Genomic DNA, 72,089 nt, shown 5'->3' with positions numbered 1-72,089 from the left:
GCTAGGTTTTGTACATGATTTTCCTCATTCTTAAAATATATCAATATGTCATCAATGAATACTATCAAAAATTTGTCCAGATAAGGGTGAAAGACATTATTCATCAAATACATGAAAGTAGCTGGAGCATTAGTAAGACCAAAAGGCTACTACAAACTCGTAATGTCCATAACTTGTATAGAATGCGGTTTTGTAGATGTCCTATTCTTTGATGAATAACCGATGATATCTTGATATCAAGTCAGTCTTCAAGGATATTGCTTCTCCCTTCAACTGATCAAACAAGTCATCAATCCATGACAATGGATACCCGTTCTTGATCGTCACCATGTTCAACTTCCTATAATCAATGCACAACCTAAGAGTACCATCCTTCTTCTTCACAAACAACAATGGTGCACCCTAAGGAGGCACATTTGGCCTAATGTATTTGTTATCAAAAATTTCCTTAAGCTATAACTTCAATTCCACCAACTCTAGAGTGGTCATCTTGTACAACACCTTCGATGTTGGTGTTTCTCCATGAATCAACTAAATAGAAAAGTCCACTTCGCTATGAGGCAATAATTCTGAGAACCCTGCTGTAAACACATCCTAAAATTGTTGCAAAACTAGATACCTATTCTAGAAATCAACTTCATCAATGTCCTTCCATTTGCACTAGAAATATGAACTGCAAATAATACACACCATTTCCTACTACTACACTTTGTCTACCTAGTTTTAACCATTCTCAGAATGTAGGCTTCTTCCTACCCTACAAGATTATCCTGATCTCTCCATCGTCGTCCATGCGCTCAATAGCCTTATAGTAGCAATCTACCTTAGTCTTATGAATATATAACAAATCCATACCTAACAACACACTGTATGATCCCAATGGAATTAAATTTAGATGTGTTAATGTAGACATACCGTTCAACTCAAATGTACAAGATCTCACCCAATGATGAAATTGTTTCTTAGTACCTGTAGCCAACTACACTAACCAATATTATGCATGCACTTATTTATTCAAGCAAAACTTATCCACCACATTAGGACTGATATAACTATAGTTAGATCCATGGTCAATAAAAATAGAAACAACTTGATAAAAAAGCTTACATTCCCTCTTGATAATAGATATTTGATGATCAACCTGCCTGTTATCTAATGTTGCATAAATATGGGGAACACTCTGTCCAACATCTCTGACTGTATGTGCCTCCTGATCACTGTAAATATGAGGTATTCCACCCTGATGTTTTGGACAATCTCTCCTATGATGATCTTTGCCACAAGTCCAACACTGCAAAGGCTTATTGCCACCACCCCTGTTTTTATCCTTAGACTAAAATCCCTATCCTCTACCAACTACATTGAACTTCTTGTACGATGATGCAATATCCTTGTTTCCTGCATCCTAAGGTCTTCCTTGATTCTTATAACACTTTTCTTTAGTCCTGTCATTACCTTTCCAACCCTTATTAGGCTCTGAATTATGCTTAGATTGATCATAACAATGTTTCAATTTCCCAATTACTTCCTCCAATGTCTGAGGCTCATCATACTCAATCTGATCCTTAAACGCTAAAGTAAATCAACTTACAAATGTTTTAACCTTTGTATTCCCATCCTTAAGATATGATACATACCTCAACAGCTCCGAAAAAGTAGTTTGATACTCTTCATATGTCATAGATACCATCTTCAATTTGTAGAACTCCTTAGCCTTACCGTCATAATATCTCTCTGACAAGTACCTCTTCCTTAAAAGTATTTTGAACTCACGGAAAATCAACTACTCTGTCTTGATTCCTATGACACGCTTCACATCTTCCCACCAAATGTCCATTTTTCTTTTGAGACTGAAAATGATTATTTTTTCTTTCATATTCTCTATATAGTCATGCAACTCGAAGAACTTGTTCATCCCAAGAAGCGATGCTTCTACATCTTACGGTTTCTTTAAATCTCCATCAAAGGTAGGAGGATTGGCTTTCTTGAACTCATTTGAAAAGTACTGCTTCTCACTCCTCCTGTAAGGATGATAGCGATGATGACCATGATGTCTATATGATCTAGAACTAGAATAGAATCCATAACCACTACCTCTCCTTTCAAGTGTATCCATCCATCTACCATCCCTAACTGTGTCATCCCTATCTGAGCTATGTCCTCCTTGAGACTTGCTACTATGTTCTCCATTTTTCCTTCCCTCCTGTCCATATTTGATCTATGGTTATCCCCTTCTATGCAAGTTTGATAAACTCTGAAGGATCACTGCATTGACCTCTACTTTTTTTTCTTGTGCCGTGGCGAGCATTTCCTATGATTGAATGATCTTGTCATTATCCACCTTACAACTTTAGATTTCAGCCTTTAAACTTCTTAATGTATCTTCTATGTTAGGAGAGTACTCATCTTTTTGTTTCTCATACGATCTATAATGAGAGTCACGTGAACTATAATCCACCATCTTTCTTTTCATCTTTTATATTCTACCTCCTCCAAACATACCATGTTAGATAAACCAAATATAAACATAATCAGATGTACCTTAGTGAAGTTGAGGAGAGGCTATGTTGTCTGCACAATCAATCCATATTAGCACAACATATGTATATAAAATGAAATAAACATATCAATCATATCAACATCAACATCAATATCATAATGACACAAGATCACAACAGTAACCATCACAATGCATGCATATAAAACATATTGACAACTAACATGCATGGATAACAATCACACCTAGCCCATCTAGCCCAAGTGTTTTAACTTGGAAGCTTTGATACCACCTTGTGGTATCATATATCACCCAAAGATATAAATCGCTCTGATACTACCCTGTAACCACCCCTACCACATTTACCCAATTTCACCATCCTGTCAGGGTAAACATGAGACAAAGAGTTACTATGACATGACCTGACCTCCTAGTTCCAGTTAAGGAAATGGGACCTACAAATTGTCCACAAACTAACAACTCACAACATCCCTCAGGACTATAATGCACTCAGGGGCCAAAGGACCACCCCAGGTGACCAAACCCTATGTTGGGGCTCTTTTTCACTTCCCTAAGCCCCAAACCACATGCATGACAAGGCCCAAGTGTAGTTATAGGTCTCCAAATGCATGCACAACACTGCCTCCATGCGGTTGATGCCCAAAATATCTAGTTCATAAGGTGAAGTCTTGATATCTAAGTCACCTTTCCAGAACAACCTCCATACCACTACCTAGAACTGCTTATAACTTCTCAGAATGATAAATGACATAATGGAAAATCTATTCATGCAAAACTTGAACAAGAACTGACCTAGGACATGACTAATCGATAATACAAATTTTGTCAAACACATGAAAAACATGTAAACTACAGGTCATGAATGCATATATGATCTTAATTGTATGAGATTTACCTAAGAATCACCAAGAATTCCCCATTCCCTCTCCACATAGCTACGACAACAATTATTAGTCCATACATCCATTAACAAATCAATAAATAAAAAATTCATGACAAGAGCCATAGATAATACACATTATATAACCAGTATATAAGCATAAAGTAACCAACATAGAAACCATGGTGAATCAATCATAATATCACCAATATAATCACTACAGATTCTCGTAAATCACAATAAGGAAATGTCTCATATTAACATATGAAAATATCAACCAAGTCAGGGACTTCTACATACCACCCGACCATAGATTGGGTTGAACCAAATCTCTCTTTTAGTCAATCAACCCCCTGCCATATTCCAAGCATGAATGTGGGATCTCATGGAATAAACAAAATAGAAATTAAAACAGGGCTTCTAGAGGCCAAACCACCTCAACCCTCAACCACAACGATTCCACCTCTACGGTCAGACTTCACGAACACCAACCATATCGATCTCTACCCAAGATATCTTAGGCCCTAGGAATTAGTAACTCATCCCACAACCTTCTTGGGCTCCAGAGAGTTTTTCCAACCCGACTCTAGGGACTAGAAACTCAACACACTAAGGGCTTTAGAGCATTTGTCCCAACCTGAGCTCCAGGACTAGTAACTCAACCCAAGCCATTCTAGGGCTTCCAGGGCATTTGTTCCAACCCATAACCATAAGGAACATGGGTACCAATCAGAATAATGATCAAGAGGAAAGTCCACAACATGATAGTTATCCAGGAAATGGCAAGGCAAGGCTAAAACCACTATCAATCTAGGAAAATGTCCATGCTAATGACAACACATAACCATAAACTCGCATGCATATACCATACATCAAGAAATTAGAAGGGAAATCACACATGAAACATGTTACCTGCAAAGAAATCTAGTTATAGCCATTGATCCAACTGTTTCCTTACACCTTCCTGCTTTTCGTTGCCTTCTTTCTCCAAATCCAAGTGAATACTAGAGTACTCGAAGGATGATCCAAGAATGCTCCAACATTTATCTACATGTGCAAGAGTATGAGAGAATGAAAGAAAGATCCCACCCAAACTGTCAAAAGATAGCAACTGATTACTAGAAGCATTTTCATTGAGCAATCTATTTTCTTCATTTTCCTTCATTTTTCCTTCAATTTCCTTCTCATGCAAATTTGTTTCTTTTCACCTTCATTTTCTCATATTTTCCTTTCTTTTCATAATTAAAGGTGAATTATTGGCACTTTTCCTATGCATATTTCCATGGCCATTAATTAGTCACAAGTGATACCCATCATTATGTTTTTCCCAACATTCAACTTGGAATACGTGTCCCATGACCTTGGTCTTATATTTTTTACATGGAAAATCAACCAGGGACTGTTACAATGTCTTGTTGTATGTAGACAAAGGGACTCCAAAGGTTCTTGTGACTTTTCCGATCCTTTCCTTGGATTATAAGCAACTATAGAGCCTCATGAATGCTTCATTTTGACACTCTCCCTTACTAATTTTTCCTCTCTTTGACCATCATCATCAAATCAAAATGCATCAAACTACAAGATTTTTGGCATGGTAAGATATTTAATTGTCTTATCTTTCATATTTAATAATTTTCCTTATTATTGAATTAGTGTTTGTATTGGCTACCAAATTCATACAATTCTGCATCTAATTTATGTTTTTGTAGCCAAATCCAAGGTTTAACAGGATCCGAGGTTCCAACTAAGAAGAAAAAGATATGGATAGGTGGAGATTGATCCCTTCAACAATTCCCTCCTATCCATTCGAACCAGATCATCAAAGGATTGTTTGATTGCGTGGTCAAAGGGTGAAAGTCAACGTGTTGCTGAACATGCGAGCGAGAGTCCGAAAATATTATGGTTCACGATTTTATTTGCCAAATAGAAAATCATGAGAAACCAATATTTTGATACCTGTTAGAAGCTAAGTTTAGAAGTCGGTTAGATAATGGTAGGCGTAAAAGCCTCAAATAGTTATTTGACACAGATCTTTATAAATAACATGCAACAAAACATGAACAGGGGTTGAATTTTATGTATGCGATAGTGATGTTTTAAAAACTCCATTTTCCCATTAATGAAGAATGAAGCTTGATCCATAGCTAATTGTGTGATTAGAGTTTTGTGACCACCTGTTTGTGGAGGGCCCCTGCAAATGCTAAAGGTTCTACATTTCTTTATTTCCATTTTATCATTTATTTGAGTTATTTATATGTTCTATAATCATTTTGCAACATTTATTTTAATTAAATAACAATAGAAATATTTCACTAATGGTGATAATTGTAGCATAGACATATTTCATAGAGTCATTTACAACTTTCATTTCAAAAGCATTTCATATATTTCTTTACAATTTGATTTCAGAGTGTTTCATTCAGAACATGAGTGATTTCCTTACAATTTTGTTTCAGAGTATTTCATTTTAAAGCATGAGTGATTCCTTTGTAGTTTTGTTTTCGAGCATTTCATTTCAAAGCATTTTATTTCAAAGCAGGCATGATTGATAATGAGAAGATGTATGGTTTTCATTTTAACTAGATGTTAATTTCATTTTAAGTTTTTATGCAAAGGATTGCTAGAACATTAGATGAATACTTCTACTTTTAGAGATTAAATTTGTGTTTCAATAGATTAGTTAAGTTTTTTTTTTCTTAATTTAATAAAACAGTGTAAATTTACTTTAGTTTCATTTTACAACTATAAAGAGAATTTTTATTTCATTAGAAAGGAGTGAGCAGGAATGTAATTGAGATTGAATATGTTAATTTCATTTTCTTTAAAGAGTAAAATAGGAACACAAAAACAACCTTAGAAATAATTTTAAATAATTCAATCATACACATGAATAATCTAAAGGCTTCTATCATATATAGTGCACTTTCACTTCACAATTTTACCAACTCCAGTCGATAATTTATGTAACAATTTAAGACAATTAAATTAACAAACAGTTTGGCACCATTGCTAAGGAAGTGTAAGCGGAAGTCTTTATCTTTTCATAATTAAAAAAAAACATGATATGCATAGGGAAAGAGATTCTAGACATATATTTGTAGGTAGAGATAAGAGTTTAATTCCAACAACATCACTAACTCCACCATAACCTCGTAGTGCCAAACCACCCACACAAACTCGAATTCCATCCATATCAGGAAAACACAAACTGCCTGAGGTATTAATATATGAAATCCAACCTAGAGATTCACCAACTTCATCAACATAATCCATAATAGAAGAAGAAGATCCCATATCTCCAACAAAAAGAGTAATTTTCATATCTTCAACTGGAGAACAACTTCTATCTTAAGAGATGGAAGTTCCTATTGAAGAAGAGGAAGAAGAAACCTATTTTAACAAACCATTGATATAATAACCACAGGAATTAGAGGAAGCTAAAAACCCATTTTTGGAACCAGAACCCTATATTAGTTCTTAAGAATCTACAATGGTTGGAGAAGGGGAAGGAGAGGTACATAATGTGAATGGTGAACAACCTAGGATTTAAGGAAGAAGAGGAGGAAATAGGGGAGGTGGAGGAAGAGGAAGAGGGAGAGGAGAAGATATAAATCCAGAACCCTTTGGATTTCCTATCCTCGATGAAGATACAACTGTGACAATGAAAAATGTCTCAGCCTATATCCTTCCAAACTTCCATGGAATAAGGACTGAATATCCTGAAACATTTATCTTTGAATTTGAAGTCTTGTGTAGATCATATGATTATCTGCATGATGCTCAAAAGTTAAAATTATTCCCTACAACCATTAAAGATGCAACATTAAAATGGTTTATGGGTTTAGGAATAAATTTCATAAGAACATGGGAACAAATGAAAACTACATTCTTAGGGAAATATAAGGACTATTGTATGCTGCATAATATTAAGGATGAAGTATTTAAAATGGTACAGAAAAAGATGAAAATCTTGAAGACTTCGTTGAAAGATTTTCTTATAATGTTAAAAGGGAAAAATGAATAATCTAGATGAGGAAATTTTGAAAGCTGTCTTACTAAAATCCATTAGAGATGAGTGGATTGATATTCTAAATCTAATGGGTAAGGGAGACATTTCTCATTTGTCACTTGGAGAAATTTGTGAGTTATGCATTTCAATAGGCAAATCAAGAACTGGGGAAAATCCAAGAGATCCTCTTTTATCAAGGATTAATAAATCTGCAGCCGGGACAGTAAGTAGAGCAGAATTAGGTAATATGCTTGATAGTTTTAAAATAGATATTTTAGGGAGTCTTGGTGAACAAATTGACACCCATAAAATAAAAAACAAGAAAAAAGTTGAAAATGTTGCATTATCCATTTTTTGTCCTAAGTGCAGAAGGAAACATGCCTTGGGAGAATTTCCTCTTGATCTAAGGAGAGTAGAAACTTGTGTTGTATGTGCGGAAAATCATGAGATGAAATAATGTCCCTCAATACCAGTAAAGTTGTTTATCAAGAAGTAGTACCAAATCAGGTCGATCCTCTTTGTTTTATTGCTAAAATACCATGGAAAATTTTACAACCAAATACAACTCAATGTTTTAACACCCACCAACCATTTGCACAACCACCAAAAAGTAATTGGAATGCACCAATGCCTTGGCAATATTTGCCATAGCCTTGGTCACAAGGATGGTAAAATTCTTATGGAAAGTACCCTCAATATCCTCAATATCCACAATTTCAACAATTATATCCTATTTTTCCTCCACAATATTATCCTTTGAATGTTCAACAAACTCAACCCGATAATTTGAATCCACAACTTTCATTACCATTTCCTCAAAGACCAAAACAATTACCTGCCCAACCAGCAGGACAAAATTTCCAAACTTACATGATAACTCCACTAGATCCAAACAATGTCCAACTTAATCTGGTGGAGTATTGGACAAAAGGTCCTTGTCGGCTTTTATTCAAGAAAGTGAAAAAATCTCTGAAGAAGAGAAGTCTCTTAATGAAAAATAAAAAACTCAAAAACAAGTTACTCCAACACATCCAAATAAATCAACTTCTATTATGGAACAACCTTTAGTATCTGTTTCAAAACCACGTTTTCGTGAGAGATTGAAAATTGATGGCATATTTTATTTCCTGATTATGATATGTTAGATTGAAGAATGTTTGCATAAAAATTCCTTTGCTACAAGCCATTAAGGAAATACCAATTTTTTCAAGGAAAATTCGATATTTGAGCATAAAGAAACCATGAAGAGAAAGAAAAGAATTCAAAAGAATCCAACTAGTTGGGAAAATTGCAGATATCATGATGGGTAAAACAACAATTCAAAAATATCTTGATCCAGGAAGTCCCATTGTGAAGACACACATCAATGATGTAGAGATCCCAAATAAATTGATTGATCTAGGATAAATTATAAACATCATGAGTAAAAAAACTATGAATCAACTAAAACTTCTTAATCTTTAATATACACCTACATTGTTATAATTAGCAGACAAGTCTTTAATCAAAACCTGTTGGTGTATTAGAAGATATATATGTATCCTTAGATTCCTTGGGATACCTTGTTGATTTCATGATTTTAACTCCCACGAATAACTTAGGAGGACATCCATTGATTTTAGGAAGACCATGGTTGGCTACAACTGATGCTTTCATAAGTTTTAGATTTGGTGACATGTTTATCTCTGATGGAAATTCAACAAAGAAATTCACACTTTATCCACCTGCAAGAAAAATGATAGAAGTTCAAAATGAAGAATGGTTAGATGATGAAATTGGTATAATACCAATCTTTTCTACTTCACAAATAGATGAGGAAGATCAAATTATGAATTTAATGGAAAATAATGAGTCTTCATCATATTTTGTATCTAGTCATAGTTTTCAAGAACAATGCAATATTGAATATTTATCATCTTGTCAACTATCCTTGCATTCTATGGAAAAATTTGGCAATTCCACAATTGAAATATCTACAGGTGTTGACAGTGCTGGACCCACCAACATGTCAGGGGATCTCCCCGGTAAGAAGTCCCAATTACACCTCAAACTGTTTGGTGTAAGAGTCCCAGCATTGGGTCGTAAGGTATCGTCTTGATCGCGGTTTCGCACAAAGGCAAGTAAGATGTCCCTATTGGTAGCAAGGGTGTGACAAATGCGACGAGTCAAGGAAGGTGTATGAACGGTTCTAACACATAGAAAGTGGGGTGAGTGTGCCCCTTGGAAACCTGTAATAGTTCTTGGATTGAAAGGGAACACACGATCGAAGATGCATCACCAGATGGAAAGCAAGATAGTGAACAATCCAAAGTGACAGTTAAACCAATAAACACATTTCAGTAAGATTCATACATACTTATACATAATAGTCCATACATGCATGTGTAAGCAAACAAATACATATATCATTTAGAGTAAACAAGATAGTTGGAATACAATATGACATATGCATGAAACATGTTGGCTCTGTTATATTAAGAAGTGTAAGTTCTAGTCATAAAATACATCCATGTCCACCCGCTAACCCTGATAATGGAACATTATAGCCACAATCGCCTACTCCTCCAAAGAGATATACTAGCTCTGCACGGTGGAGAAGCCAAGGCTTGTTATAATACTCTCCAAGCTTTCTCTAAGATACTCCTCTTGGAAGCTTGGCTGACAAAAAACCTCTACAATGAGTTATGAGGCACTCTTTATAGCAAAGGGTGGGGTGACCTTTAACATTATCCTTTGTGATTGTTCATCTATCCTCATGACTCTTCAACTACTCTATGATTGTTACATTCAACTATCGACACTTGAACTTCCACTTGACAAGACGTTACATACAATCTGCACATGTACCCATGTGAGACAAAATGGCTTGAGCACGCCAATGCAAGACATCACTAACACTCGGACTATTGTCATGAGACCAGCTCTTTGACATCCTTGTGATGGTCGATGGTGGCAAACTGATTTCAAGCTTGGTCGTATGTGATGGTGTTTGTGTGCTCAATGGTGACATCATGTTGAAAGCGAACTATTGCTTCTGTTGCATCTGAGTACATTAATATGGCTCCTCCGTACAACTCATCCGACAATATGGGAATAATCATCTTGAGTGCAGTTGGATGAACAACATACTGATGCATAGTGTCTGTGTTGATCCCCAAGTGTGTACGGGTGACCATACACATCAACTTGTCAAGATACATGTTCAGCTCCAGTCGAACTTGCTTCTTGTCTTTGCCTCGGTGAGTGTGCCAAATGGGTGGGATTGCATGCATGTGCATAATGATATGTATGCTTTTGAATTCCCTTGCATGCAATCAAAAACACTGCTCACCTTTTCTACTCCGTGCCATCTATTGGGATGGATTTGTAACTTGTATGGGCATAGTTTCATCTGTCTGTGCATGTTGCGCTCCCTGTTGTACATGTTCCTACTACAAGTCATTCTCTCGTCGGTGCAGCTCTTATTCTTCCCTTAGTTGCTGCTTCAGCACATGCAACTCCTTCTCCATTCCTTTCTTTGCCTTAGCATGATCGTCCTGTTTTGCTATCACCTCATAGCCTCAATCTCCAAAGCTGCTTTCGTCATGAGTGGATCTACTTTGAACTTGTAGCCTTTCTTCACCTCTATGCTGTCAACAACCTTCCTCTTGCACTCGTTGCATGAAGGTGTGCTGACTTTTGTTGTTGTTTATGGTGCTACTCATTGTGATTCTATTTCCATTCATCTTGATATTCTTGTCCATGAACAACCTGATGTCTTCGTGGATAGGTAAGTTCATAAACACTCTATTGATTGCATCCATAGTTGCGCTCTTAACGGTGCCTTCGACTCTGCTCTCCTGGAAGCCATTGTACCTGTGTTGTTGAGAGGTAGATGAACAATTGTGATACCTGGAGACATAGCAACACTCATGGAAAGAAACATTTTAGTCGAAAACCAAAAAAAACTTGAGGACTAGCTTGCAACATACCTGTGTGATTTATCGTGAAGGTTGTGCAATTTTCACTGAGAGGCTGGGAGACTGACTGCCAAAACTGCGTAAGGCACAATATGGGATAACAGAGGTTGATTGAATACTGGAACTACGTAATGCATATTCCAACTTGGCATGTTGAGGACTGGAACTGTGGAATGCACAATTTTAGTTAGCAGTGACATGCAACTAGCGAACTGCATTGCGCAGTTTCTGGGGCCAATAGGACACTGCCTCCAAGAATTGTGCAATGCAAGCTTGGAGGTAAGTCTTGGGCTAGAATTAAACAATTTATGGAGGGAAGCAGAGCCTTCACTTCTGGAAATGCGTAGTGCTAGCCAGGAAAGGCACGGTCCGGGCTAAGGCAGCCTAGATTGGCTGATGAGCGACTGAAAACATGAGAAGTCTGAATGCATAATGAGATGAGTGCAAACAAGAGTGAATGGTCATACATGCAAATAGCAAGTGAAAGATTTAGAAAATGGTAAAGCATGCATGTGTTTGAAGCAAGTCGCCGCAACAGTGACTGTCTGTGCAAAAACAGTGTCATTTATGCAACAATAATGAGATGCAAACGAAAACTAAAATAGTGCTTCTACAAGCTAACACACATCAAAATGATAGCAAACACTCACTAAAATCAAGTAGACAACACTCACACAAAGAGAAACACAAAAATTGACAAAAATGTCGTGCAAGACATGGAAAGCGGGCTTACCTCGAAAGAGCTAAGCTGAATATGCCAACTTCTAGATGCAATGTGGGATGTCAGAGCTACAAGGTCAATGTGAGGAATGTGCTTGGCAGTGTTCGGTTGATGAGTTTTGATATAATCGAGCAAATATAGGAAAAGTGACACTTGGTGGGAGGTTTCTAAAATGATCCGTGCATGTAACCTGCAGCTGTTAAAAATAGATCCCTGAATCAAGGGATGCCTTTGCATGTTGTCTTGGGAAAAGCAGTCCATGCATGCAAATCAGTTTTGCTCAGTCCCGAAGAGAACTGGTCAACCAAAAGGCACATGCATTGGTCTACGAGCTTGGGATGAAAATCTGCATAGTTTCTAGGTTGAGTAGAGATGGTTGTCCCAGAGGGATTGTGCAATTTTTGAGAGGAACAGGTGCATGTCTCCTAGGATTGTGAAATTTCTGGGTTGTGTAGCTGTCTTGGGTCAGACCTCGCAATTTTCTCAAGGAAGCCTGCCTGACTGCATTGCGCAATTTCTGAACCCAACTGGCTGCCTGGATGAATTTGTGCAATTTCTACTAGCTGCTGGGATAGATGTCCCGGAGGGATTGCACAATTTCTAGGAGGAACATGTGACTGTCTCCCAAGATTGTGCAATTTTTGGGCTGAGCAACTGTCTTGGGATGAATTGCTCAATTTTTGAGAGGAAGACTGTAAAGAAGAATTGCGCAATTCTGGAGCCCAGCTGGGTTTGCACAATTTATGGAGGGAAGGTTGGTTCCCCTCAATAATTGTGTAATTCCCAGAGGGAGTTGCTCAACCAGAAACTGACACTAAGTTCGGAAAGCATCTTGTGAAGGGGGTAGAACAAACTTTCATGCACAGGCTGACAAGACTCTATGAAACAATTGAAGCTGATGTACTTGATAGCGCAAGACATGATGCTAAGGATGGTCGGTAGGGAGGCTCCAAAACGAAGCTAAGGAAAATTTTTGGAGGGTGGTTGTAGCCACTGCAACAATAGGAAAATTTTTGAATATCAATAGTAATTTGGAATAATTTCAAAAGAAAGAACTAATAAAGATGTTACAAGAACATTCCTCTTCTTATGCATGGGAATATACTGACATGAAGGGAATTGATCCTATTACTTGTATACATCATACTTACATTGAAGAAAATCCTGGACCAATTCGAAAACCTCAAAGAAGAATGAATCCAAATCTAAGGTAAATTGTTAAAGAGGAGCTACAAAAATTGCAAAATGTACTTTTCATCTATCAAATATTAGAGAGTTGGTGGGTTTCACCCTTAGTAATTGTTCCTAAGAAGAATGGAAAATGAGTGTATGCATTGAATATAGGGAATTGAATAAAGTCACTTTAAAAGATCATTTCCACTTCCTTTTATAGATCATTTTTTAGATACAATGGAAGGAAAGAAATATTTTTCATTCTTGGATGGTTTTAGCGGGTATAATCAAATCCAAGTAGCCCCAGAATACCAAGATAAAACTAACTTTACTTGACCATGGGGAACTTATGCTTACTGAGTACTTCCTTTTGGATTATGTAATGCACCTGCAACATTCCAAAGAGAAGTATTTGGCATTTTTTCTGATCTAATTCATGATTGTGTGGAAGTAGATATGGACGATCTTACACTTTATGGAAATTCTTTTGAAGAATCTCTTAAAAATTTGGAAAAAGTTATCATTAGATGTAAGGAGGAAAATCTCTCATTAAGCCATGAAAAATGTTTCATGATGTTTACTAAGGGAATTGTCTTAGGATGCCATATTTCAGGAAATGGAATTAGAGTGGACACATCTAAATTAGAAGTTATTTCTAAATTATCAATTCCAACTTGTCAAAAAGATGTTAGAAGTTTTCTTGGTTTCAATGGTTAGTATAAAATATTCATAGAAAACTTTACAAAAATTGCATCCCCACTTTTCAAGTTGCTCACAAAAGACTGTGAATTCAATTGGAATTTCGATTGCCAAAAGGCCTTTGAAACATTAAAGGAGAAAATCTCTGAAGCACCCATTCTTAGAGGACCAAACTAGAAACTACCTTTTCACATTTCAACTGATGCTTTAGACACGGATTTAGGAGTTGTACTAGGACAAAATTATTTAATTCTGTATACCATTCATTACACCAGTAAAAATTTGACTACTGCAGAGTTAAATTACACTCTAACAGAAAATGAGTTTTTAGTTGTTGTCCATGCCGTCAATAAATTCAAACATTACATTACTGGCTAGGAAAATTTTGTGCATACATATCATTCTAAAATTAGGTACTTAATTAATAAACCTCTCAATAATGGCAAAATTACAATATGGTTTTTTTTGTTGCAAGAGTTTAACATCACTATTTTGGATCAACCTGGGAAACAAAATACAGTGGTTGATTTTTTATCTAGGATTCAAAATAATAATAATGATATATAAGTATGGGGGATTTACGCAGTGCATTATATTAGATATCATTTTTGGGATTCAACTGCGTTAAGTAAGTCATTCAAACGTATGACCATTTTCCATGAGAGGTAGTCCTAACTGACTAATTTCTCATGATTTTTGAATAGTTCACTTAGCACTCATTGCATCGGGTGATGCTCACAGGGGTGAAGAAGTGGGATTGAAACTAGTGAAATGTGGAGAACGAATCACATAGCATCAATCATCACTTCCGGGGCTTGCACCCGGTAACCAGGACTTCCCAGGAGGTCACCCATCCCAAAACTCCTCTGGCTCAAGCGCGCTTAACTGTGGAGTTTTTCCCCACAATCAAGCCCACTTAGCTTGCTACCCCATTTGCAAAACCTTAGCAAGTATTGTGCCTCATGAACCATTCAAGTAGAGATCCCTTGACTCTTTTTGAATTTAAGTATGGGGGATTTACGCAGTGCATTATATTAGATATCATTTTTGGGATTCAACTGCGTTAAGTAAGTCATTCAAACGTATGACCATTTTCCATGAGAGGTAGTCGTAACTAACTAATTTCTCATGATTTTTGAATAGTTCACTTAGCACTCATTGCATCGGGTGATGCTCACAGGGGTGAAGAAGTGGGATTGAAACTAGTGAAATGTGGAGAACGAATCACATAGCATCAATCATCACTTCCGGGGCTTGCACCCGGTAACCAGGACTTCCCAGGAGGTCACCCATCCCAGAACTCCTCTGGCTCAAGCGCGCTTAACTGTGGAGTTTTTCCCCACAATCAAGCCCACTTAGCTTGCTACCCCATTTGCAAAACCTTAGCAAGTATTGTGCCTCATTAACCATTCAAGTAGAGATCCCTTGACTCTTTTTGAATTTAAGTATGGGGGATTTACGCAGTGCATTATATTAGATATCATTTTTGGGATTCAACTGCGTTAAGTAAGTCATTCAAACGTATGACCATTTTCCATGAGAGGTAGTCGTAACTGACTAATTTCTCATGATTTTTGAATAGTTCACTTAGCACTCATTGCATCAGGTGATGCTCACAGGGGTGAAGAAGTGGGATTGAAACTAGTGAAATGTGGAGAACGAATCACATAGCATCAATCATCACTTCCGGGGCTTGCACCCGGTAACCAGGACTTCCCAGGAGGTCACCCATCCCAGAACTCCTCTGGCTCAAGCGCGCTTAACTGTGGAGTTTTTCCCCACAATGCAATGAGTGCTAAGTGAACTATTCAAAAATCATGAGAAATTAGTCAGTTACGACTACCTCTCATGGAAAATGGTCATACGTTTGAATGACTTACTTAACGCAGTTGAATCCCAAAAATGATATCTAATATAATGATATACCTGTAGAGGACAATTCCCCTGATGAATATCTTTTTGCAGTATCTACTAAATTACCTTGGTATGCAGATATTGCTAATTATTTGTCTACAGGGAAGTTACCATCATATTTATCTACTCGAGAAAAAAGAAAGGTAATTCAAACTAGTGCATCTTATTCATGGATAAATGAAGAATTGTATAAAACAAGGCCATAACTGATCATTCGAAAGGATGGTAGAGAAGATGAATTACCAGAGATATTGAAATCTTGTTATGAATAGCCATGTGGACAACACTTCACTGACAAAATAACTTTGTACAAATTACTTCTGTTATGATACTATTGGCCTTCCCTTTTTAAGGATTCCAAGGAGTATGTTAAGAGATGTCATATTTGTCAAAGGATGGGGAAACTTTTGCCCTCTGATGAAATGCCTCTAGAACCTCAGGTACTTATTGAGCCTTTTGAAAAATGGGCTTTGGATTTTGTTTGCCCAATCAATCCACCATCGAGATAGGAAAGGTACATTCTAATTTGCATTGATTATGTTACAAAATGAGTAGAAGCTAAAGCACTTCCTTTTTCTACTGAAAATGTTGTAGTTTCATTTCTTTTCGAGGATATCTTTACTCATTTTCATGTCCCAAGGGAAATTGTAACAGATCAAGGGTACTCAATTCACATCCAAGTTGGTACAGAAGATAATGGAGGAGTAAAAAATCAAACATCAAAAGTCCACTCCATATCATCACGAAGCAAATGGACAAGTGGAGTCCACTAATAAAATAATTGAAGCAATTCTCACCAAACTATGCATCTACATAGAAGAGACTGGGCAGAAAAGCTTCCCAAAAGCTTTATGGGCATACTGTACCACATGGAGAAACACTATAGGGCATACTCCCTATGAACTCGTTTATGGGAATCAAGTCCTTTTTCCTATTTTGTTTCGTCTAAAAATTTAAAGACAATAATGGATCGGCTACACCTTTCTTTCACTCTAAGCGTGGACTCAGACAGGGGTGTCCCCTGTCTCCCCTTCTTTCAGTGTGTTGATTAATGGATCGGCTACACCTTTCTTTCACTCTGAGCGTGGACTCAGACAGGGGTGTCCCCTGTCTCCCCTTCTCTTCCTTATCGTCATGGACAGCCTCAGTCGCCTGATTGAATCTGCTAAGAGAAATGGAGACTTCTGTGGCCTCAAAATATCAGATGACTGGTTCCTCACACATCTTCTATTTGTGGATGATGTCATGATCTTCTTAGATGGTAGCATCCGGGACTCGCGCACCTTCTCAAAGATTCTCACTCTTTTTTCATCAGCCACTGGGATGCAGGCAAATCATTCAAAGTCATCAATCATACTTGCCAGAACCTCTGTAAATGAATCGCATATGGCTCATCAGCTATTTCCCTACAGCCTACATCCTCTGGACCAGGGTCTCAAATACTTGGGATTCTGGATCAAGCCTATTTGTCCAAAAATAGCTGACTGGGTCTGGCTAGTGGCCAAGTTGGAAAAGAAGCTAAACATCTGGAGCCACCGATATCTATCTCGAGCGGGTAGGCTGGTCCTGATTAAAGCTGTTTTGGAAGCTACCCCGGTCTTCTGGATGGCCTTAGCATGGATCCCTCGCAGCATTCTATCTCGATTACAGCAAACCTGTAATAGGTACCTATGGAATGGGGCAAAAGAAAAGCGCATATTCGCATGGATCGGATGGAAGAGGATTGCCACTCCCAAGAAATGGGGGGGCTGGGGACTCAAGGATCTCCCATCTTTTGCACAGGCTTTGGCTGCAAAAATGGGATGGACCCTTATCTCTGGGGAAAATCTGTGGACTCACATGGTATATCATAAATACATATGGCCCCTTCAGATTATGGATTGGATCCGCCTTCCCTCTTGGCCCAAAGCTGGGATCTCCTCCGTCTGGAAAGCACTACTTCATGCTTTACCCCTTATCAGAGAAAACTTGACATGGAGAATTAATGATGGCACATTGGTCAGGGTTGGGCTGGACCCTTGGAATGATAGCGGGGGCAGACACATCCTACCGGAAGCACTCATCCGGTTCCTGCACACACAAGGGATCACTCACATTGTCGACATAGCAGATCAGCTGAATACCTCCATATTTGAACAGGGTTGGAAAACAGCTGACCAGATCAACATTCCGCCACATTGGCACCAAGAGTGGAGGTCTTACACTAATGCATTAACAGAAGCACACATCAGAATCAAGCAGGGCCCCGACGAGCTCATCTGGTATCCCTCAAAGCATGGTATCTACACACCAAAAGATGGGTATCTCTCCCTCATCTCACACAAGATCCCGGATCATATCTCTTTTTGGTGGAACTCCATCTGGAAGCTCACGACACCTCCCAGACAAAAGTTATTCTTCTGGTGCATCCTAAAGGGTGTAGTCCCCACGGGCGACTACCTCATGAGACGAGCTGTCCACGGACCATCCTGGTGCATCTTATGTAAACAGGCTGCTGAATCATGCGTTCATCTCTTTCTTAAATGCCCCTCCATGACCCACATTTGGCAATCCATATCCTCTGATATACAATACTCGGGTAGATGGGAGGGCGAGGACATAAACCATATCTGGGAACATTGGTACCAACAACACCGAAGCTCCAAATTACAAAGCCTGCCCATTATCATCTGCTGGTACCTCTGGCTAGCTCGGAACCACTTGACTTTTGATGATAAAGTGATTCACTGGCCTCACCTCACGGCAAAGATCATTGTTGTATTCAATGAAATACCGGAGCCTGCACAGCCAAAGCCCCGTAGGCCACATGACCCTCCTCATATCAACCAAAACAGCCCGTGGGCCTTTTTTGATGGTGCTGCCCAGCAGCAAGGATGTGGGGGGGGCTTTATACTCTACAAAACAGAACAACATTACTACAAAGCAAAGCTGGGTTTGGGTGCTGGTTCAAATAATTTCGCTGAGCTCATCACCCTCCGCCATCTTCTACATTTTGCATTGAGCCACAATTGCTTGCATCTGAACATATATGGAGACTCAAAGATTATCATAGACTGGTTCAACAATAACACTGCATGCCATACTCACACACTCAGCAGCATATTGGATGAAATAAATTTATTGAAGGCACAGTTTATTGATATCTCTTGCTATCATATCTACAGGGAACACAACAACAGTGCCGACCAACTATCCAAGGAGGCTACGGCACTTCCCAGAGGCGAGTGGATGATACAGGAGCAGCGAGGCGACAATGCATACCAATACTACCACCGCCCGTATATAGATGCACAGTATCACCGGGCAGCCAGCCCATGAATATGTTTATGATCTGATATTTATTTTTTGAACTTTATTGTATATAGCTGAAAATAACTACTGATAGCCCTGCGTGGCAACTTATATATATGATGATACAGAACATCCTATGAGATGCTTTTTTGCTCTTTTTGTTAGATAGTACAGAAAGTTAACAGCCACACGCTTATATGGCGGAATGAACATACAGCATATGCTAAACGCATCTACAACATGTAATTTTTTCCAAATTAATGAAAAGATTACGATTTTTCCAGTGGAAATATATATATATATATAATTTGTATAAACATGAAAGCTAACATTGTTGGCATGTTTATACAGAAAATTCAAGGTGAAAACCAAGTAATTTTGGCATCCTAAATTTTATTTCCCAATCATATTTTCTTTTTATCCCTCTTCTTCTTCTTAGAATAATTAGATACATAATTAATGAGATTATGTAGCTTTGACAGAATTGTGGAGCTGATGTTTGACAGGAACCACTAATTGGAAAAATTGAATAAATGATCAAATACATCCTTGGAAGCACTTGAAGACAATGCAAAAAGGAGAAATCTCATGTTAGAATCATCAATTCAAAGGTATGAAAATATTTAATTTAATAATAAGGGTCATATAATTAGTATACAAATTATATGGATGATATACTGCTGATTCAAAAACCATCATTGCTAAAAGTGAGATGAAAATATCTTGTCACATCGAAAAAAATCCGTAAACCATTATTTGTCCCTCATCATTATACAACACTCGAGTCTCAAATTCCGCATTCATTATTGAGATCGCCCAACTCATATTCATTCATACGCTAACAAACAATTAACTTCACTTATTTTTCCTCTTGATATTGTTCATACTCTCACCAAAAGCCATTATCCTGAAACCTTGACTCATACCCTATAAATAAGCGAATTCTAAGGTGAAAATTCTCAACCATGGGAATCATAGTGAGAACAGGAACCAATGGTATAAAATTTATGGAAGGATATTCGTAGGTGAAAGAAATGTTGCAGAAAGCATAGTGGCTAGAGTTCGTGGAAAATTTTGATGGTTTTAACAAGGAAGTAACCAAATCATTTGCGAGAGCTTTTGATGTCGTAGAGGTTGAAATTGGAGACATCAAGTTTGCAGTGAAAAAATCTCTTATTGTTGAAGCCATTGGACTGTCAAGAATTGAAGAGAGATGGTTTAAGAATAGGGGCATTGAAGGAGAAGAATGGAAGACTTTCTTGAAAAACCCAAGTATAGATATCACTATTTTTAAGAAAGGAATTCCCATTACAACACTTAAGGGTAAATGGAGAAATTTGTTGCTAGTAATTCAGAAATTTGTCACCTGTGAAGGAATATTTGGTTGTATGTTCTTTTACCACATTCATTTGATGATGCATTTTCTCAAAGAGAATGAAATCAAACTTCCTTATTTTCTGTTAAATAGCTTAAGGAAAATGCCTGGCAATGTTCATTAAAGGATCCAATTTGTAGAAAACACCATGTATCACCATGGCCTTATAAAAATACTCATTGAATTTCATCTTGAAATTCTATGAAATAATTGGGATAACTTCCTAGTTAGAAATCATTTTAAGGAGGAGGATCAAGAGCCACCTAGCAACAATAAATAAAAAAGAGGAAGGAAGAGAATATATGAGAATCCTATTAAAAACTTACCTAAACAAAAACTATAAGAACAGTCAGAAAGGAAATATGTTGGAAGAAAGAAATCCAACAAAAATGAAGAAAGCACATCCAAGAAAACAGAGGAAGCTAAAATAGAGAAGAAAAGAGCTAAAACTAAAAACCCTCTTCAATCAAATGTAAGAAGAAGCGCCAAGCTTAATAAAAAACCATCTCAACAATCTACAAATGTTGTTAAGTTGGAGGAAGAAGAGAAAATGAAAGTTCCATCACCTACTATCATCTCACCTATTCATAGCCCAAGTTGAAAAACACTAGAAATAGATCCACTACAACAAGAAATATGCGATCACAATGAATCTCTAGAGAAGAAAGCCACATGAAAAGCATAATTTTTGAATCAAGAAAAAGAAACGCAGTCTAGTAGCCCACAAGAACCTCTAGTAATAAATATTTTGAAACAGGAAATCTTTGAGTGGGAGATGCTAAATAGACACATACACTAAGAGCATGAGGCCTTAAAGATATAAAATGAGATTAAAAGAACTAAGAATGATAACATTCTTTTTGATTTGGGCCTGTGGTATAAGAAAAACAAACAGTTAAAGAAAAGGAATAAAGTTCTTAGAAGAAAGATGATAAATCTGAAGTATAGAATCTTGATGAAAAGAGGGTGAAGAAGATAAACCTAGATGTACTATCTCAACTCTTAGAAAAAATTCAGTAGTCCAATTCTAAATTTTTGCATGAGGACATGCGATGGCCTCTGTGTGGGGGAATGTAGAGCCTCATGAATGCTTCATTTTGATACTCTCTCTTACCATTTTTTCCTCTCTTTGACCAAAATCATTAACACAAAAGGCATCAAACTACAAGTTTTTTGGCATGGTAAGGTATTTAATTGTCTTATACTTAATATTTAATATTGTTCCTTATTATTGAATTAATGTTTGTATCAGCTACCCAATTCATGCAATTCTGCAGCTAATCTATGTTTCTGTAGCCAACTCCAAGGTTTACTAGGATCCAAGGTGCCAGTTAAGAAGAAAAAGATATGGACGGGTGGATATTGATCCCTTCAACGATTCCCTCCTATCCATATGTACCAGATCATCAAAGGATTGTTTGATTACATGGTCAAAGGGTGAAAGTCAACTTGTTGCTGAACAGGCGAGCGAGAGTCCGAAAATCTTATGCTTCACGATTTGTTTTGCCAAATACAAAATCGTTAGAAAACAATATTTTAATACCTGTTAGAATCTAAGTTTATAATTTTGTTAGCTAATGGTAGGCATAAAAGCCCTGAAAATAGTTATTCGACATGGGCTTTTATAAATACCGTGCAACAAAACATGAACAGGGTTTGAAGTTGATGTATGCAAGAGTGATGTTTTAAAAAAATTGTTTTCCTGTTAATGAATATTGAAGCTTGATGCATAACTGACCATGTTATTAGAGTTTCATGACCGCTTGTTTGTGGAGGGCCCCTACAAACAATGAAGGTTATGCATTTCTATATTTCCTTTTTATCATTTATTTAAATTATTTGTATGTTGTATAATCATTTTGCAGCATTGATTTTAATTAAATAGCAATAGAAAGATTCCACTAATGATGATAATTGTAGCATAGACACCTTTCATAGATTTATTTACATATTTCATTTCAAAATCATTTCATAGATTCTTTACAATTTAATTTCAAAGTGTTTCATTTCAAAACATGAGTGATTTCTTTACAATTTCATTACAAATTGTTTAATTTTAGAACATGAGTGATTTCCTTACAATTTTGTTTCAAAGTATTTTGTTTTAAAGCATGAGTGATTCCTTTGTAGTTTTGTTTTAGAGCATTTCATTTCAAAAGCATTTTATTTCAAAGCATTAGTGATTGATAATGAGAAGATGTATGGTTTTCATTTTAACCAGAGGTAAATTTCATTTTAAGTTTTTATGCAAAGAATTGTTAGAACATTAGATGAATACTTATGCTTTTAGAGATTAAATTTGTGTTGCAATAGATTAGTTAAGTTTTTTTCTTAATTCAATAAGATAGTGTAAATTTGTTTTAGTTTCATTTTACAAGTGTAAAGAGCTTTTTTATTTCATTAGAAAGGAGTGAGAAAGAATGTAATTGAGATTGAATATGTTAATTTCATTTTCTTTAAAGAGTAAAATAGGAACACAAAACATCCTTAGAAATAATTTTCAATGACTCAGTCTGTTACGCTCTTAACCTGCACGACGATACCAAAATACCAAATATGCGAAGAAATATACCCAGAACATAGAACAGTGAGAAATAATAGCAAGTATTTTATTATTCAGAAAGCAATGTTCACTTGCCTCTTCGAGGGGGCAACCTCCAATAGAACAGAGCTCGATTACAAAATAAGAAACGATGCTCCTCGCAGGGAGTCTCCATCCTTTATATAGGATTCATACATGCAATACCATGGGGAAATACCATGGTTCTTATTAATACCATCTATCTAATACCATGGCCCATTTGTGACTAACTATGGTCTCGTCATTAAATGCGGGTTAACTCTTACAATTATTAATATGGGCTTTATTGACTCTTTACTAACTATAACTATGACTCAATCCTATTACATAAATAAGGGGGTTAGGGTGGGACCCTAACATGCCCTCCCCCATAAGAATAGCCTTGTCCTCAAGGTTAAAGCTGCGGAAACTGCTGAAGAATAGTGGTTGGTCCCCAGGTTGCATCTTCTAGAGAGGTGTATTTCCACTTGACGAGGACTTCCTTGATCATGCGGCCACGCGGGTGCCATTCTTGTGTGTCCAGGACCTGTTTAGGTTGGAGCCAGATTGACCCTTCTTCATCCAGTTCAGGTAGACTAGTTTGAATTCTGCAATTGTTCCCAATCACTTTCTTGAGGCACGAGACATGGAAAACTGGATGGATTTTTGCAGTGGGTGGCAAAACTAGCTTGTAGGACACTTCTCCAATGCACTGAAGTACTTGATATGGTCCATAGAATTTTGGAGAGAGTTTCTGACAACCCTTGTCTTTGAGTGATGTTTGCTTATATGGTTGCAGCCTAAAAAATACTTGATCCCCTTCTTGAAATTGGCATTCTGAGCGATGTTGATCTACCTGTTGCTTCATGCGGTTTTGATCTTGATGAAGATTCTCTCTAAGATGGGCCAGCATGGTTGTGCGGTTCTGTAGGAGTTGATCCACTGCTTGTACCTTTGAGCACCCCTTGATATAAGAAGTAGGGGAAGGAGGGAGTTGACCATAAACTACTTCATATGGAGTCATTTTTGTGGTGGCATGATAATTGGTGTTATACCACCATTCAGCTAGAGGTAACCACTGTACCCAGAGATGTTGCTTTTCTGAAGTGAAACACCTAAGGTAGGTTTCCAGACATTTGTTGAATACTTCAGTTTGACCATTAGTTTGTGCATGAGAGGAAGTACTGAGTTGTAGTTGGGTACCTTGTAGCTGGAAGAGTTCCTTCCAAAATTTACTGGTGAAGATCGGGTCACGATCAGACACAATGGAATTGGACATGCCATGCAATTTGAAGATCTGATCCAGGAAAGATTGAGCGACCAAAGTCGGTGTAAAAGGGTGGGGTAGGGCACAAAAATGAGCATACTTAGAAAGTTTGTCCACAACCACCATGATGACTGACTTATTTCCTGACTTTGGAAGACCTGTAATGAAATCCATAGAAACCTTCGTCCATGTTGATGCCGGGATGGGCGATGGTTGTAATGTGCCAGGTGCTTTGACTGTTTCTCCTTTGTGGCGCTAACAGATGTCACATTCATCTACAAAAGTAAGAATGTCCTTTTTCATGCCTGTCCAAAAAAATGACCTTCAAGTGGGAGCATACGTCTTCTAAAACCCTGAATTTCCTGCAGTGGGAGATGAGTGAACCTCCGCCAAAATGCGGCTTTTGAGGGTGGATGTTGGTGATATTACGACTCTGTCCTTGTAGCGAAAAATCTCATCCTGCCACAAGTAGCCCTCTGTGGAATTTGGATCCGCCTACAATTGAGTAATGAGTTGGGAGAGCCAGGGATGTGAAAACCATTCCTTGCGAGCCTCTTCAATCCATTCAGGAATGGGAAGGGAAATTGCGAGCATGGTACTTTCCTCCTCAAATTGGCGAGATAATGCATCTACTACAATATTTTCGCGCCCTTTCTTGTAAATTATCTCATAATCATATCCCAACATTTTGGCGAGCCATTTATTTTGTTGTGGTGAGTATATGTGTTGCTCCAAAAAATATTTAAGGCTTTGATGGTTTGTGCGGATTTGGAAGTGTAGCCCCAATAAGTATGGTCACCAGGTATCTACTACATGTAAGATGGCCATCATCTCCTTCTCATAGGTAGATTGTCCCAGATTCTTCCCACTTAGTTGTTGGCTTGTGAAGGCCAAGGGTCGACCTTCCTGCATTAATATTTCCCCAATACCCGTACCCGAAGCATCACATTCAATGACAAAAGATTTGGTGAAGTTGAGTAGTGCTAAGATTGGAGTGGAACACATGGCATTTTTGAGAGCTGTAAAGGCCTGTTTTGCTTAATCATTCTATAGGAATGAATTTTTCTTGAGGATTTGAGTGAGGGGCCTCGCAATGCGACCACAATTGCGGAAAAAATTGCGATAGTAGCCCGTGAGACCCAAAAATTCTCTCAGGCTCTTCAAGGTCTTAGGTTGAGGCCAATCCTGCATTGCCTGGATCTTTTTGGCGTCCACCCTAACACCTTCACACCCCACAATGTGGCCCAAATACTCAATTTCTTCCATGCCAAAAGAACACTTGGATATCTTAACAAATAATTTATGCTCGTGGAGCAGTTGCAAGAGCAGATCTAGATGCTAAAGATGTGCGGCCCAAGTGCGACTGTAGATGAGGATGTCATCAAAGAAAACAAGGACAAATTTTCTAAGATATGGTTTGAGAAGGTGGTTCATAAGGCTCTGAAAAGTGGATGGGGCATTACAAAGTCCAAATGGCATGACTAGGAACTCATAATGGCCTTCATGAGTTCGGAAAGTAGTCTTTGGAATGTCGACTTCTTTCATGCGAATTTGGTGGTAGCTTGAGCGAAGATCAAGCTTAGTGAAGAATTGAGCCCCATTTAGTTCATCTAGCAAATCATCAACAACCGGGATGGGAAATTTATCTTTGACTGTCAACTTATTAAGGGCCCTGTAGTCTGGACACATATGCCATTCCCCATCTTTCTTGAGCACCATGACCACCGGTGATGAATAAGGACTAATGCTGGGACGAATGATGCTTGCTTCCAGAAGTTCCTTGATTATTTTTTCTATTTCATTCTTTTGGGCAAACAGATATCTATATGGGCGCACATTTGGTGGTTGGGCCCCTGGGACCAAAGTGATGTTATGATCATGTTCCCCTCTCGAGGGTGGAATCTCATGAGGCTTGTCAAACACTGGAAGATGGTTATTTAAGATCAATTGCATCTCAGGATGAATCTAAAGAGAATTGGGTTCGAAGGCCTGGATGGCATTAAATTGAGCTATAACTCCATGATGACCCTTTTTTAACAATTTTTCCATCTGATGTGAGCTGATGATAGAGGGAGCTCCCACCTGGAGTCTATAGAGGGTATGTGTGTAGTTGTTCTGCTTAAAGCTCATATACAATTCCTGGAAATCCATGGTGATTGGGCCAAGTGTGCAAAGCCATTCAGCACCTAGGACAATGTCGCACCTACCCATGTGTATGGCAAACATGTGGGTCTTTAACTGATAATCCCCCATTTGCAGTTTGACATTTTCACAGCGGCCTTCACATTTCATTGTTCCCCTATCAGTAATTTTAACTTGGAAGTTAGAAACTGCTCGTACAAAAAAATGCATTGCTTCCGTGACTCTTTTATGGATAAAATCATGTGTACTTCCACTATCAATCAAGACTACTACTGGGCGATGCTTAATAAAACCTCGGATTTTGAGATTTTGAGGCGAAGAAATCCCTACCAAGGCATGCAGTGAAATAACTGGTTCTTCAGGTACATTGTCCTTCTGGTTGTCCTCTTCTTCCTCCTTTGGTTCCTCAAGTGGTGGGGCTTCCTCTGATGAATTGTGATCAGTAGCATCAATTTGAAAGAATTTGGGCTCCTTGCATTTATGCCCTGGGGAGTATTTTTCATCACAGTAGTAACATAATCCTTGCTTTCTTCTTTCCGCCATTTCTGCAGGTGACACCTTTTGAACCTTGAGTGTTTGGGTAGTGCTATGAGCCTGTGGGGGGTGACCCTTGGCAGTGAAATTTGGGCGATTGAACTAGGCCACTAACGCACGTTCTACTTCACGAGCTATCCTACAAGCCTCCAGCCATGAGGGAGGGTGGTGCAGTCAGACATGGGCTTGTATGGCTTCTTTAAGACCACTAATAAAACATTATGTGTAGAACTCATCTTATAGACCTCCAGTGCGGAAAGCTAAGGCTTCAAAGGCTGTAATATATTCATCCACTGTTCCTGTTTGTCGGAGCTTAGTGAGACAACCCAAAAAGGTAGAGTCATGGTCAAAGTGATTCATAAGAGATTTTTTGAATGTCTCCCAAGTCAAGGGCCTTCCATAGCAACGTTGATGCCACTGCCACCATTTACATCTTTCATTGTCCAAGTACATGATACCCACACTAAGATGAGTGGCATTATCCATGATGTAATTCAAATTGAAATATTGCTCCATTTGTGCTATCCATGCTGCCCGGTGAGAGCCATCAAATTTATACATGTCCAGCTTGGGTGGCCACGGAGGGGATTGTTGGTGGGGGCCAAAGAGGTGAAGAGATTGGCTAGACTCAACCTCACTATGTTCAATGCCAATATATGCCTCCTCGCAGGCTTCCGCCTTGCCCATATAGAGTGTTGTAGTTATTCCCTTCAGCTGCTCTTGGATTTCTTTCAAGGATGCTTCAAGGCTGTCCATCCTCTCATTCGCCATAGCTTGATTTCTAGTTTGTACCATGCACCAAGCCGATTTACTTGAAATTTGGGACCGCCCGAATTTTTTGGCACTAACAATTGAATGGTACCACCTTGCTCAGCTCGTCATCCTAATTCTTATGGGCTAAGTCACCAATAAGTGCCCCGGGGGGTCTCATATATATATATATATATATATATATATATATATATATATATATATATATATATATATATATATATATATATATATATATATATATATATATATATATATATATATATATATATATATATATATATATTACTCCTAATGAAGTTTTACTCCTTGCTTAGGAATATTGCAGTCGCCGAATCCCAGAAATGTCAATGCTGCCAAAAGTCCTGCGAAAATCGCGCCCAGGTATAGGAACCCACACAACTACTCAGATCTGGATGGCAGATCTGAGGGATCTGAGAAATCTGAATGGCTGATCTGATAGATCTGAATGGTGGAACTGATTGTTGCTATAGATCTAATGGATCTAATAGATCTGAATGGTTAAACTGATAAATCTGAACAATGGAACTGATTTTTGCTGTTGCTGCAAAACCCCACTTGCAAGATCTAATCTAGCAGAGATTATGCGTGATCCCGAGATAGAGAAGGGAACTATGGTCTACAGGAGTGTCAGGTGCTACAAATCGCAATATACATAAGGGTCTGACAGTAGTACTTGGCCCAATTTTTCAGGGCACTAGCCAAGGAGGATCAACCGTACCCTTAGACGTACAACTCGACTAACCTATCGTACAGGTGAGTGATCTCTCCAAGTGTTGTTCTTAGTGTACTGTAGTAGCAAGACGACTGATGGTTTATCTATGGCGAGGTTTCAAGGGAGCTAGGGGGCTTCCAATATACCCAGAAGGTACTTGGAAGATAGTTCGTGCACGGTTCTGTCTAATGCGCTACTACTCGAAGGGGTACCCACAGGGGTTACAAGGGAGTCCAACAAGCATGACCACCTCTTGTATTTCCTGCATGCATGCCTCCCCAAATCCGCAGGTTTATGCGCTCAACGATAGATCCCGTGGTTTAAAGATGCCGGAACACGTCTCTAGCCAAAAAAAATTTGCTAAGAAATGGAGATACCACCAGCCCTAGAAAGTGCTCTGATACCACTTGTTATGCTCTTAACCTATAAGACAATACTAGAATACCAAATATGCGAAGAAATATACCCAAAACATAGAATAGTGAGAAATAACAACAAGTATTTTATTATTCAGAAAGCAATGTTCACTTACCTCTTCGAGGGGGCAACCTCCAATAGAGCAAAGCTCGATTACAAAATAAGACACGATGCTCCTCGTAGGGAGTCTCTATCCTTTATATAGGATTCATACATGCAATACCATGGGGCAATACCATGGTTCTTATTGATACCATCTATCTAATACCATGGTCCATTTGCAACTAACTGTGGTCTCGTCATTAAATGCGGGTTAACCCTTACAATTATTAATATGTGCTTTATTGACTCTTTACTAACTATAACTATGACTCGATCCTATTACATAAATAAGGGGGTTAGGGTGGGACCCTAACACAGTCATACACATTAATAATCTAAAGGCTTCTAGCATATATAGTGCACTTTCACCTCACAAGTTTACCAACTCCGGTCGATAATTTATGTAACCATTTAAGACAATTAAATTGACAAATAGTAGCATGTATCATACCATAATGAGAATGAATGAATACACACACACACACACACACACACACACACACACACACACACATATATATAGAACTTTCACACACAACACACACATGGTGCATGATCCATTATATCCATAAACACAATACGTTACCATGTTAAGCAAGACAAGAAACCTTTTCAATTTGTAAGCATGCCAATCATCAAAACATTATTATCAATACTTATTTCTGGAAGATAGTATTTCCAAATAGCATCAAGGCATATTTCCTACCAAGAACATACAACAATTCTTAATAACCATTCAAGATAATATATAGCCATTCATATTTCATTAACATCCAATCCAAGTAATTAATGTATGTCCTTTACATAAAAGCCATGGCACTTATGCACCATTCGGCGAAAACCCTAAGGCGATCATGGAGGCAGCGCTCAGCAGCTAGGGTAGCTGCAGACCTGCATTGGCAGGCGGACTGCAGGAGCAGAGGCTCACCCTTCACGGCTACGCTGCTTACAAACGACAAAAAAGACTGACGGCCACGGCAATGGACCCCCGACAGGGGGCTGGAGGGGACCCTCCAAAGACTGCGAAGCAGAACGCAAATCAGAAAGATGAAGGAAAGAATCAGAGTACAAATGAACCGGAGACTGAGGATATGCCAGAAGGGCAGAGAGATCAAGCTATGCCAGAAAATCAAAAGGTGAGATCTTCCACATGCAAGCCTGTAGCAAAGGATACACCCAAAGTGGAGTTCCCCAGCCACAGAATCAATGCAAGAATCCAATATATGAGGGATCATGCCCTCATAGGTAAGTTTATAGGCATCTGGCCAAATGAGAAAGCTTTGAGGACTTGGATTAACAATAAATGGCACCCAAAAGGACATATATCCCTCCATTTGGGTCCAAAAGGTTTCTTTACAGCAGTCTTTAACTGCTTGGAGGACAGAAACAGAGTTTTCGAGAATGGACCTTATTTTTTCAACTCAGCGGGTCTATTTCTCAAAGAATGGGTAGAACGCTTCAACCCAGACAAGGAGGATCTGAGCTGCGCGCCCGTCTGGATTAGGCTGTATTCTCTACCATGGGAGTACTGGGAGGAAGAATCGCTTCAAGATATTGGGAAAGCCTTGGGGGATTTTGTCAAGGTATCAGAAGAAACCAAAATGAAGAAGTATACCTCCTATGCCCGGATTTGCGTATATATGGACTTGAAAGAACCCCTGCCTGACAAGATAAGTCTCTCTCATGAGGATGTAGAATGGCTACAGTTAATAGACTATGAACATGTGCCCTTCAGGTGTCGTAAATGCCATGCATTAGGGCACCTGTTCCGCGATTGCCCATTAAATAAGACAAACAATGAACAAGATCAGGACAAGCAATCCAATGATGGTTTCATCAAAGTAGCCAATCGTAGAAGAGGGAATAAGAAATCGACACTCCAGAATAAGCAGGCCTTGAAGGATTCCTCAAAACCTTCAACCAGCAACAGCTTTGGGGTTCTAGCAGAGGAAGAACAACAAATGCAAGATCCCCTGTCAGCCAAGCATATCCAGAATCCGGAAACGTCTGAGGAAACTAAAGAAAAATCCAAAGGAAAAAGTCAGGATCATGGAGGAAATCTTCAGACCACTAAAGAGAAGTTCTGGAGTCAACCAGATGTGGAAATGGATTCAACTGAATCAGGCCCAGACAAAGCACAGAAAGAGGTGGAAAGACATCAAGAAACCGAGAATATGGATGAAGACACAGAAACATTTGATATAGGTGAACTGGATATTATTGGTCTGGAAACTGCATGTAAAACCAAAAACTTCGACAAAATAACTGAAATGCAACTGCACAAACTCGAGGAGGTACTGCACAAAGCCCAGAAGAAGTATTCGCTTGGTGTTCAAACCGGCAGCCAATGGGATGGAAAGTTTATTGCAAAAGACATCAAGAAGAGAGGACGGAAATCTGCGCTAGAAAGAACGATAAAAGTCGGAGAAGTCATGGTAGATTCAGGGAGATATGCCCAGCTATCAAGGTATTTTAACATCAACCCTAAATCTTCCCAATGAAATTGATATCTTGGAACATTAGAGGGCTTAACGGCCAGAAGAAGGGTAGATTATTAAAAAACATGATAATGGCAGAAAAACCAGCAATTATTTTTCTGCAAGAAACCAAATGTAAGAATATAGTTCTAGAAAAGGTAGCAGCCAAGGCGTGGCCTGCAGGGCAGGTCTCGGCGGTGGAAGCTCAAGGTGCCTCTGGAGGCTTGGCAATCCTTTGGGACTCTAGAACAATACAGCTAGATAATATACACGCCAACAGAAACTTCATCCAAGCCAAGTTTCATTTAAATGGCACAAATATTAATGGGCACATTACAAATGTCTATTTTCCGCAAGAAATACAACAAAAAGCCAATATACTGGAGGCATTAACACAACTGAATGCAACCAGATCACATCCGCTATGGATCTCAGGTGGGGATTACAACATGATAGCTACCCTGGATGAAAAGAAAGGAGGACGCAGCGGAATCAACAGAGATGGTAACCTCCTCAAAGAGTTCATACAAAATAATTGGATGATTGACATTCCAACTGATAACGGCATTTACACCTGGAGCAATAAGAGAACAGAACTGTCGCAAGTGTCCTCGCGCCTGGATCGTTTCCTGGTCTCTGATAATGCAGTACATTTGGGGGGAGACTTCACTGCTTCTATCCTTCCTTATTCAGGATCAGACCACTGGCCCATAGTCTTAAACTGGAATAGACCAGGCGTTAATCTAAAAAGACCATTCAGATTCGAATCCTTCTGGCTATCACATCCGGAATTCCATGATTTTATAAAGAATACCTGGACACAATTCAGAGATACAGAAGGCTCAAGAATGGCCCAATTCCAAAAGAAGCTGAAGTATCTCAAAGGGGAAATAAAGCGTTGGAATAAAACCACCTTTGGTGACATTTTTAAATCAAAAGAAATTCTCATCCAAAAAATGAAGGATACTCAACAAAAAATCATTTCTCAAGGCCGATCCGAGGAGTTGACGCAACAGGAGCAGGAAATAGAGAAGCAAATTCTGGACAGAGATAGGCAGGAAGAAATACTGTGGAGGCAGAAATCCCGGGTAAGATGGCTCAAGGAAGGCGAAAAAAACACAAAATTCTTTCATAGAACAACAGTACAAAGGCGTATGATCAATCAAATTTCCTTTGTAAATAATGAGCAAGGATGCAAAATAGAGGATCATGAAGCTATTGAAAAGGAGTTCGTAGAGTACTTCAAAAGGATGAGTCAAGAACCAGACACAAACAGATCTGCTGCTATTGACAACATTACAAAGCATATCCCCAAAATCATTACTGAAGACCAGAATGCGCTGCTTCTCAAACCGATCAGTCTCCAAGAGGTTGAATTGGCTGTCAACCAACTTAAAGTAGGGAAAGCCCCTGGTCCTGATGGGTTTACGTCAAATTTCTTCCAACATTTCTGGGAATTAATAAAATGGGAAGTCTGGCAGGTGGTGGAGGAATCTAGATCCCTCAGATGGATGTATCCAGCAATGAATGCTACATTTCTGGCTTTGATCCCTAAATCCACAGAATCAAATACTCCAGATAAGTATCGTCCCATTGCTTTATGTAACATTATTTATAAAATTGTTTCAAAGGTCATTGCTTTACGATTGAAACCCTTGCTACCCCTAATCATCTCTCCTGAACAATCCGGGTATGTTGAGGGACGCCAAATTACTGATGGGATCATCCTTACCCACGAAATAATCCACTCTCTCAAGATTTTAAAAAAGCCTGGGATGCTTCTCAAAATTGATCTATCCAAAGCATTCGATAGCATAAGCTGGACCTATTTGCAAAAAACTCTCCTTGCCTTTGGTTTCGCTCCCCCATGGGTCAGATGGGTCAGCAGTCTCATCTCATCTTCTTTTTTCTCCATTCTCATCAATGGAATCCCCTCTTCTACCTTTCGTCCCTCTCGTGGCATCAGACAGGGAGATCCCTTGTCTCCCTTCCTATTTGTCATCCTAGCCGAAGGTCTGGGCAGAAGTATTAAGGCTGCCATCCTCTCGCAAAAGCTTAAAGGAATTGCTGTTCATAACCTTCCGGCAATTTCTCATCAACAATTTGTTGATGATAATATGTTATTCGGCCACCCTTCTGTTCAAGAAGCCCGCACTTTCAAATCAATCCTTGACTCCTTCTCAAAAGCTTCTGGAGCCTGCATTAATAATGTGAAATCCCAGATATTCTTTTTTAACACTCCATTATATACCCAAAGAGCCATTACGCGCATTCTAGGATTCTCAAAAGCGTCTCTCCCTTCATCCTACCTAGGTGCACCTCTTACTGCGTCTGCCCTCAAGCATTCTTCTTGGTCTCTCCTGCTAGAGAAATTGGAAGCAAGGTTGCTTCTTTGGACTTACAGGTCCCTGAATATGGCCAGCAGAGTGGTTCTAATAAAGGCTGTCTTGCAATCTATGCCACTATATTTATTTTCCATCTTGGCAGCGCCAAAATGGGTTCTAAGGACAATCAAAAATTTGCAAAGGAATTTTTTGTGGGGAAGCTCCGGCCTAAACAGAAAATGGGCCCTCATTAGATGGGACAAAGCCTGTCTTCCCAGATTGGCAGGAGGCATAGGGCTCAGGGATCCCGAACAAAGTAATAAGACAATGGGGGCGAAAGTATGGTGGAGGTGGCTATCAGAATTCAACAACTTGTGGACACGTCTTTGGACTGCAAAATACACAAGGAATCTCCCCTTAGAAGAAAGGATCAGAATGACGGAAACCAGTAAGGGATCATTGATTTGGAACTCAGCCATCCAGCACAGAGATCTAATTCAAAAACATAGCTTTTGGGAGATAAAAGATGGCCAAACTGCTAGGTTCTGGGAAGACTCATGGCAGCAATTACCCAAACTCTTAGACACTCTGCCAGCCATCCCAGAAAGGGAGATAACTCCTCAAGAAAAAATAAATAAATTTTGGAAAGATCCAAACAATCAAGAGCAGAGAGAGTGGAAACAAACAAACTTGATCTTACCTCACAGCTCAAATGATAACCAACTAGCTCTCCACTCAGAACTAAAAAATCGCAGGATATTAAAGCAAGCAGGGAAAGATACTTTAAGATGGGGGTATGAAGAGAGGGGTACCTTCACCACAAAGGAAGCATACAGAATCATAATCAGGGACAGGATGAACAAGGACCAAATATGGAGCAAAATTTGGAAATCCCCTATCTGGCCGAAAGTTTCCACCTTCTTATGGCTTCTATCTTACAATAGAATCCTAACCTGGGATAATCTCAGGAAAAGAGGCTTCCTAGGACCCTCTATATGTCTCAACTGCAACAAGGAAGAAGAATCTGTGCTCCACTTAATGCAGACATGCCATATGAGCCAAAAAATATGGGAGAAGGTGGCTTTCCGCTGTCAGAAGGAAGGGCGAATTCGAGGGGATATAAGAGAAACAATCCGACAATGGCCTCAGGAACCTTACCAATGCACAATTCTTAATATCCTATGGCAAATTATCCCAGGATTCCTCATGTGGAATATTTGGAAAGAACGTAACAGGAGGATCTTCAAGAAACAATCATTAACTCTAGAGCAAGTCTGGGAAGGATTTCATAATAACATCAGCGAAACTCTCTCAACAAAAGCATGGTCCAAAGAGGATCTTCCGAAGCAACCTCAGGAATGGGCAATATGGAATAATTGGCAAATAAAGATACAAGATAGGATTCTGGTCAATCCACACTCAGGGCAACATCGATCCAACACAGCAAAATGGACATCACCGCCTGTCAATACATTTCAATTGAACTTCGATGGTGCATCGAAGGGAAATCCTGGCCAGACAGGTTATGGAGGTGTGATAAGAGACCATAGAGGTAATCCTTTGGTCACTTTCTTCGGAACTATTGGCTGGAATACAAATAATGCAGCGGAGCTGGAAAGCCTTTGGAAAGGCCTCATTCTGGCGGAGCAGAGCAAGAGTTTTCCCTTGATAGTAGAAGGGGATTCACAGATTCTTATAAACATGGCTATAAAACTACAACAGGGATCCTCAGTTCACAAGATAAGCAGAAGTTGGAGATTAGCATCCAGACTGGCTCAGGTTCAGCTTTGGTTGCAAGAGAACAGAGCAGTCTCTTTCAAGCACACAAAAAGGGAAGGGAACAAGCCTGCGGACTTCCTAGCTAACCTAGGTGTGGACAATGATAAAGATTTCTCAGCTGGACCCCTTCATGAAACAATCTCGAAGCACCATCTTCCCAAGCTACAGGCATTACTCGATGAAGATAGGCAGTCCCGGATTGTCTCACACCCGGATGCGGGTGACACTTGTTTAAGCGCGAGTACATGCAATGAAGGGCAGCTGTAGGTATAAGCCCGTCTGGCCGGACACTACATTAACTCGCCCCTGCAAGTCATTAACGCAGATAGCAGTGGACAGGATGGCCATGCAGAAGGGAGGTGGCCTCAAGCGAGGCGAATTGATTGCCTTGTACGCAGTTCAATGGAGTCTTAGATCCATTGCCGCCATACAGTTCAGCTCCAGGTTCTATAAAATGAGGTATTTGTATCAATCCAGTGATTCGAAACATAGTCTGGTTCAGTGGTTTGGAGGTCAGAGTAATAAGAATACCGGAGGAAGGGGGAAAGGCCATAGCCTACCCTCTGTTCCTTTCGCGTGTTCTGGGCAAGCTGTTTCAACGGTGTATTCCAACTGTATGTTTCAACTGCGTGTCTCAACTGTGTGTTCTGGGCACTCTGTTTCAATTGTGTATTCATCGTTGTGTTCAATTGTGTGTTCAACTGTGTATTCAAGAGGGTGTTCAATTCTGCGCACTCTGTTTCATATGTGTCAACTGTGTGTTACGCTGGAGGAAAGCTCAGTTGTGTATTCATCGTTGTGTTCAATTGTATGTTCAATTGTGTGTTCAATTGTGTATTCAACGGGGTGTTCAATTCTGCGCACTCTGTTTCATCTGTGTCAACTGTGTGTTCCGCTGGAGGAAAGCTCAGTGAGGCACCAGAATTGTGTAAGTGCTACTAAGGAGAACCGACTAGATATTTACAGTCCTGCTTTTTTACGGTTTATTGCTTGCAAAGTGTGCTCTTCAGGGACAATGCCGCCACGACAAAGGGGAATCCCAAGACGTGGAGGGGTTTGGGGCATTCGTGGAAGGCAAGAGGCCCAGGCAATTCAGCCAGTGGCCATGATGGAGCCTCAATCCTCTCCCTCTGAAGAGTCCGACCAGTTGGACAGTCAAGTCCACACTTCTCGCTGCACCTTTCGATGCCGGAGAAATCAGACCCGTCTATCACTGCTTATTACTGTCCTTGCAACTGAGGAAGAGGACGACTCGTCAGGTAATGAGGAGCTGGAACAAACGATCCCTGCTCGGGCAATGAAGGACAATACTGAACATGAATTTGAGGTTGATATTACTGTGATGGAGCCTCCTCCGGGACTGAGAGCGCCTCAGCAACCAACTCAAGGCTTGTCGCGGAATCCGGCTCCTGGCTCTCTTCAGCATCCTGAGTATTATGGCAATCAGCTCACCAACAATCTGGAGCCGAATGAGGAAATTCACAAACCAGGAATTGATCCAGGTGAGCCATCAAAGGCTTAGTTCATGCTTTCTCTGCTGTTTAATGCAATTGTTTTGGAATTTTGAGGGGACTCATTCTGGTATAGAAGAGTCAAGTCGTCGGTTTAGCAGTAGGGAGCCCTCAAGAAATCTCAGCACTCCCAGTCTTTTGAAGAATATGGTCTCTGCAGCAAGCTACAGTGGAAAGGCAAACTTCTCAATTCAAAAGCTGCCCTTTTGTATGGTCGTTTATGTATGGTCGGATATGCTTTCTGCTACTTTCTCCATATATGTAATCCAGGTTGCCTTGAGCACCTGTAGTCTTCTCTGATAGAAGATGCTCCTTTGCATCTTCATAGGCCACGGCCTCTTTGTAAATTATTTTCTTTTTTCCTTAATACAATAGTTTAGCCTTTATACAGAAAAAAAAAAAGCCATGGCACTTATCTGAATGGATAGATATGATTGGAAACTAAAGGTGGGACTTCAACTCTCCACCCAACCTGATCCATATTTATGAAGGGACAAAATGATATACAAATATAAACAGAAACACATAGCTACAACAGAAACAAAACTTCAATTCATTAATAAAAAAGTACTGAAAACCGTTCAATGCATACTAGAAACAAACTAGCTCGGGCAATGGTAGCTTATCTATTAGAAGAGATGTGGCAGATACAAGCCTTCCAAAATATGTTACAATGAGGCTTGAAGGACTATTTATTATTGAGAAACAATGGAAAACCATAAACATCCAAAAACCTAACCCTAGGATATGAACCACCAGAAGTTTGTGGGCCCCATTGGGGTAAATTGGTACATTAACTTCTCGGGGTCGTAAATTTGAGATACGGGATTTGTTTGACACGTACGATACCTCGTTAGAAGGATATATCTAAGGACTACAAATTTTGACTGAAAAACCAATTGCAAAAAAATGATCCATGTCTTCAATGATCCAATCGGTTAATCCATGTGTTGGCGAGTGTTCTTGATCCATGTGTTAATGATCCAATCATTTATGGCTTGTTCCATGCAGACTGGGTTGAGCTTTGGGTGTGTTAGATATTATGTAATGTTTGATGTGTCCAACAATGGTGGAAAGTATGGCCAAAGACGATCCACATTGAACACAGGGTGTAGGCTGAGGAATGGGGAAATGTTGAGCTCGAAATCATTGTCTTCCACAACCTTGGTGATGGTGTAAGGCTCATATCGGAGTGGTCAGAGCTTCTGATGGCTTCGAACAAGGAATTTTTTCTGCAAATGCAACAAAACTTTGTCGCCCACCTAAAACTTATGTGGCATCTGATGTTGGTCATGACATTTCTTGTACTTGGCATTAGACATATCCAAGATGTCGTGCACCTACTAGTGGATTTGCTAGATGCGTTCAATAAAACTGGTTTCTTTATTAACATCAAATTGTATATGTGAAGATTTTGTATGTGTAGTCACATGAAGCATGGTAACATCAATCAGACACAATGATTGAAATCCATGACCCACCTAAATGGGACAATGACCAATCAAGCTACGGAGAGATACATTATAAATGTGTTGCACATAATGAAGAATATTGTCCTAAGTTAATGGATGCTTGGAGTTGTACATGCATAGTATGTGCACTATCATTTTGTTGACAACCTATTTATGGCCATCAGTATGGGGATGGTGTAGAAATTCCTTGTAGATTCAAAGTGCTTATGTAATATGCAAAAACAAAATACTTTAATCTACTCTACTCATTAATGAAAATAATTAATCGATTGAGAAATCTTGAAGCATACAAGAGAAATAATTCAATAAACACATTAGACAATGACTTCCTGGGGAAGGCCACAGCTAAAAAACTCCTGTTATTTTTATATTGCATTAGTCAGAAAATGTGAGAATGTTATGGAACCAGCTCAAGAAAAGATAGAAAAGATAGATCAACGCCTTAGAATTCAGCCTCTTCGAGGGGGCAACCTCCTTTACATTACATAAATGAACAATTCTTGGATGATACAAATGACAAAACCTCCTTTCTATATATAGGAGTCTAAGGAGTCACAATATAATCCAGCCGACCTAACAATAATAATATAAAGCCACAAAAATAACAATAGAGGGATTCTATGGGGCACATAAATAACAATATGGGGGTAATAGGGGCACAACAATATAAATAAGGGGTATAACTACAATAGTAATGGGGTAATCACTAGTATTATAGGGACCCAACATGCCCCTCTCCTTCAAAAAAGTGTTGTCCTCAACGCTTGAGTAGTTCTGGATACTTCTGCATAAAATTCTCATCCTCCCATGTGGAATCTTCAGCGGATAAGTTCTTCCACTTGATAAGATACTCTGAAATTGATCGATTTCGTAGCTGTCGAGTTCTTGTTTCTGTGACTGCTTCCGGTTCCAATATAATTTTTCCTTCCTCGTCAAGTTCTGGCAATATTGTTTGAATTGGGAGCTTGTCACCTATAACCTTCTTTAAACATGAAACATGGAAAACTGGGTGCAATCGAGAAGCTGCAGGAAGCTCCAATTTGTATGCCATAGTACCAATCTTTTGCAACACCTTGTACGGACCATAATACTTTGGTGATAATTTATTATCCTTCTTAGCTTGCTTTAGGGACATTTGCTTATATGGTTGTAGCCGTAGGAATACCCAATCACCTACATCAAAACTTCTTTCACTGCGATGTTGATCTGCCTGTTGTTTCATTCTATTTTGTGCCAACACGAGGTTATCCTTTAAGAGTTGGAGGACTTGTTGTTGATGTTCGATGTGATGTTCCACTGCCTGAACCTTAGAATTTTCTCTTAAATATGATGTGATGGATGGTGGTTGATACCCATAAAGTGCCATAAATGGGGTCATTTTTGTTGCTGTATGGAAGGAAGTGTTATACCACCATTCAGCCAGAGGCAACCATTTGACCCATTGTGTCTGTTTATCAGATACAAAGCAACGAAGATATCCTTCCAAACATTTGTTTACTATCTCAGTTTGCCCATCAGATTGAGGATGATAAGATGAGCTATGAGCTAACTGAGTACCAAGACAAGAAAATAATTCTGTCCAAAAATTTCCAGTGAAAATGGGATCTCTGTCACTTACAATAATCTTTGGGTTTCCATGTAGCTTTTGAATTGTTTCCATAAATGCAGTAGAAACTGTACTGGCTTTAAATGGATGTGATAATGCACAAAAGTGTGCATACTTGGTAAGTCTGTCAACTACCACCATGATGACACTCTTTCCCTCAGACTTGGGTAAACCTGTGATAAAATCCATTGAAACCTCCTCCCAACGTTGGCTTGGAATGGATAAAGGTTTCAACTTTATTTTGCTGGCAAACCAAACATTCCGCCACAAACTTTTGAATATCTGATTTAAGGCCATCCCAAAAAAATTCCTTCTTAACCCTGTGGTAAGTTTTTAAAAATCCTGAGTGCCCTCCTAAGGGAGAAGTGTGCAATTCCATAAGAATCTTTTGTTTTAGCTGGGAATTCTTACAGAGGTATAAGCGATCTTTGTACCATAACGAATCATTTTTCCAGCTAAATGTATCAGAAGTACTGGAATCTTGTTGTAGCTTTCGAATAAGTGCCCACACTTCTTCGTCATTCTTCCATTCCTCCCTTGCTTCGTTTATCCAATCTGGTTGGATAATAGAAATGGCACACAACAATGCTTCCACATCCTCATCCTTTCTTGAGAGTGCATCTGCCACCACATTTTGCTTCCCTTTTTTGTAGATGATTTCAAAGTCATAACCCAACATCTTTGTGACCCACTTTTGTTGCTCTTCAGAGGATAATCTTTGTTCTAAAAAGTATTTAAGGCTATCATGATCCTTTTTTACCTTGAAGTGTCTTCCCATTAGGTAGGGTCGCCATTTCTTAAGTGCATGGAGTATTGCCAACATTTCCTTCTCATAAATAGCTTTGCTTAAAAACTTTCCCTTGATTGGACGACTTTCAAAAGCAATGGGTCTTTCATCTTGCATTAGAACAACACCAATTCCATTTCCTGAAGCATCACATTCCACAATAAAGGTTTTTGTGAAGTCCGGTGTAGCTAAGACCGGTGCTTGGCACATTGCCTCTTTAAGATGTTCAAAGGCCTTTGTTGCTTCCGGAGTCCATGAAAATGAATCTTTCTTCAATAATGTTGTTAGAGGTGCTGCTATTCTCCCATAATTCTTAACAAACTTGCGATAATACCCTGTCAACCCAAGAAATCCTCGCAGATGCTTTATGGATGTGGGGATTTTCCATTCCTTAATGGCTTTAATTTTGCTAGGGTCTACCTTAACTCCTTCATGAGATACAATATGACCCAAATATTCCACCTCCTGGACTCCAAAGAAACATTTGGATCTTTTTGCATATAATTGTTTCTCCTCCAATAGTTGTAGCACCCTGTCAACATGTTCAACATGATCCTTCCAAGACTTGCTGTAGATTAGTATATCATCAAAAAATACTAACACAAATTTTCTAAGGAATGGTTTGAAAATTGAATTCATCAAACCTTGAAATGTTGAAGGTGCATTGGTAAGGCCAAAAGGCATGACCAAAAATTCATAATGACCCTCATGAGTTCTAAATGCCGTTTTCGGAATGTCTTCAATCTTCATTCTGATTTGATGATATCCCGAACGAAGATCCAACTTGGTGAAGTAAATTGATCCATGCAATTCATCCAGTAATTCATCAATAACAGGAATGGGGAACTTATCTTTAATAGTGAGCTTGTTGAGCTCCCTATAATCTGGACACATGCGCCATGATCCATCCTTCTTGTGCACCAATACTACTGGAGCTGAGAAAGAACTTTGACTCGGTTGAATTATACCAGCCTCTAGCATTTCTGCAACCATACGTTCAATTTCACTTTTTTGGACATAGGGATATCTGTACGGCCTGATGTTTGGAGGAACACTTCCTGGAATCAGATGAATAGCATGATCATGATCACGCATAGGTGGGAGACCTTTGGGAGTCTCAAATACCTTGGAATGATTGTCCAGGACTTTTTGGAGATCTGGAGAAATAGATGATTCCAATGTGGAAACATCTAGCGAACATAATTGTGCAATTACACCTCTTTGCTCCTTTTTTAGAAGCTTTGTCATGCCATTAGAGCTGATTATCTTTCCTGGTTTCCCTGCAATACCCCTTAATTCAACTTCCTTTCCTTCCGTAGAAAATTTGATGAAAAGTTCTTGAAAATTAAAAGCTATTGTACCCAAGGATTGTAGCCATTGGACTCCTAGTACAACATCAGCACCTCCCATTGGAATGGAAAGCATTGGGCTAGTCAATACATATTCTCCCATGGATAGCTTGATATTATGGCACTTTCCAGAGCAATTTATTGTTCCTCCATTTGCAATCATCACTTGACACTCTGGTGCTGGATATAGGAAGCAATTCAATTCTTTTGCTACCCTACAATGAATAAAATTGTGGGTGCTTCCTGAATCAATCAACACTATTACCTTTTTCTTCTTGATTTGTCCTTCTATCTTGATGGTTTGAGGAGTGGTAATTCCCGCCAATGCATTACAAGATATGGTCGGATTTATTTGTTCTTCATCTAGGCTTTGTTCCTGGAGTATATCTTCTTCTTTTGACCTTTCTTGCTCCTTTTCTTCTTCCTCTTCACAATCTATGTAGAATAATTTCTTCTCAGCACACTTATGACCTTTAGTGTATTTGCTATCACAACTGTAACAAAGCCCTTTTGCTCTTTTTTCTTCCAATTGTTGTGGTGTCAACCTTATAGGTTGTGGAAGACTAGGGGCAACAACACTTCCGTCTTTATAGTTGTGAGTGGTATGCTTCCTGGTTGCCATAATTTTGCTTTCCATTTTTCTTGCTAACCTGAATGCCTTCTCTAATGAATCAGGTTCCCAAAGGCGAACATCATGTTGGATATTATCCTTTAAAGACCCTATGAACACATCAATCCTATGCTCCTCTGGAATATCTTTTACCCTTATGTTCAATTTTTGGAACTCCTCAATGTGCTCCATTATTGAACCCTTTTGTTTGAGACTTATCAATTGGCTAAAAAAAGTGTTGCTTTTTGTATCTTCATAATGTGCTATCAATTCTTCCGTAAAAATTGCCCAAGTGATAAATTGTTTACGAGAGAAAAGCCATTGATACCATACAAACTGATTTGGTTCCAAATATAAAGTTGCCATACGTACCTTTTGTGTGTTTTGCACATTATTGAGATCGAAGAATTGCTCCATCTGTAATATCCATGTGGCGGGATCCTTGCCATCAAACTTCCTCATATCGATTTTTGGAATATGGTGATTCTTCGATCCAACATTAGCGTCTATGGAATCATGATTAACATTTCTTTTGTTCTCATCATGAGTTTCCTTTACTACCTTTTCACCATTAGTGACCCTTTCTTGTAGCAACTTCTTCAATTCTTCCATGTCTGTCTTCAAATCTATCTTCAAATCTGTCATGTCTTTCTTCAAATCTGTCTTCGAATCATCCATCTTAGCTTCCATGCCATTTATCTTAGATTCCACACCATTTATCTTAGATTCCACGCCACTTATCTTAGCTTCTGTTAGCTTTTGTGAGCGTGACATTTGTTGCACTTGTTCTTGTAATTTTGATATATCATGTAGCATTTCTTCCTCTTCTTCATGAGTCATGCTAGAGCTTTCAGGTTCCTTACTAGGTGTTTGCATTTTCTTTCCTCGGGGCATCAGTTACCGATAATAATGCTTTACTATGCCCTTTGAATTCTGTTAAACCAAGCTTACACTAAAATAAAAAAAAAAACTACACACCTTTTTTCACTTTATAGAAGCCTGATATTGAATCTGATGTATCTCTGTAATTTCAGATCATCCAGTTCTGAAATTGCTACCTGTAGTAGCCTTCTGCGTCCTCTTTCCAATGCCACAAGTCTGAGCCAAATTGGATTCTCCAAGGAAGAGTTATGTGAAATCTCCCACAGTGACTTGCTTTTAGACTGGTTCAGTAGAGCGAACTTGTACGACGTGCCACGAGTCACTGTTTCAACCTTTGAATCTGAAACACACATACAAGAAACTACAGTCCGTCCTCTTTCTGTACCTTCTTACGAAATTTCAATCTGATCCCCAGAGAGAAAGTTATGACGATTTTCCCCAGGTCACCTGTTTTGAATGTAATTCAGGAGTCTGCAAAAAGACCAACTTCCTCAGATCATATCTCCGCAAATATCACGCGAAAAGCTCTGAAATTCGGACCCAAGGTTCAGCACGATTTCTTCTCAAATGGGTTTTTTTTTGCGACTTCTGAAACATCACAAAAAAAAATTATAGCGAAAATGCCACGATGACCTGTTTGGAGCAGCGAAACCCTAGAATCCAAAGCTCTGATACCAAATGTTATGAAACCAGCTCAAGAAAAGATAGATCAACGCCTTAGAATTCAGCCTCTTCGAGGGGGAAACCTCCTTTACATTACATAAATGAACAATTCTTGGATGATACAAATGACAAAACCTCCTTTCTATATATAGGAGTCTAAGGAGTCACAATATAATCCAGCCGACCTAACAATAATAATATAAAGCCACAAAAATAACAATAGAGGGATTCTATGGGGCACAGAAATAACAATATGGGGGTAATAGGGGCACAACAATATAAATAAGGGGTATAACTACAATAGTAATGGGGTAATCACTAGTATTATAGGGACCCAACAGAGAATATTACAATACTTTGCTCAAGCCCAAGCAACCTATGCACTATCTCTATCTGTCTCACTACTTCCTAGATGCGCCTTTTCCAATACGTAACCAATTTTCTTCTTGGACTGGTCCATATTTCCTTGTGTTGTTTCCTTGGGAATTAGTCCCTATTAATTATGGAAATTTCACAATTGGAATTACGCAATCCATCATATTCCTTCCTCTGACTACATGCACCAACTGTACAATTTGGATGATTATAAAACTGATAGTAAACTTCCCTTGAACTCCAATCTCAACTGGATTACTATCAGATCTGACATGCATGAGTTATTTATTGTTGAATCATCAGTTAACTGGATGAACACATGAAGAAGCACTCCACTATTTGACCTCCTACTAGTTCCTCCATCAGTTGGAACTAGTTTAACTAACTAAAACTTAGTTAGATTGAATTAATTAATTACAACTCAAAATAAACTCAACCAAGACTCCTATAAAGTAGGAGACACTCTACATGACTCAAGTTATACCCTCAACTCTAATTAACTGAGCCAACTAAGTCAAATTAACTTAGTTAACTCGTAGAAGTTGTCTTGTGATGTGGAATTACAAGTTTTCTCAGAATTTAATTCATGGGAAAATTAAATAAGGATTTTCCTTGTTGCATTTCCAACACTCTCTCTCAACAAGAAAGAAATTATCAGATACCCTAATCCTGCCTCTATGGAACTCGAATTTTCCACTTGACAATGCCTTAGTCAACATTTATGCATCTTGTTCCTCTTTAGGAATGTACTCCAACAACATGATTCTCCTCTGCACACAATCTTTGAGATGGTGATACCAGATGTTGATATGCTTGGACTCATCTTGAAAAAGTGGATTCTCATAGAGTTTGATACAAATTTGATTATCACAGTCACCGTAAGATCCATCTGCTGACCAAATAACCCAACAAGGATCTTCCTCATCCAGATAGCCTCACAAGATGCTTGACTAACAACCATGTACTTTACTTCTGTTGAACTGAGTGCAATTGATCTTTGCTTCATGTTGTACCAAGAAATTGTTTCTCACCCAATACTAAATATATTCCATTATGTGCTCTTCCTATCTGATGTAATCCCTACCCAATCTACATTCATTAAGCCTTGCAACTTCACTCCCTCTGTCTTTCTATATCAAATACCAAATTGAGTGGTGCCTCTCAGGTATCTCAACACATGTTTATATGCATTCCAATAGAGTTTGGTTGGCTTAACCATTGCTTAACTAAGCTATTTAACTGCAAAACACATGTTCGGTCATTTGTTTACCAAATATATAAGTGAACCCAAAAGCTACCTGTAAATAGTAGCCTCCACTAATTCACCTAAAGTAGTATCTTCCTTCCTCCAATTACCTGCTAGAGGAGTCTCCATGGGTTTGTTTCTCTCCATGTGGAACTTCTTTAGTATGTCGTTGGCACACTTTCCCTGAGAGACAAACAATTCCCCATCTCCTTGCCATACTTCCATACCAAAGAAATAATGCATGAGCCCCAAGTCCTTCATCTTGAATTCTCTTGCAAGACCCTCTCTGGAAGATTTGACCAACATCTCATCACCTATTAGAATTAAATCATTGACATATAATACTATAATCAATAATTTACCTTCAACCACAATATGGTAATGGTTTACATTTGCTTCACTTTTGGTGAAGCCCAACCTGGTGAAATAATGTTCGATCTTGGTGTACCAAGCATAAGGTGCTTGTTTCAATCCATACAACGCTTGCTTGAGTCTGCACACATGCAAATCGATGTTGAAGGTATCAAATTCTTCCGTATTCTCATTGTTCACCTCTTCCTCTATCGCTCCATTGAGGAAAGATTTCTTCACATCCATCTTATGTACCTTTCATCCCATATGCGTTGAAAGTGCTACAATAGATATGAATGAAGAGTAACTTACAACTGGAGAAAAGGTTTTCTCGTAATCAATTCCCTCCACCTAAGAGAACCCCTTGGCCACAAATTTGGCCTTGTGTTTCTCGACACTCCCATATTCCACTTGCCCACCTTATAGATCCACCTGGAACCTATCATTGACTTTTCCTATGGCCTGGGACAACTTCCCAAGCACTGTTCTTGATAATGGAGTCATACTCCTCTACCATAGCATCAACACATATTGGTTGTTACACTGCTTCCTTGAATGAGGATGGCTCATTCTCTACACTCTTTCTCATCAGAGCCATGTAGCTAGTGTACTGATTTGGTGATCTTCTCTACCTGCGATGTGGTGTGGGTGATCTCACATTCTCTCTAGAATCATGCATCAATTTGACAGCTTCTCTGGTGCACTTCATTGCATCTCTGGATGTCTCTGCATGAGTGGGTGCTTCCACTCTCTGCTTCTTTTCATGTGGTTTCTCCACATCATCCTGAGGTTCTTCCTTTGGAGCTAAAAGATCATCATCTACATGTAACTGAATCTCCCTCTCAAGGGAACATATCATGGCCTTATCTTCATCGAACATCACATCTCTATGTACCACTGTCATCACGTGAGATAGAAGGTACACCCGATAGTTGTGAGGTGTATTAGTGTACCCAAAAAATATGCCCAACTCAGCTATCGGCTCTAGATTTTTCCTTGCATCCTTGGTAACATGATAATAAAATGATGAATCAAAGATCCTAAAGTGTGACATTTCTAGTTTCTTCCCTGAAAATTATTCTTCTGGTGTACTCATCCCAAGAATCTAATGCAAACTCTTTTCCAACACATATACAGTTGTGTTGCATGCTTCAGTCCACAAACATCTCCCACATTACTTATGTTCTTCCTTTCCATTGTTATCGCTCCTGAGAGCCTTCACTTTCCTGCCAATTTCTTTCTCAACAAGTGCTTTAAATTCACAAAATTTAGAGAATGTCTTATCTTTCTTCTGCATTAAGAAAATCCAACACTTAGGTGAGAAATCATCTACAAATATCACATAATACTTGTGCTTGGTCATGGATGTTGTTGAGAATGGTCCACACACATTTGAGTGAACTCTTTCAAGGATCGCTTGTGCTTGACTTTCCTTAGCATGAAAGGTGGATTTGGTGTACTTCCCCAATGTACACACTTTGCATGTATCTCGGTTCTCTAGTGCACCCTTGGAAATTCTTGTAGAAATATCCTGCATGATCTTCAAAGCTCTACGATGCAAATGGCCATGTCTCTTATGCCATAATTCATCGATGTATTGGGTCTGCACCTTCTCTACTTTCATGCTCAAAGAAGCACAATCTTCTACATCCAATTTGTAGAGGTTCTTCAACCAAGCCTCGATCCGCTTCACTTGTCCCATGGATATGTGATGAAGGAAAGCCTTTCCTTTGCTAAATATCACATCTTAGCCATAGTGTTCCAACATAGCAACTGAAACTAAATTCTTCTTTAGATCCTGAACATGCATGAGATCTTTTAATGTGAGAGGAGAATCATATTCCCTATGAAAGGTAATGGTATCGATGTTGGTCACGCTATACCTTCCATCATCTCCCATCTTGATTTGCATATGGAGTTCCATTTCCTCCATGTTACTGAAAAATTATTTTTTGTCGATCACATGGAATGCAGCTCCACTTTCCAGATACCACACACTACCCATCACCGATGTCACCATGCATGCAATGAGGGTGAAATCCAAATCGAATTGTGCAGCAAGAGCTTCACTTGTTGCTCCTCTTGAGGGATTCTTGTTGGCCTTCTTGTGTGGACACTTCCTGGGATAATGTCCCAACTCATGACAGTGAAAACATTTAATCGTCGACAAGTCCTTCTTGTTTCCACCCTAACTGGATGTTATGCAACTAGCTCACAAAATATAAGAAAGAGATAGATCAAAAACTTAAAATATAGCCTCTTCGAGGGGGAAACCTCCTTTACATTACACAAATAAACAATTATTAGATGATACAAATCACAAGACCTCTTTTCTATATATAGGAGTCAAGGGGGTCACAATATAATCAGAGCCGACACAAAAATAATAATGTAAGGGCACAAAAATAACAAGAGTGGGCTTCTATGGGGCACAATAATAACAATATGGGGACAACATGGGCGCAACAATAAAAATAAGGGGTGCAATGACAATAATAATAAGGGAATACACTAGTATTATAGGGACCTAACATGCCCCTCTCCTTCAAAAAAAAAATGTCCTCAATGCTTGAGTAGTTCTGGATGATTCTGCATAAAATTCTCATCCTCCCTTGTAGAATTTTCAACGGGTAAGTTCTTCCACTTGATAATATACTCTGAAATTGATCGATTTCGCAGCTGTCGAGTTCTTGTTTCTGTTAGTGCTTCAAGATCCAATATCATTTTTCCTTCCTTGTCAAGCTCTGGTAATATTGTTTGAAATGGGAGGTTGTCACTTATAACCTTCTTTAAGCATGAAACATGGAAAACTGGGTGCACTCGGGAAGATGCAAGAAGTTCCAATTTGTATGCCATAGTACCAATCTTTTGCAACACCTTGTACAAACCATAATACTTTAGTAATAATTTATTATCCTTCTCAGCTTGCTTGAGGGGCATTTGTTTGTATGGTTGTAGTCGTAGAAATACCCATTCACCTACATCAAAACTTCTTTCGCTACGATGTTGATCTGCCTGTTGTTTCATTCTATGCTACGCCAAAGTGAGGTTATCCTTTAAGAGTTGGAGAACTTTTTGTTGATGCTTGATGTGATATTCCACTGCTTGAACCTTAGAATTTTATCTTAAATGTGATGGACGGTGGATGATATCCATAAAGCGCCATAAATGGGGTCATTTTGTTGTAGTATGGAAGAAATTTATATACCACCATTCAGCGAGAGGCAACCATTTGACCCATTATGTATGTTTATCATATACAAAGAAACGAAGATATCCTTCCAAAAATTTGTTCACTATCTCAATTTTCCCATTGGATTGAGGATGATAAGATGAGATATGATCTAACTTAGTACCTAAACAAGAAAATAATTTTATCCAAAAATTTCCAGTGAAAATAGGATCACTGTCACTCACTATAATCTTTGGTTTTCCATGTAGGTTTTGAATTGTTTCGATAAATGCAGTACCAACTGTACTGGCTATAAATGGATGAGATAATGCACAAAATGTGCATACTTGGTAATTCTATCAACTACCACCATGATGACACTTTTTCCTTCGGACTTGGGTAAACTTGTGATAAAATCCATTGAAACCTCCTCCCAACATTGACTTGGAATGGATAAAGGTTGTAATAGACCTGGGGTCTTAATTGTCTCAACTTTATTTTGGTGGCAAACCAAACATTCCGCCACAAAATTTTGAATATCAGATTTAAGGCCATCCTAAAAAAATTCCTTCTTAACATTGTGGTAAGTTTTTAAAAATCTTGAATGCCCTCCTAAGGGATATGTGTGCAATTCCCTAAGAATCTTTTGTTTGAGCCGGGAATTCTTACAGAGGTATAAGCGATCTTTGTACCATAATGAATCACGTTTCTTGCTAAATGTATCAGATCTACTGGGATCTTGCTGCAACTTTTGAATGAGTCCCCACACTTCTTCGTCATTCTTCCATTCATCCCTTGCTTTGTTTATCCAATCTGGTTGGATAATAGAAATGGCACAAAGAAATGCTTCCACATCCTCATCCTTTCTTGAGAGTGCATCTATAAAAACATTTTGCTTCCATTTTTTGTAGATGTTTTCAAAGTCATAATCCAACATCTTTGTGACCCATTTTTGTGGCCCTTTTGAAGATAATCTTTGTTCTAAAAAGTATTTAAGACTATCGTGATCTGTTTTTACCTTGAAGTGTCTTCCCATTAGGTAAGGTCACCATTTCTTAAGTGCATGTAGTATTGCCAACATTTCCTTCTCATAAGTAGCTTTGTGTAAATATTTTACTTTGATTGGATGAATTTCGAAAGCAATGGGTCTTTCTTCTTGCATTAAAACAACACCAATTCCATTTCCTGAGGCATCACATTCCACAATAAAGGTTTTTTTGAAGTCTAGCATAGCTAAGACCGGTACTTGGCACATTTCCTCTTTAAGATGTTCAAAGGTCTTCGTTGCCTCTAGAGTCCAAGAAAATGCATCTTTCTTCAGTAATGTTGTTAGAGGTGCTGCTATTCTCCCATAATTCTTAACAAACTTGCGATAATACCCTGTGAAACTGATAGATCCTAACAGATGCTTTATGGATGTGGGGATTTTCCATTCCTTAATGGCTTTAATTTTGCTAGGGTCTACCTTAACACCTTCATGAGATACAATATCACCCAAATATTCCACCTCTTGTACTCCAAAGAAACATTCAGAGATTTTTTCATATAATTGTTTCTCCTCCAATAGTTTGAGCACTCTGGCGACATGTTGAACATGACCCTTCCAAGACTTGTTGTAGATTAGTATATCACCAAAAAATACTAACATAAATTTTCTAAGGAAGGGTTTGAAAATGGAATTCATCAAACCTTGAAATGTAGAAGGTGCATTGGTAAGACAAAAAGGCATGACCAAAAATTCATAATGACCCTCATGAGTTCTAAATGTTGTTTTTGGAATGTCTTCAGTCTTCATTCTGATTTGATGATATCCTGAATGAATGTCTAACTTGGTGAAGTAAATTGCTCCATGCAATTCATCCAATAATTCATCAATGACATGAATGTGGAATTTATCTTTAATAGTGAGCTTGTTGAGCTCCTTATAATCCGTAAACATGCGCCGTGATCCATCCTTCTTGTGCACCAATACCACTGGAGCAGAGAAAGAACTTTGACTAGGTTGAATTATACCAGCCTCTAACATTTCTACAACCATACATTCAATTTCACTCTTTTGGGCATAAGGATATCTGTAAGGCTTGATGTTTGGAGAAAAACTTCCCAGAATCAAATGAATAGCATGATCATGATCACAAATAGGTGGGAGGAATTTGGGAGTCTCAAATACCTTGGAACGATTGTCCAAGACTTTTTGGAGATCTACAGAAATAGATGATTCCAATGTGGGAACCTCTAGTGGACATAATTGTGCAATTACGCCTCGTTGTTATTTCTTTAGAAGCTTTGGCATGCCATTAGAGCTGATTATCTTTCCATGTTTCCCTGTGATACCCCTTAATTCAACTTCCTTTCCTTCCGAAAGAAATTTGAAGAAAAGTTCTTGAAAATTAAAAGTTATCATACCCAAAGATTGTAGCCATTGGACTCCTAGTACAACATCATCACCACCCATTCGAATGGAAAGCATTGGACTATTCAACACATATTCTCCCATGGATAGCTTGATATTATGGCACTTTCCAGAGAAATTTACGGTTCCTCTGTTTTCAACCATCACTTGACACTTTGGTGCTGGATATAGGAAGCAATTAAATTCCGTGGTTATCTTACAATGATTAAAATTAAGGGTACTGCCCGAATTAGTCAACACTATTACCTTTTTCTTCTTGATATGTCCTTCTATCTTGATAGTTTGAGGAGTGGTAATTCCAGCCAATGCATTACAAGATATGGTCGGATTCATTTCTTCTTTCTCTAGGGTTTTTTCCTAGTGTGTATCCTCTTCTTTTGATGTTTCTTGTTCCTTTTCTTCCTCCTCTTCACAATCTATGTAATATAATTTCTTCTCGGCACACTTATGACGTTTAGTGTATTTTCTATCACAACTGTAATAAAGCCATTTTGCTCTTTTTTCTTCCAATTTTTGTGGTTTCAACCTTGTAGGTTGTGGAATGATAGGGGAAACAACACTTCCATCTTTATAGTTGTGAGTGGTAGGCTTCCTTGTTGCCATAATTTTTCTTTCAATTTTTCTTGCCAACCAGAATGCCTTCTCCAATGAATCAGGTTCCCAAAGGTGAACCTCATGTTGGATGTTTTCCTTTAAAGTCCCTATGAACACATCAATCCTATGCTCTTCTGGAATATATTTGACCCTTATATTCAATTTTTGGAAGTCCTAAATGTGCTCCACCATTGAACCCTTTTGTTTGAGAATTATCAATTGGCTAAAAAAGGTGTTGCTTTTTGTATCCTCATAATGTGCTATCATTTCTTCCATAAAAATTTCCCAAGTGGCAATTTGTTTACGAGAGAAAAGCCATCGATACTATGCAAACTGATTGGGTTCCAAATATAAAGTTGCAATGTGTAACTTTTGTGTGCTTTGCACATTATGGAGATTGAAATATTGCTCCATCCATAGTATTCATGTTACTGTATCCTTGCCATCAACCTTCCTCATATCGATCTTTGGAACATGGTGGGTCTTCAATCAACCGTTAGAGTCTATGAAATCATGACTAACATTTCTTTTGTTCTCATCATGAGTTTCCTTTACTACCCTTTCACAATTAGTAACCATTTCTTGTAACAACTTTGTCAAATCTATCTTTAAATCTTCCATGTTGCCTTTAAGTTTTTCTTCTATACCATCCTTCTTAGCTTCCATTCCATCCATATTAGCTTCCATTCCATTCTTTAAACCATCCATCTTAGCTTTAGTTACTTTTTTTGAAATCGAAATTTGTTGCACTTGGTCTCGTAATTTTGATATATCATGTTGCATTTCTTTCTCTTCTTCATGTGTCATAGTAGAGATTTCATGTTTCTTACTAGGTGTTTCCATTTTCTTTCTTCAATTCATCAATGAATAATAATTATTCTTTACAATTCCCCTTGAATCACTTCAAACTACTTTCTCAAACAAGGCTTATGCAAATTAAAAAAAAAAAAAAACTACACACCTTTTGTTTTGTTTTGTTTTTGTTTTTGTTTTTGTTTTTGTTTTTTGTTTTTTGTTTTGTTTTGTTTTGTTTTGTTTTGTTTTTTGTTTTGTTTTGTGTTTGTTTTTGTGTTTGTTTTTGTTTTTGTTTTTGTTTTTGTTTTTGTTTTTGTTTTTGTTTTTGTTTGTTTTTGTGTTTGTTTGTTTGTTTTTGTTTGTTTGTTTGTTTGTTTGTTTTTGTTTTTGTTTTTGTTTTTGTTTTTTTGTTTTGTTTTGTTTGTTTGTTTTGTTTTGTTTTTGTTTTTGTCTTTTGTTTTTTGTTTTTCTTGTTTTGCTTTTGTTTTCATTTGTTTGTTTGTTTTTTTGTTTTGTTTTTGTTTTTTTTGTTTTTTCGCTTTGTATAATATCGATCGTAAAATGCCTGTAACTTTGTAATTCCAGATCTATAAGTTCTGAAATTTCGGTCTGTGATAGCCCTTTGAGTCTTCTTTCCAACCCTGCAAGTCTAATTTTAATTGGATTCCCAAATAAAGAGTTATGTCCAATATCTCACGATGACCTAATTATAGACTAGTTCAGTTGAGCGAACTTGTACGACGTGCCATGTGTCACCATTTCGACCTTAGGTTCTGAAACCGATACCCAACAAATTAAAGTCTCCTTTTTTTTCCTGTCACTTTTTATGAAATTTTAATCATATTCTCAGAGAGAAAGTTATGACAATTTTCTCAAGGTGACATGTTTGAGATCCAATTCGGGAGCCTACAAAAACTCTATCTTCCTCAGTTCATATCTCCAATAATATAGCGAGACAAGATCTGAAATTCTTTCACACGGTTCATCACGGTTTCCTCTCAAATGGGTTTTAATTTCAGCTTCTAAATCTTCGTAGAAAAAACTTTATAGCGAAAATTCCATAATAACCTCTTTGAAGTAGCAAAACCCTAGAGTCCAATCCTCTGATACCAATTGTTGTGAAACCAGCTCACAAAATAGAAGAAAGAGATAGAACAACGAATTAAAACATAGCCTTTTCAAGGGGGAAACCTACTTTACATTACACAAATGCAAAATTCTTGGATGATACAAATGACAAGACCTCATTTCTATATATAGGATTCTAAGGGGTCACAATATAATCAGAGCCGACACATTAATAATGTAAGGGCACAACAATAACAATAGTGGGATTCTATGGGGCACAATAATAACAATATGGGGATAACATGGGCACAACAATAAAAATAAGGGGTACAATGACAATAATAATAAGGGAATACACTAGTATTATAGGGACCTAACACTAGAATCCCCTTTGGATTGGGATTTCTTCCCTTTCCCTTTCTTTTCCTTTCCAACCAAGCCACAATTATCATCGTCATCATGCTTGGATGAGGTTCCATCTCTGGTGCTCCTCCTTATCTCTTCTTGCACCAAGTTGGAACATAAGCGCTCCCACTTTGGTAGATTCTCCCTCCCATTTACCGAATCCTGGTAGTTGTGTGAGCTCTTGGGGAGGCCTAGAAGTGCTGGGTTGACCGTATCATCTTTAGCAATTATAATACCAATGCTCCCAAACTCATCACAACATTAGGTGAACCTACTCAAATATGGTGGTATTATGTCGCCCTTCTCCATCTTGATCTTCTGAAGCTTGTCCTTTAGTGCCAGCATCCCGTGGTCATTGTTGTTCTGAAACAAGTCTATCAAGGCTTACCATAATGCATATGGTATATGCTTGCCATGGATATTCGAGACAATATGATCTTGATCTCCTTCTAGTATGATCCTCCTCGCATTTACAACACATTTCTTCCACTCTTCCAGATCTTTAACATCTGTTGTTGGAGGCTTATGAATATCATTGTCTATTAATTCCTTCATCACGTTGTCTTCCAACACTACCTCCATTATGTCCTTCCAAGGAATATAATTCAAACAACTCTCAAGGGAATATTCGAGTCTCAATCTGTAGAACAACATCTGCTAGCTCTGAAGAATGATCCTGCAACTTTGATTTCACCTGCAAAGACAAACTTGTATTCTTCTCTTTTAGTGTGATTTATGCTCTAATGGCATGCAAAAGTTCCTTGTAGATTCAAACTTCTTATGTAACATGCTGAAACAAAATACTTGAATCTACTCTACCCATCAACGGAAATAATTAATCGATAGAGAAATCACGAAGCATACAAGACAAATAAATCAATAAAAATATTACACTATGATTTCTTGGGATAAGCCATAACTAAAAAACCCTTTCTATCTATATATTGAATTAGTCAGAAAATATGAGAATATTACAATACTTGGCTCAAGCCTGAGTAACCTCTACACTATCTTTATCTGTCTCACTACTTCCTAGACAAGCCTTGGCCAATACTTAACCAATTTTCTGCTTTCCCATGTCCATATTTCCTTGCATTGTTTCCTTGGGAATTATCCCCTATTAATTAGGTAAATTACTCAATTTGAAGTGCACAATCCATCATAGGCCTTCCTCTAACTGCATGCACCACCTGTACAATTTGGATGATTATACAACTGATAGTATGTTGACCCTTAACTCTAATCTCAATTAGGTAACTCTCAGATTTGACATGCTTGAGTTATTTATGGTTGAATCATCAGTTAACTAGTTGAACACATGAAGTAGCACCCCATTCTCTGACCTCCTACTAGTTCCTCCATTAGTTGGAACTAGTGCAACTGACTTTAACTCAGTTAGACTGAATTAATTAATTACAACTCAAAATAAACTCAACCAGGGCTCCTATAAAGTAGGAGACACTCTACATGACTCAAGCTAGACCCTCAAATCAAATTAACTGAGCCAACTACGTCAAATTAACTTAGTTAACTCGTACAAGTTGTCTTGTGATGTGGAATTACAATTTTTCTCCTAATTTAATTCAAGGGAAAATTAAATCAGGATTTTCCTTGTTGCATTTTCAACAGATGGAATGCATTCAACTTGGTGAACTTGGTGTCAAATAATGTCCAGAGGTTCGACTAGAATGTGCTTAGGAACCTGCTATACTGATTTAATATAATGATCTATGGGATCCCAAAATGTACCCACACTCCTACAAAGAAGATTTTGGCAGTGTCCTCTCCTGTGATACTCTTCTTGCATGTTGCCAATATCTCCATATTAGAAAATATGTCTATGACCACAAATACATAGTCATTACCATTCTTGGTAGAATGGAATCTTGACAACTAGTCCCTGAAGGTGGATTCCTAGGGCTAGCTGGGAGTAGTCAGAGGAGCGTATTGGCCTTGCTTCTTTATGGTAGGCTTGGCAATGGTACAGGTAGTGGAGGATATGATATATTTTCCAACGTCTTGTCGGATTTTTGGCCAATAAAAATAATTCTATAGTACGAACACCATTTCCTCCACACCAAAGTGCCTTGTGACTCGACTATAGTGTGACTCCCAAATCAATTTTGCATGCACCCTTGAAGGAACAAAAACGTGGCCCAAGTGGCATAATAATGTGTCCTGGAGGTGGAAATATGGAACTTTCTTTCCATCCACTAGCATCTAGTATGTGGTGGTGTACTTTGGATCATTTTTGTATAGTTGCAGCCATCCAGAGGTCTTGTGGAAACAAGGGCTGAGAAAAATAGTCAGTGATGCAATCGAGGACCAATTGAGGAAATTTTCAACATGATTTGTGCTTCCCTTCTTCTACTTAATGTTCAAGTGGAATTGTTGTAGATATGTAGATCACATATAATGATGATAATTTGGTAACTTTACTTGTGTCTGTATAAAATGAAAAGGTCGATGATCTATGTGGATGATTGTCTCCTTCCCTAGAATGTAATGTTTCCATTGCCGAAACTGATGAGCCTCACTTAGGAGGTGGAAATGTTATATACATAATAGGTCAAGTTCTACTCATGAAACCTTCAAGCAATGGACGAAATCAAGGCATACAAAGACCACTCTTTCAACTGGTTCAAGAAAGGAATTTTGTGAAAAGAAATAGAGTTTTTCTCTAATTGTAGGAATGGAAATATCATTCTGCTTGCAGAAATGAAAACTCTATTCATCCAAATTTAAAGGCTAACTCTAGTTGTGGGAATGTAAAGATTGTGCTAATTGCATAAATTAGAAATACTAACATACTTGCAGATTGTAAACCTTATTCTACTTGTAGAAATGTAATTCATTAGTCTAATTGTAGAATGTCAAAAATTTGCTTTGAAAAAGAAATTAATCTATCAACAATAATGTTTGTGACTGAAACCCTAAGAAATCATGAATTCAAGAATCAGGCCTAATCTTCTTTGCATGCATCAATCACCCCTTTTATCATTGTTTTAAAAGAAACTTAGCTTTAGTGACATATTCCATGTTCATTTTATAAGAAAACCATTATTACTATTCAAATTTGGAAATTTGTCCTCTAACCCTAATTGTAGAATTATACTTGCAGTGAAGAAAAGGCAAGTCGAAAGTGGTCTTTTGTCCTCCTCAATTAGGGGTTCAGATCTTGGGGGTCATTATTCAAGCCTAAGAGACAAAAATATATCTTTTAGAGCAAATCTTGTTAATTTTGGACAATGCTATAGGATGCCACATGACTGTTATAGGATTGCTACAACATGTTGCATGATTTCTTTGTTTTGCTATAGGATTGGATTCATGAGCATCCTAAGGGTGGAAAAAATGTTTTGAAGCTGTTAAAGGATAGATGAGGGTGTATGAAGGTTGTATGAGGCCTTTTCCAAGCCTAGCACCTCTCAGAGGCCCATCTTGCACAAAATAAAATGCTTACGACGTCATTCAATGTGGTTTCGGTGACAATTTTGAGGGCAATGTGAGATGACATGGAAGAAGTTGACGATGACAATAAAGATGTAGGATGGGTATGCCAACCCTACAAGCCACTCATAGTACCTGTAGACCAACAATCAATTAATTTTTGTACTTGAAATGAATGCTAAACTATGGACCAAATTGCAACAAAATGAACTTGATAAGAAAGGATGAGTTGAATTTTATTCCATTAAGAGTCAATCTATCTTGTAGCATGCATCTGACCTACATACATGAAAATTGAAGAAGAATGTGATTTAACTCCTAGACATGTAGAAACAAAGTGTGTAAGAGATCAATGATGTAAATCCTAGAAATTTTCGAAGGAAAATAACCACATATTTTTGGCTTGATATTGTAGACCCTTCAACCACACTTCCCACAAGAGAGGTGGTAATCAAACCTACAACAACATTTTTTCCTTGCAAGTAAAATTCTACTAAGAAAGAAGGAAATGTTGCTACTAAAAATTATGCATAGATAAGATACACAAAGAGAGATTGGAGCCTCTGGGTTGGGCCCTAACCCAAGGGGACTCAACCCTATGAAACAAACTTAGATGTGAGACAACAATAAACTTTTCATTGACATAAAATAAAGTTCAAGTACATCATGCAAAGGAAAATGAGAATTACAGTCTTAAGCTCCTAGCTCTTAGTAACTCTTCACTCCAAAAATTTGAATCCTAGTGATCCCTTAGGCTTGTTTACTTATACAAAGATGACTGAGGGGAAACCTCCTTGGAAGGAGGACTGCTTCCCTCCAAAATCTCAAAAAAATTGGATCTAGCTCCCTTAGATCCTTGCAATTACTTCAATTCATTGGTTGCTAGTACATCTTGAGCTATTGATGAGTGATTTTAAGGATCATGTCAAGTTGAAGGAGAGTAAATGTAGGGGAAAAGCCTCCAACATCTTCTCTAGGTTCCTCCAATGTGCCTCTGCATAGTAAATTCACTAAAAAAGGATATTTTTCTTGCACATTAACCATATTAGGCCATGAATTATGACAAACATCCTTTATTCTTCCTATTAAGCACATTATATCCAAAAATATGTTAATTAATGTGAGAAAGGAAGAAATTATAGGTTAGAGGATATCAAAATGGGCCTGAGAATATACTTATTGATAGGTCCCATCAAGCACACCTGCATGATATAATACATCTATTTATCATAAGTGGGCTATTTCCAAATTGTATCAGAAAGTGTCTCATTGTGATAGGCCACGGGATGCCCTTGTTAGGTGATACCTGCACCAATAGAATAGTTAGAGGTGTATGTCTAAATTTCAAATGGTTGTTGCAGGTTTGATAATGTGAGTACCAGTGCAGAGTAGAGGCGGTGTTTCAACTCAATGAATGCCTTCTGTTGGGACTGAGAGTGATAAAACTTTTCTTTTACTCTGCCCTTGGTAAAGTGACTTAAAGGTGAAGTGATATTAGAGAATCCCAACATAAGCCTTTGATAAAAATTGGCAAGACCCAAAATATGCGAAGCTCTGTTACTATGGTCAAGGCTAGCCAATCTCGAATGAATTGGATCTTAGTTGGATACATATGCATGCCTTTCTCATCAATGATGTAGTCCAGATATTAGACTTGGCTCATGCCAAGGGTGCATTTCTCCAAATTGGCACATAGTTTGTGTTATCACAAGGTTTGAAGGACCTAACAAATGTGTTGCAGGTGCTCTTCCCAACTCTTGTTGGAGATGAGGATGTTGTCCAGATACACAACCAAAAATGATTTGGTGAAGGGCCACAAGATGTCATCCATTAGCCTCATAAAACTTATACGGGCATTTTTCAATCCGAAAGGCATGACAAACCACTGGAAAAGTCCCTCCTTGGATTTGAAGGCAGTCTTCCATACATCTTTGGATTCTATTGGAACTTGGTGATAGCCAAACTTCAAATCAATTTTGTTTAAATACTTGGCCCCCTTGAGGTGGTAAATAAGGTCACAATCCTTGGGATTGGATACCTATTCCTAACAATGTTTTTGTTTAGTATCTAATAATCAATGCAGAGCCTCCAAGTTCCATCCTTATTCTATATAAATAAAATCGGGCTCCCACAAGGTGAGGAACTTGGTCGGATGTGCCATTTTTGTAGCAACTCCTCAATCTTTAGCTTTATTTCTTCATTATCTAGAATAGAGCACCGGTATATCAACCCATTGGGTAGAGGTGCTATGGAATTTAGATCTACTGAATGATTGACCTGACAGTACAAAGGTACCCCTATGGGTGAGGAGAAAATGTCCCTGCACTATTCCATGACCTTATCCACCTACTTCTGTAGTGTGGGGGAACCCTTCCTGGGGATATGGATGCGGACACTAAATTCCACTTACTTTGATATCGAATCAGAAATAAAACAAGTTTCCTAGTCCAGGAGATGATTTTACTGCATTGCTCAGCAGAGATCAAAGAGATAGTGGTATGCGGGGCTACCTCAAGTATCCTATATAACTTATTTCCAAAAGTAATAATAATAATGCAAGACTTGGACTCATACACAACATGATGGTTCCACAAGTATGGTTGGTCTAATAACACATCAAAAACTTCAAGAGGAGAAACATCACACAATACCTCATCCATGAAGGGCTTGATGTTGTGGGGAAGGTGACATTGTTTTCAAACATGAAGATATTTTCCTTGGTGGAGCAACCCAATGGTGTATGGTTGTGGATGTGGTGTGGTCAGTAGGACCAAAAATTTCAAGTTCTTTTGGCTCCCACTGTCCACTATGAACTACAACGGAGAACCCTTTGCGCATATCTGTGAGTGGAAGAGAAGCTCTTCCTCCACTACATGCATTGGACTCTAAATATTTCAGCTTAGCCACTAATGACTGCTTGGTGCGACACTCATTTTTGTTGTGAGTGGGGCTCTTATGGAACTCCCACCACTTTCGTGTGCCCTTCTTCGTCCTCGTGGATCCATTCTTTACTTAAGGCTTTGATGGGTTGTCCTGGGCCGCTCCACCTTGGATCTATCCTTTATTCTATGGTTTGGGGGAGCTCTTGCCCCTCTTCTTATTCACAAATCCAAAGTCACGCTTCTTTCTATTAAAGTTTTTTTCATTCTTGGTAGCATATTGGTATGTTGCACCAAGAAAGGAGATTTCTAGGAACTCCATTTCTTCCTAAATGTATTTGTGGAGACAACCGCGGTACTTGAGCACAAAATGTCGCTCAGAGTATTTGATACCCATTTTTTTGCATAGAGTGTGAAAAATATTTGTGAACTTATGCACATCTTGGTCCCATTGATATTCATAGTGTGGTCCATTATATGTACTTGTCCGCATAGCTCCCCACAGGGTAATATTGATCCTTGAAAACATCTCAGAAAGAGTTCCAAGAGGGTGTGGCTATAAATAGATAGGGTTCCTCATCCTTTTCTATAATAATTTTCCCACTAGTCCTTGACATGGGAGGTGACCTTAAGTAGTGCAAAAGTAATATTTTCCCGATCAGAGAAATTATGGACCGAAAAATAACTTTCTAGTAGATTCAACCATTTATCTACAACATGTACATATTTTTTTCTTCGAATATAGGGATATCCAATTTAACTTTTACCTTTAATGGGGAAACACCTCCAAAGTGACTATTGTATGAAGATGCTTTACCTATGGGCATCCGCTAAAGGATCTAGGAAAAGTTCCCTATCATCTCATTCCTTTCCTACTCGAGGCAATATTTTGATAGGATCTCTTACTCCCTCATATTTCTTTTCTTCCATCATGGGAGGATGTCAGTGTCGATGGGGACGGTCTTGCAAAGGCTCAACCAGTTCAAGTCCCAACTCCTTATACCCTGACCTCGTTGTGGACATGCACACAAAAATAGAGAAAGACTAGATTTCTCTGATACCACTGATCCAAATTTATGAAAAATGAAATGAAATAAAAATATAAACAAAAACATAGAGCTACATTGAAAACATAAATTCAATTCATTAATAACAAAGTACTCAAAATTGTTACATGTAGAATTGAAACAAACTAGCTTGTACAATGGAAACTCATCTATGACAAGAGATGTGGAAGCTACATGTCTTCCAAACTATATTATAATAAGGCTTAGAGGCCTATTTATTATTGAGAAACATTGGAAAACCCTAAAAATGAAAAAACCTAACCCTAGGACATGAAGCATCAAACTTCTATGGGCCTTGTTGGGGTAATTTGGCACATCAATTTCCTGGGATTATAACTTTGGCATACGGTATCCATTTGACGCATATGATACATCATTGGAAAGATATATTCGAGGACTAAAAGTTTCGATTGAAAATATCTAATGAAGTTAAGGGTTTTTCCTATTTTTTCAAAAAGAATTGTTTAGGGCCTCAAAACGACTTCAGAAGTTCATGACCTGAAAAAAAAAAACTACCAAAAATAGTAATTTACGATATAATTAAGGAAACTGAAAGAAACAATGTTGGGGGTCCAAGTGGAATAGGTGATCGGCCACCAATATCTCCCTAGATAAGTTCTCCTCCTTTAGGAAGCAATGGTTGCCATTGTTGTGAGTGCCTCCATGAGATGAGGAAACTTTTGTTGAACTTGGTGCCTCCAAAGTCATGCTTCTTTTATTTAATTTTTTGTTCAATCTTGGTAGCATGTCGGTATGTTGCACCAAGTGAGAAGATGTCCATGAACTCCATTTCGTCCTGAATGTATTTGTCTATACAACTACATTACTTGACCACCATATGTTTCTCAGAGTCTTTGATACCCAACTTTGTGCATAGAGTATGAAAAATATTTGTGAACTCATGCACACCTTGGTCCCTTTGCTACTATACTGTGGTCCATTGTATGTACCTGTCATCATAGCTCCCCATAGGGTAATATTGTTCCTTGACAATGTCTTGGAAAGATTTCCAAGTGGGTGCAACTATAAACAGAAAGGGTTCCTTGGCCCTTTTATTACGATAAGTTTCCCATGGGTCCTCGACATGGGGGGTTGCCTTAAGCAGTGAAAAAGTAATATTCTCCCTATCGGAGAAACTAAGGACTAGAATGTAAACTTCCAACAAATTCAACCATTTATCTACAACATCTACAATTTTAGCTTTGAATATAATGATATCGAAGTTAACTTGTACCATGAAGGGGAGGGTTCCTCCAAAGTGACTGTTGGATGAAGATGCATTACTTGTGGCCATCCACTGAAGGATTTTGGAAAGTTATCCATCATCCCCTTCCTTTGCCACTTGAGGGCTTCTTCGAGCAATAATTTGATAGGATCTTCTACTCCCTCTCCTTTCTTTTCTTCTGCCATAGGAGGTCATCAGTGTTGGCGGAAACAGTCTTGTAAAGGCTCAACTAGTTTAAGTCTCAACTCCTTATACCCTGACCTCATTGGGGACATGCACAAAATAACAGAGAAAGAGAAGACCACTCTGATACCATTGATCCAAATTTAGGAAGGAATGAAATGAAACACAAATGTAAACATAAACATAGAGCTACATCGAAAACAAAACTTTAATTCCTTAATATCAAAGTAATGAAAATTGTTACATGTAGAATGGAAAAAACTAGCTCGAGTGAAGGTAGCTTATCTCTGAGAAGAGATGTAGTGACTACATGTCTTCTAAACTATGTTACAATGAGGTTTGGAGGCCTATTTATTATTGAGAAACAATGGAAAACCATAAACATTCAAAAACCTAATCTCAAGAGGTGAAGCACCAAATGTCTGTGAGCCCCGTTGGAGTAAATTGGTACATCAACTTCCCAGGGTCAGAACTTTGGCATACGATCTTTGTTTGATGTGTATGATAACTTGTTATAAATATATATCTGAGGAATACAACTTTCAACTACAAACCCTACTACAATTTTCTTGTTTTCCTATTTTCCAAAAAAACGTTGTTTAGGGCCTCAAAATGTCTTCAGAGGTTCAGGACCTAAAAAACTACCAAAAATAGTAAATTGTGTTTCAATTAAGGAAACTGAAAAAAACAATGTTGGGCACCCAAATTGAATTGGTGGTTTTCCACCAATATCTACCTAGATCAATCCCCCCCCCTGGAAGAAATGACCCCCATTGCGGTGAGTGCCTCCATGAGATGGGGAAACTTCTGCTAAAGTTGGTCCCCAATGAGCCACTTGCCCTAGTGCAAGAGCTGGATAGCTTTGACATCTCAATACAGTTGGATATTTTGTTAGTGAGTGTTCTTTATCTATGTGTCCATGATCTGATCATTTGTGGCTATTTCCATGTAGTCTGGGTTGAGATTTGTTCATGTTAACTGTTTTTCAATGTCTAATGTGTCCAACAATGGTGGAAAGTATGGCCGGAGGAAATCCACATTGAATATTGCATGCATGCCAAGGAATGGGGGAATGTTGAGCTTGAAATAATTGTCCCATACAACCTTGGTGATGGTGTAAGGCTTGTATCATAGTAGGCGGGGCTTCCAATGAGCTCTGGTAAGGAATTCTTTCTCCAAATGTAACAAAACTTTGTCACCCACCTAAAACTTATGTTGCACCCAATGCTGATCATGTCATTGACTATACTTGGCAATGGACTTATTCAAGATTTTGTGCACTCTAATGGAGGATGTGCTAGATGCATTCAATAAAATGGGTTTCTTTCAGCCTTAGATTGTACATGTGTGGATTTTATTTGTGTAGTCGCATGAGGCATGACTACATCAATCAAACACAGTGGTTGAAATCCTAGACCCACCTAAAAGGGAATATGGCCAGTCAAACTATCGAGAGCTTTGTTATAACTATGTTGCACATAACGAAGGCTCTCATCCCAGATTTTTGGATCCTTGGAGTTGTACATGCGTAGTATGTGCATTATCATTCTATTGACAAGCTCTATTTGGAAATCAGTCTAGGGATGGAATGCAATCAACTTGGTCATGTTGGTGTCCAATAATGTCAAGAGGCTTCACCAAAATGTGCTTAGGAACCTGCTATCCTGATATGATATAATGGTCTGTGGGATCCCAAAATATACCCACACTCGTTCAAAGAAGAGTTTGGCAGTTTCCTTTGTTGTGATACTCTTCTTGCAAGCCGCCAATATAGGCATCTTAGAAAATTTGTCCATGGTCCATTTAGAGAAATTTTGAGGTCTAAAATGGGCCTGCTAAGGAATATTATGAAATAATGATGGAAATAAGAAAATAATATTAGATTACTTCATCAAATTTTAGAGGGAAAAAAGAATAAACTATTTTTTCAACTCGTATTTTCAACTTATCTCGCTATAGTTTTACTCAAATTTCAAGTGGGAGCACTCGTTGGATGTGAAATTCAATTCCACATCCAAGGAGCACCCATGTTGTATACTTTATATGGACCCTTCTACACAAAAAATGAGAAATGCATGAAAAAATGTGATTGCAATCACATTTTTAGTGTATTTCTCATTTTTTGTGTAGCAAGGTCCATCGAAAGTATGCAACATAGGTACTCCTTGGATGAGGAATTAAATTTTGTATCCCATGAGTTTTCCCGCTTGAAATTTGAGTAAAACTGTAGGGAGATAAGTTGAAAATATGAGTTGAAAAAGTAGTTTTTTTATACTTTTATTTTTTAATCTTTTTACTTTTTTACTCTAAAAATGGTGAATCATCACCCATGGTTAACATCATCATCTTGAATCCTATTTTTCTTATAAAGTTTATTTTGGTAGTACATTTTTGTTTGAAGCCCATTTTAGACCTTCAAATTTCTCTAATGACAAATACACAGTCATTACCATGCTTGGTAAAAGGGAGGCCCAACAAATAGTCCATGGAGATGGATTCCTAGGGCTAGTTGGGATTAGGTAGAGGAGTGTATAAGCCTTGCTTCTTTATGGTTTTCTTGGCGATGGCATAGGCAGTGAAGGATCTGATATATTTTCCAATGTCTTGTCGGATTGTTGGCCAATAAAAATACTTTTGTAGTATGACCATAGTTTTATCCACACCAAAGTTTCCTACTACTAGACTGTAGTGTGCCTCCCAAATCAGCTTGGCATGCTCACTTGAAGGAATACAAAGGTGGCTCAGGTAGCATAATAATGCATCTTGGAGGTGGAAATCTGGAACTTTCGTACCATCCACTAGCATCTGGTATGTGGTGATGAACTCTAGATCATTTTTGTACAGTTGTAGCCATGTGGAGACCTTGTGACCACAAGAGTTGAGAAAAGTAGTTAGTGCTTCAACTAGGGGCCAACTAAGGAAATATGTGTTGAAAATAGCAACAAGAAATATTAAAAATAGAATCCAGAAATTCCAATTTAATTTTTCTTTGAATTAAATTGTGAATTAAAATTGTAATTCTTTTCTCATAGAAACTTATAATAGTTAACTAAGTTAAGTTGATTTAGTTAACTTAGGAATTTCGAGTTGGAAGTGTTTTGGAAGTCGTGTATATGTTCTCCCTATGTTTTAGGGGTCCAAGATGAGTTTAATTGTGAGTTGTAATTAGATAACTCAATTTATTGAGTTATGTTTAGTTAAATTAGTTCTAACTACTTGTGGAACTAATAGAATATTAATAGTCAGTTGGTGGACTGGTGCATCCACAAGTGCCACTCCAGTTAACTAAAGATTCCCTCATGAGAAACGCATGCATGTTAGTTCAGAGAAAGACCTAGTTGAGACTAGAGTGTAGGGACAGTGTACTATTAGTTGTATGATTTACTGAGTTGTAAATATCATGCATGCAATCAGAGAAGGACCTAATTTTGGATTACGTAGTTATGGATGAGGAATTTCCCTTTAAATACAGGCTAATTCTCTCAAGAATTGGGCAAAGAATTAGAATCTTGGAGGCTTGGAAATTTGGCTAAGTATTGGCCAAAGGAAGTCATTTGGCGGAGGATAGGAAATACTTGTGCAGGTTAAGCTCAAGGTTGAGAAGAGCATATTGTATTCATCCGAATTCTTTGACCACGAATGGCACAAGGAATCAGGAGCTTGGAGAGCAGTAGAAGAGGGTAGAGATTGGCTTGAGCTTGCTTGTGAGCAGGGAGATTGATCATACTAAGTGTTGAGATTGTTCTTGTGAGAACAAGCATTGTATTATCATCTTGGATTTCTGATTTAATGCAATACAGATAGTGGGGGTTTTCAACTGAGGATTTCCCTTCTTGTTCTTACTATTTTCATCGATCTATTAGCTTATGTTGGTTGAAAGTAGAAGTAGATTCTTGTCCTATGCTTTAGTAAATTTCATGAGCTTGTGAATCCACAGGGAAATTCTACATGGTATCAGAGCTTATAACAATATACTAGAGGATATTTCAAAGTTTTGAGTTTTGGGTTACAAGTTAAATTCGAATTTGCATTTCATACTTCAGGATCGATAGATGGCGTTCTATGGTTTGCGGCTCAAGTATGCCTTGGATGGAAGATCGAATGATATAGCCTAGAAAGACAGAATGGAGGCCGTGTTGGAGGATAATGTCTTGAAGGAATTCATTGAACAAGACATTCCTAAGCCACAAGCATCGGATGCGCAGAATTTAGTTGAATGGAAGAAGTGAGTGGCAAGGGCGAGCTGAATAATCCTTGAGGGAGTTCGAGACCACATTGTCTTGAGTCTCCATGGGAAGAAGGAAAAAAGAAACTTTTACCTTTGCCTTTGAATCCTATTTCAGTAGAAGTACCTTTTCAACAGTGGGGTTTGGATTTTATTGGGGAGATTCATCCTAGTTCTTCATCCCAACACAAGTCGATTATGATGCCTACAGATTACTTCACCAAATGGATAGAAGTAGTTCCAACTAGGCAGGCCACACACTGAGTAATTATTCAATTCATGGAAGGTAATATTCTTTCTAGGTTTAGTTGTCCACACAAAACCATCAATGATAATGTTGCTACTTTTAAATATAAAAAGATGGTATATTTCTGCAATAAATATCATATAGTTCTAGGACATTCCACTGCCTATTATCCTCAAGGAAATGGATTAGCAAAATCTTCTAACAAGAGCTTGGTCAATATAATAAAGAATTTGTTACAGGAGAATAAGAAGTCTTGGCACAAAAAGTTGATAAATTCTCTATGGGTTGATAGGGTGAGTACTAAGAAATCAATTGGAATGTCCCCTTTCCAATTGGTTTATGGAATTGATGCATTTTTCCCTACCTCCCTAGGAATTCTAGTGTTGAAATTATTGCAGGAATTAGAAGTTGAAACAAATGAGGTGAAAATAAGAATAAATCAAATGGTACAGTTGCAACAAACAAGAGAAGAAGACTACAATAACACAAATATATTTTTATGCTAGTGGAAAAACCTGTGAACAATTTATGAAACCAACATTTCGGACTAGCTAGGTGAGTCCATCATCAGGGAAATGATTTTTTAGCTTGAAGATCTTGTGTTAAAATGGGATGCAAGAAATGATGAAAAAGGAAAGCATGGAAAATTTGACAGTTTGTGGAAAGGGCCTTATAAAATTGAATATTTTTGTGGGACTAATGCTTTTACGTTAAAGGATCTAATAGGAGAATCACTTGCTGGAGGGCTTGCCAATGGCAGGTTACTCAAACATTACTTTACCTAAATTCAACTGGTTTAAACCAACATCATTGTACATAAAAATTTATTTTTCCAAGCACTGTAGGTGTGGGTGGATGTCATAAAAAAATAAAGCCTGCAGTGAAGGCCCTAAGTTTCAAATTAATTACTACCATATATAATGAGTTTTCAGTTAATCAAGTTAGTTTCAGCTATTTGGAGATTGAATAAATGCCCAATGGAGAAGGCTACTAGTCTACGTTGTTCTTATCACCTCAAAGGGGGGATGCCATCCCCATTGTAGCCATTGTTAGGGTCCTATAAATATAGTGATCAAGGTACCATTGTCTAACAATTTATCCCAATGGGATGTTGTAAAGTTATTTTTCATTTTAAATTGTTTAGCTGTTTAAAAGAAAAACAGAAAAAGAAAAAGGAAAATGAGGAAGAAAAAGAAAATAAAAATAGAAAAATAGAAAAGGAAATAAAAATAAAGGGGAAAAGAAAAATGTATAAATAAAAAATAAATAAATCCCAAAAGGGCGCACTAGCCAAAATGCCGCCCAAGGTTGTTTTGCTTATCTTTAAATCTTGATTAAATTAGGAAAAATTTGCTTTTAAATGCTAAATAAACACCGACATGATGTTTCTTCGTTTAGTAATAAAGTTCTGGCACTTTTGGACGTATGAGATCGTGCCTACCAAAATCAACGACAGGGAATAATGTTCGCCCCCTCGACCTCCCGAAGGTTAATATGGAGGGGGGGTCTGAAAAGTGGTTTGTTGGAAACCAACTTTCACCATGTGGCGAATCCATAAACATTTTAGGGGCCTCCCCTCCCTTATTGCTTACCACCCGACCCCCCTTGCAAAAACCACTTCCTATTTCCACTCACTCCCACTCCCGCTGGATCCCACTCCACCACATATCGTGCCAATGCATCTGCCACCCCACTGCATCTGTCCACGTCACGATATCCTCTTACGTCATATGATTGTTGGCCAAATCTCTTGCCAATAGTAATGTAAATGTTGGGTCATTAACTCCCACCAATGTTTAAACTATTAAATGTGACACTTTGAAATGGTAAATTTTCCGTTGATCTCCTTCCCCTTTTCGCTTTAAAGTTCCCACATGACCCGAATTTTCTCCCTTTTCCATTTCATTACATCAGTGCAGGTTCATGCTCAAAGATCGTTCAGTGCACTAGTGCCCTCTGTAATCGCCATTTTATTTTAGTACTAATCAAGCATTAATTGGGTAATTTCCTTTGGGCCTCTCTGTAATATCAAATGTCTTCACAGAAATGAAAAGCGAAAATGGTGGTTGAGAGTCAAGTTTTACCCTCTGTTCCTCATTTGAATGAGATGCCTTTAGTTGGCACACAATATAAGATAGCAGAAACTCTATGTGAATTTGATTTGTATGAGATTCATAATTGGAAAAAACATAAGTATTTAGATAATAACGATGATTTAAGCATATGGGAATAACATATGGGAATAACTTCTACCACAATTTTCCTTTCCCTAGACTCATATTTTATCAGAATTCCCTACCTGGCATCATCTTAAGTACCTCTCCAGCCAGAAAGAAGTAATTGCTCAAAACAATGAAGTCATATTCTCAATTACATCAGAATCTATTTGACAAGCCCTTCAGATTAATACTAAAACCCCTTTATATCCATTTTCTACTGATGCACTCAAGGAGATATACAAAAATCTTAACTTCCCCCATCGTGCCTATATTTTTGAATTTATTTTGCCTGAAAATTCCGAATTGCGTAGAAAAATTCCCCCATACTCTACTTCTATTTTCCCTGAGGTGTCAAGACAAGTAATTTCCATGGTTACTTTCCTTTTAGGTTATCCCACACACCAATGGGTAGATGAAGTAGGGTTAGGTTTATTGTCAGTATTTTCAATTGGTTAGAAGCCATCATTCATTTTTAATTATATTCAATACTTGTAAGATATTATTCATGAGAAACTTATGAAATTCAAGGCTGAAGGTGCATTCAAACACCAATCAGTCTTAGTATATTTGATGCTATTATATCAAGAAGATAAGTTCAAGTTCCAATTACAGAAGATGGATTATTAGGGAAGGCCATTATCAGTCATTGACTGGACTTCTTTAGTCAGAAGGAATTTAGAATATTATTCATTCAATGATTTTGTGGATCAGTTTTTACATACATCCTTGTGTGTTCTTAGCAATGATGTTATACCAAGGATTTCACCAGGGATCAAGAAGGTTTTTCATCTTACAAAACAAGCTAAATTTGGAGATTGTTATCTCTACCAGAATACAAAGATTCAAATCTATGGGTGTGATCTTCCTCCCTATAGATTTCTAGTATTTGTACCAGTAAGGATTTTTTCCTTGGAGTACATTAGACAAATGCTAAACATGGATGGCCTACATTTTGTATCAAATAAAAAGAAGGCACAATTTAAGTTGAAGGCAAATGTTGGGCCTTATATTTTAAATACAAGAGAAAAAACAAAGGAAGTGGATGAAATACTAAAGAAAATGAAATTTAAGCTAAGATTCACATGATATTATGATCCATTAGGGATAATTTTGAGACTAAGAGTTGAGAAGAAGACCACACCATGTGCACATACACCCAGGACAGAGATAGAACAATATGCTAATAAGGAGAATTGGAAAGAGAACACACTATAGGAGGCCGAAGAAAAAATTGTCAGTCAATCATCTCTACAAACTCCTATTCCAAAGGACAAAGAAATCAAGGGACCGAGGGAAAGTACGTCCCCTACAGATTCAGAAGCTCAAGTTGCATACTTTCGTGTTTTCAAGAGGAGAAAGAAGGAGCCAAAGACTGACACTAAAGGTGATGCTCAGATAATAAATATTCAAGAAGAATCCTTAGAAGAAAAAGGCTCACAGGAGAAAACAACAATGGTTTTGACAGGTATTACCACCACTTCATTCCCATATGTTGAGGGGAAAAATGAGTCACTTATGTCTTCTACATATCAGATTCTAGTACAACAGAATATTTTTTCCATATACAGGGAGGTCAAGAAGAATAATGAAGCATTGAATGCTTCAACATATTCAGAGTCTAGGAAACAAACTGGCACTAATCAACAC

The sequence above is a fragment of the Pinus tabuliformis genome, chromosome 5_2 (assembly GCF_031772625.1).
Source record: "Pinus tabuliformis cultivar Carrire ecotype Pingquan chromosome 5_2, CPIR1, whole genome shotgun sequence".
Taxonomy (NCBI): domain Eukaryota; kingdom Viridiplantae; phylum Streptophyta; class Pinopsida; order Pinales; family Pinaceae; genus Pinus; species Pinus tabuliformis.
This window is presented reverse-complemented; position numbering follows the sequence as displayed.